Here is a 72,089-nt window from a genome sequence, read left to right on the forward strand (position 1 = left end):
AATTGTACGCGCCTAAGATCTGGAACCATTTGTCTAGAATACAGAGAAAACAGAAGACAGAGGAAGAAAGAGGAGTATGTGACACCTAGTAAGTTAATTGAAGTTGAACAAGTTAAGCGCCATAATATATTTCCTACGGGAGCCTTGGCGGGAATCCATAAGTCTCCTTTGGGAGTCAGGGAAGGCTTCACAGAGGAGGCAAGGTTTGAGCTGGGGCTTTAAGGATTAGCAAGAGAGATCGGCAGGGGATTCCGAGCAGAATGCATAATGCGAGCACACAGAGCACAAAAGAGCACGACGTGTCCAGCTGCGCTAAGTAGCCCGGTGGCTGTTGCGTCGAGTTCTCGGGGTTAGGTGACCAAGGACGAGGCAGGGACTATTTTTCCCTACTTGGCCCATTTTCCCTACAGCTCATTGCACAGTGCGGAGCACACACCTTGCAGGAGCGCAATAAAAACTTGTTGAATTGGGACAGGGTGATGGAGTGTGCTGGGAAGCAGGGCATCTGGGTTCTTTCTCAGGCACTCGCGGTGTGACCTTGGCCAAGTCCCTTCTCTCAGGGCTGCGGCTGGCTGCTTAGTCACCAGCCGCGGGGAGAGCGAGGAGGAGGGGGCGAAGCGGCGGCCGCGGCAGCGCGCGCAGCCGGGCGGGCGGGCGGCGGCGCTTCAGTTCCTCCTCCGCTCCAGCAGGGGGCACGGGGAGCGGCTTCCCGCCGCCCGCCCCTCCCGGCGGCGCCGGCCGACTGCAGCAGTCGCGAGCCCGAGCGCAGTGGGCGGGCCGCGGCGACGACCGAGGCGGCGGCGGCGGAGGCCCCCGAGGTGCGGACTGGGTGGCCGGCGGGCCGCGGTGGCCTCGGGCAGCCTCTCGGGCGGCCGGGCACTCAGTCCCCGGGCAGTGGTGCTCAGCCCGCCAGGGAGCGGCGGCGGCGACAGCGGACAGGTTGGCGTGGGGGCAGGGGCGCAGCCCGGGGCAGAGAGGGAGCCCGAGCCAGGCCATCTCCAGCCATGTCCGACGAGGCGTCGGCCACCACCTCGTACGAGAAGTTTCTAACCCCCGAGGAGCCCTTCCCGCTGCTGGGAGCCCCTCGCGGGGTGGGCACCTGCCCCAGCGAGGAGCCAGGTTGCCTGGACATCAGCGACTTCGGCTGCCAGCTCTCCTCTTGCCATCGCACCGACCCGCTCCACCGCTTCCACACCAACAGGTACGAACCGCGGCCGAGGGTGCGGGCGGGGTACCCCCCCCACCCCCACCGCTCCAGCGGCAGGTCGCCGGGCGCCCAGAGCCTGGCCCTGCGCCCTCCCGCCCCTCCCCCACGCTCCCCGACCCGCGCTCCTTCCCGGCGGCCCCCCTCCCCACCCCCCCCCCCCCCCCGTTTTCACCCTCGCCCTCCTGGTTTTCTTTTGGCCGGCATTTTACTCTCCCTCTCTTCCCCCATTCATCTTCTGACCGCAGCGACTCCTCCCTTCCCCCTCCCGCCCCTTCTGTGCCCTGCGAATCCCAAACCCCCACCCTTGGTATTTCGATGCTCCCCTGTTTCCATCCAGCCGCAAAAGTTTAACCCCTTCCATTTCCGGTACGCTATTAGAGTGGCTTTCGGATGGCTCACAATCAACCCATGGATCTTTTGAAATGTGGCACTTTTAAAGCCAGAATCTTCCTTTTCCCAATTTCTAACCTGTCTCACAGCCCTATTCCCCTCCCCCCCCATTTTTTAGTGAAGCTCTAGCAAACCAGACGATTGTTTTTTCTCCCTCTCCTTTATTAACTCCCTGCCTTAGCGCGTTAGGCCCTGCCAAAATGTATAAGCTTAAATCTGGAAGGTTCCTTCATGTAGCGTATCCCTTGGTTTGCTCCCCCAGTGGAGGGATGGAGTGAGGCTTGGGATGGGCTTGATTAAACAAATTTATTCAGAGGATGCATTCCCTAACTGGTTTTATTGGAAGGTAGAGTGTTCTGGAGAATTCTCACATGCAGGCATTTCAGTGTTATACCAAATGTAGGGAATTTGAAGATGTTTTACACATAGCTCCAACCTTTAATATAGGTGGATATTTGAGATGCATATACAAAGGCCTGGGAGGGTGTGTGGACAAGGGAGGAGGAGAAGGGTTCAGCTATGGAAAACACTGAAGTTGAATTAAGGAGTCTAGTTCTGATTTCTGATCCAATTTACAATATGAGCGTGAACAAGTTCTTCAACATTTTAATGTCTTTTGCATGTGCCCCCCGCCTCTTGAATCAGTCTGCAGATTTACTGAGCTTCTGAGGTACAAGGAAAGTATAAAACATGATTCTTACTTGAAAGAAAGTTTTAGTCTGGAAGCAAGGTGATGTAGTTAAATAATTATGCAGAACATCAGTATAACATATTTGAAAAGTGGTAGTAAATTTGTTATGACTATTCCAAATCCTCATTGCAAAAATTAGGAAACTGAGGCCCAGAGAGAAAAGACTGAGTACAAGGTCATAAAACCGAGTTAGGCAAAGCCAGGACTACTCCTTTGGAACCAGTGATGAAACTTGGAACAGCACTAATGGCTCCAGTGTTATAAATGGTTGTTACAGTTTCTTAGACTAACTCCCAGAAGCCTATTTAACTCATGATGATGTGACTATAACACGAATGTAACATACTCACGAAACCAAGTGTGCTTAGGGCTGTCTACGCTGGAAAATAATATAAAAAATACTTTTGCACATATTTGATATTTAAGTTTTGCAGGTTGGGAACAAGTCGTATATGCAGGAAAGTTAAACGATTTCAGAATTAGCCCGCTGTTGATGAGGGCAAGGGAGTGGGGACAGAGGGAGCGCCCTGCCAAAAAGGGTGGGGGTCATGGGGAGTGAAGCAAGGAGAAGAATACATTTCTTACTGCTTGTTCTCTTCTTTCTCCTCCTCCCCATTTTTCCTTGTTTTTCTACCCCTTTCTTAGAGACCATGGTAAGTCAAGGTTGTTTTCTAGAATGGGGCAGTGAAGATAGAGGGGGAGGTTCCTGTTCAGCCCCAGGTTTTCCAAGGCAAGCATTATTTTTCCTAGTTACAGCCTGCTTTTCTAAAACCTCCCTCTCCTACCCTGCTTTTTGCAGGCTTGGAACGGCAGTGGGAGGTCTAATGTATCCTGTTCTGTACCCTTTTCAGCAGAGATTCGGGGAAGCAGAATCAGCAGCACTTACTCCGGATGATGTTTCTGCCCAAGGCTACCTTGCTTTTTAAATCTTTTCTCCTGGAATGTTCTGCCGCCTTACCCCTCCTCAAGATGGTGTTTGAGAGGACCATATGCTTCCGGTCATTTTAGGGAGAAGCAAACAGCTAAATCATGTATAGGGGCAAAGTTTAGTTTAAGGAGTTGTTTTATTTTGAATTTGTATGTGTCACTTTTTTCTTCATACCACATCATTCACCAATTCAAGCACCAATCCAAAAATCAATCTGAATAGTTGAGTACGGATATTCTGCTTTGGGTTTAGTCATTACAAAACAAATTTCATTAAGAGTAGAAAGCTTGCCAGTGGGTAGATACTTGATTTGCCATTATTTTGCTTTTTCGTTGTTACCTGATAAGGAAACTGTGAAGAGTATTTAACGCCATGTAAGGGTCTTGTGATGATGACAATTTTGGGCCTGCTCCTTTGCCAGACTCTGGGCGCTATTTGCAGTTGTCGTTAACCAAGAGAGTCAGGGCACTAGTACTTATGATCCTTAAGGTTGAATGTTTATAGTGTTCAGATTAGTCACCTGTGACTTAGGTCGGTGTGTCATTGGTCTAGGTTCAGCTGAAGATAAATTACACGAACACAGCCAGTTTCCTAAGAATTCACACTTTCCCAGGAGTATCTTTTAGGATTTTATGACCAAGTTGGGTTTGTCTAGAACTTGGGGAGAATAAAATTAATCTCAATAAGCCAAAAAGCTTAATTTTTTTAATTGAGATGTCAATATGGAATATATATAGTGTTTAAGACATTTTTCTTTGGTTTTGGGGACAAGATTTTTCTGATGTAATTGTGGGTTTTGTCTTTGTCCACTGTAACCCTCCACTGTCATCAAAAAAGGATGTCATTTAGCAAATTGAAAAAATTATAATGCTATTGGTAGGTCCTATAATTAAAATGTGAGATGAAGGAAGTTAATATGAACTACTTGATGTGTTATTCTCTTCATCTTTCAGGAGTACATCAGTACTTTGAGCAATCTTGAAAAGCGTGTAGGAGGACAGTGCCTCACTTTTGTACACCCTTTTGGCAGGATACGAAATGAACTATTGTATAAAGCAGTTACTCAGTTGTGTGATTTTTTAGAGCCCCATTTTCAGTCACCATTAACCAGAAAAACCCCAAGACTGCTGTGTGCCCTTTGTGCCACCCACAGTTTTCCTATCTCAGTGTAGAATTAGAGATGCAGAATTGCTGTGAGCTGCAGGTGGGAGAACCACGTTTCGTGAAGTGAGATAGGTTCCAGAGGCAGGAGGCATTTGCTTGGGGGACTTGTTGAGACAAGCTGACAGTGGGGAGCAGGCTTGGGAGAACTATCCAGGCTAGAAATGTGGATTTGGGCTTAATCAAAACAAATTCTAGTAGCGTGATAGGAGTGGAGCTGTGGGTTACAAAGGTTGAGAGAGTAGAAGAAACTTTTCAATAAATTTAGCAGGGAGAGGAAGGAGAGGAGATGTAATAATTTGAAAAAAAGTGAAGGTTTCTTCGTTTGTTTTTTGCCTTGTTTAGTCTTTCTTTTCCAAGAATAGAGATTTTAGCTCCCTAGAAGCAGCCCACAGGAAAGGGAGAAATTGAAAATACAAGACAGGTGGGATGACAGGAGATGGGTGGGATGAACTCAGAAGCCCACGTGGAAGAATTAGCCTAGAAGTGACATAGGATGGTTTTTACTTCCAAGACTGTAAAAGGGGGCGGGAGGCATGGATAACCATCCCAGGACAGTTGAGGTCGCTGGGAGGAGGGTTGGGAATTTGAGTGAGTAGAGTAGGGGGGTTGTGTCATCTGCTCTAACTTGGGACCCCGATGGCCTGTTGGGCTCTGGAGGAGTAGCAGAGGTCAGGGTGTCTGTATCGGGATTCTGGCAGGGAGTCAGTAATGAATACAATAGATGATAGTGGACTGTTCCCTGAGAATGAATGCATGGCGTGGATTTGGAATGACTTTCATCAGTGACAGTAGGACTTTATTCCACCATGCTCCTTGGCTGGATTCTCATCCTGAGAATTAATATTTAGGTCTGCCTGAGAGACAAAGGGCTGCAGAAGAATGTGTATATGGTGTACATGCTTTTCTTAATTTTACCAAAATATTACTGAAAGTCCTTTGTCTGTGTATTCTTGCTGAAAAGCCTTAGAGGTAAATGTTCTTGCTTTACTTTTTTTTTAATTAACATTTGGGCAGCAAGCCTAGTTATTGAGTTAAACCCCCTTTCATTGGGATTCTTTTCAACAATTTTCTTTTAAGATACAGAGAGAGTCTTTGTGAATAATTTTAGGGTTCTAGCTAGGATCTTAGTGTTCGGTAGCTTTCTCTTAGTGGAATAAAATGTCAGGGCTTTGTAAATTTGAATAGTTCAGTGCTGAGCATATGCACACAGTGGTCATTCATTATACTTTTGAAGCCAACAGAACAGTCTAAAAGAATCACACTTAAATTTTTATTAAAAAGCTCATTATAGAAAATTGTGGGCACATACAGAAGTATAAAGACCACTCATCATCCCTTTCACTAAAGATAACAACTGTCAACATTTTGATGTTCTTTCTATGTTTATATACAATTTTTAAAAATCAAGCTCAGGCTGTGTGTATAAATCGTGACCAGGGTATTTGCACTTACATTGTGAGTGTTTTCCTTTTCAGTAAATAGTCAGAAAATAGATTTTTTTTGTTTTGGGGACGTGAGGGAGATTGGCTCTGAGCCAACATCTGTTGCCAGTCTTCCTCTTTTTGCTTGTGGAAGATTGTCCCAGAACTAACATCTGAGCTAACATGGCTTGCTGAGCAGTGTGTAGGTCCACACCCAGGATGCAAACCCGTGAACCCCAGGCCGCTGAAGCGTAGTGTGCCAACTTAACTACTACACCACAGGGCTGGCCCCGGAAAATAGATTTTTAATGATTATAAATAACTTTATGTATTATATAAATATATATTACATTTATAATGATTATAAGAACACCATTATTACTTAATTATTCCACATGTTTGGGGGCATTTATTTTCCCTTTTTTGGCTATTATAATATTGTTTGGACATGTTTGTACAGACATCTGTTTTCCAAATTTCTCTTTGGGGAAGAGGATAGATTACTAGAAGAGCAATTACTGAATCCAAAGGAATGAACCTCTTTAAAGCTCTTATATATACACTACTGAATTGCTTTTCAGAAAGATTATGCCAATTCAGCCTTCCCACCAGCAGTGGATAAAAGTACTTCCAACTTTGTTTTTATCCATATTGCCTTAAAATAATAATAAAAATAATGTTTGCAAATTAGAAGGTAATAGCACTTAAAAAAATCTCTAATAGTAAAAAGCATTATTGTTCTATTTTATAAATGATTTGTTTCAAGTATGAGCCCAGTTTCCTTGCTACTGTAAATTAAAAAAAGGAAAGAAAAAAGAGCAAAGGCTTCTAAGAATACCCAGAACCCTGTCATGGATCTGGAAAACTGAGGAATATACTGGTTTTGCCCTAGGGTAAGAGCACAAAACCATGCAAATTCCTGACTCCCTTGTTAGTGATCTAATCAATATTATTAAATTTGGCATAGTTTTTTCAAAAGAAAAGCCATTGTTACTCCTGGAGGGAAACAGATTTCTGCCTATTTTTTGCAAGCTGAAAAGAAATTCTTATTAAAAACAGTTGTCTAATAGCTATTCCTAGCATATAACACAGTACTTGGCACATAGAAGATACTGACTAAATGTTTGTTGAGTGAGTGAATGAATAAAGATTTTAAAAAGTCATATACAATTTAAAGACACCAGAGGAAAAATAGTTTTCCCCGGACACAGTGTAGATATGGTTTACTGTGTCTAGAACAAAACTTGCGATTGCCATTCACAGCTTTGATATTGCCTGACTTGGGCAGTTTGGTTAATTCTCCTAGGTTTGTTGATTTTTTAAAAATGAGGATACTGCCTACCTAACAAGCATGTGATGAAACTAGGTCATATTACAAAGTATTCTAGGATTCTTAGATGAATTTTAGATTTTCGCCTGTTTATAAAAGTTTGTTGACATCTGCTTTTGTATTTACTGAACTATACTAGTTTAGAGTGTGTGTGTTTCAGTGCTTTAAAATCTTCTACCTTTAGCTCAAAGGAAAAGGTGCCGTAAAATTGTCAAGTTGCCCAAATTTTGTAAATCAAGAACTTTGGAATTAAGATTAGCCATACAAAATAAGAGGGGAAGTTAAAAAGTGAAGTACACAAGTCAAGAAAAAACTGGATTTAATGAAGGATGAGAAACAACCTAATAATAGGTAAATAACAGGCTTTTCTTCAGGAAGTCATTATTTCAGTACCTTATTAGTATCGGATATACTAAATCATTGTCTTAAGGATTAATTCCCTAGGCTACTGCCAAAGCAATGAAGATTATTTTGTGAATAGTATAAAGCTAGTGGAAATTTACAAAAGAAAACAGATTTGTAGATTTCAAGATCAAAAAAAGAAAAAATATATAACCCTACAACAAATACTACAGACAAAATGTTAATATCCTTAAATGCAGAAAGAACTCTTAGAAAATCAGTAAGGGAAGCATTAACGCATAGAAAAATGCTGTAGTAAAATAGCTCATAAGTATTTTTAATTTTGATCTTGCCAGTAATCAAAGAAAGAAAATTGATATAAAAATGTTTTTCTCCTATCCGATAGGTAAAAATTTTAAAAATGAAAATTCCAGTGCTGTTGAGGTTGTGGTGAAATGAGCACTTATAGATACTGCTTTGGGGAGTGTAAGTTGGTGTAGCCTTTCAGAAAGCTGTTTAAGTATACTGTGACCCTTAGAAGTGTTCATATTCTTTGACTCAGTACTTTCCTTTCCAGTAATCTAGCCTGAGAGATTATATATCTGGATAAATAATTCTAAACAAAAAGGTTCATCTCAGTATTATTTGTAATACCAAAAAAACCTGGAAACCGCCAAAGTATCTATAATTGAGGGGGTAAGGTTAAATAAATTGTGATACACTTAATAAATGGAATATTATATAGATATTAGAATGTTTTCAAGTAATATACTTGGGGAAATGTTCAGTATATAATGTTAAGTGAAAAAAAGCAGGATACTAAAATATACCTATGCAGAATGCTGATTCTGTAAAAAAATATGTATGCATGTAGAAAAACGTACCAAAATATTAGGGATTAGTTATTGCTGGGTAATGGAATTATTGGTCATTTTAATCTTCTTCATCACTCCTTTCTTACTCCACCATCTTTGTAATGATCCTGTATAACATTGATATGTAAATGTTACTTAAATATAAGAAACACTTTTTGAGCTTCTACCTGTGTACTTTGTTGGTGCTTTTCGCTGCCCTGCAATGACTACCCTCTTCCTTTAATAATAATAATAATAATAATAATAATCATAGCTGCCATGTCTTGAGCACTTTTTCAGTATGCTAAGTGCTCTGTCTGCATTTTCATGTAATCTTCACAGTATGCACATTTTAAAGATGAGGACGCAGGCTTGGAGAGGCTGTGTTTTGCTTAAGATAAACAGCAGGCAAGTGACAGAGCAAGAATTTGAACTCAGGCTGACTCCAGAGCTTACTCACAACCACTAAGCTATGTTTTGTTTATGGATGAAGGTTTTACTTTACTCCTAATTTAAATACATTTTTCTTTTAAAGTATTTTATAGAAATTTTTAGACAGATACAAAAGTAGAGAGAATAGTGTAATGAACCCCATATACCCATGATGCAGCTTCAGGAATTATTTGCACGTGGTGGTGTGTTTTATCTTACCCCTACTCATTCCCCAAACCCTTCCTTATTATTTTGGGATAAATCCCAGACATATTTCATTCATAAATATTTTAGTATAAGTCCTAAGTGCTCCTAAGAAAATAATCACAATATCATTATCATGCCTAAAAATATACCCACATTCCTCATAAATGTCATAGAAGTATCCTATTAATATCTTAAGATTGTGTGGATTCTGTAGTTCCTGTTGTGATTTCTTTTGTGTTGTGTTTTTAAGGTGGAACTTAACTTCTTGTGGAACAAGCGTTGCCAGCTCAGAATGCAGTGAGGAGCTGTTTTCATCCGTTTCTGTTGGAGATCAAGATGATTGCTATTCTCTGTTAGATGATCAAGACTTCACTTCTTTTGATTTATTCCCTGAGGGGAGTGTCTGCAGTGATGTCTCTTCTTCAATTAGCACATACTGGGATTGGTCAGATAGCGAGTTTGAGTGGCAGGTACGTGTTTTTTTTTTTCTTATATTGCCATCATTACTCCATAAGTAGAAGTATGGATTTTTATTTTGATATTTTCATCTCTGCCTTAAAGTAAATTTCTCTAGCATTTATCCAATCCTGCAGATTCTCTGACAGCAGTAAGAATTAGATGGAATATGTAGCCTTTATTTTTGCTAATGTACCTTTTAGGCTTCTGATGCTACAGATATCCTTTTGTAGATTTTCATGTAATTTAATACTTGTATAATGTTTCCATTATTATATATCATCAGTACCTTTCTGTTCATGAATGCAAGCAAATTTACTCTTCCTACATTATAATAAATAGTCTTTGTGTCCTTATAGGCACAATATCTTTACATCAGGGTCACGTTATAGATCTAAGATCACAAACCACTATTACCATGAATGCATAATTTTTAGTTCTGTTATCAGAAATACAATATAATTTCTCATTTGTATTCTCTTCATATGAAGAGATGTTTTTCGCCTGACAATGTTTTTTCTTCTTGTGGCACATATCCCGTGTAAAATGGCTTTGTGGCAAATTGTTTGAAAATGCTGTCTTGTAATGAGTGCAATCTATCAGAAAATGTAGATCATGTTATTGTGACATCTATTTTTCTGGTTGTAAAAGACAATAACATTTAAAGAAGCTTTGCTTGCACACAGCAATGATGTAACAGTTACTTGAATGCCCGCTATATTTGAAAGCCATCTAAATACTTGAAGTTGTATTCCAAAAGAGGAATCAAATATTACTTTATTTCAAACAATTTTTTATTAAAATATCAAATAATACAGAATGGCATAAAATTAAAAATAAATCTCCAAGTCCCACTCTGCTCTTGTTACCACTATTAAGAGCTTGTGCAGATACAAGTGTGTTTGCATAGTGTTAAAAACACACACACAGGGGCTGACCAGGTCCCGTAGTGGTTAAGTTCGTGCACTCTGCTTCAGCGACCTGGGATTCGCAGCTTTGGATCCCAGGCCCGGACCTATACACCGCTCATCAAGCCATGCCTGGTGGCATCCTGCATACAAAATAGAGGAAGATTGGCACAGATGTTAGCTCAGGGACAATCTTCCTCAAGCAAAAAGAAGATCTGCAAAGGATGTTTAGCTCAGGGCCAATCTCCCTCACCAAAACAAACAAACAAACAACAAAAACAGACACACAAATGGGATCATACTTCAGCCACTGTTTGGCTCTTTGCTTCTTTTCGACTGATGTATCTCATTCTTTTTGATAGCTGCATCATAATTTATTTAATCAGTTCCCTAATAATGGATGTTTAGATTGGTTTTCAGTTTTTTTGTTTTATAAACAATGCTACACTGAAAACTAAGAGCTTTTAAAGAGGAAAAAACATCCACAGCCCTTCTATTTTTATATCTTGTCTCATTTCAAATGCTTCTATTTTATTTATGGTTGTAAATATGATTTGGATAAAAACTTATAAAAAATTTTTAACTAGAAAAATTGAGATAAAATTCACTTTTTAAATAATTTTTAAAGTGTATAATTTAGTGACTTTTAATATATTCACAGTGTTGTGCAGCTGTCACTTCTATCTAATTCCAGGACATTTCCATTGCTCCAGAAAGAAACCCATACCTGTTAGCAAATGGTCCCAATTCCCCTCTACCTCGGTGCCCTGGCAACTACTAATCTACTTTAACTATGGATTTGCCCTTCTGGACATTGCATATAACGTACTCATAGAATATGTGGCCTTTTGTGTCTGGGTTCTTTCGCTTAGCATAATGTTTTCAAGGCTCATCCATGTTGTAGCCTCTAACAGTACTTCATTCCTGTCTTAGCTCCAACCGCTAAAACAAATACCATAGACTGGGTGGCTTAAATAACAAATATTTATCTCTCACAGTTCTGGTGGCTGAAAGTCCAAGATCAGAATGCTTTCATGGTCAGGTTTGGTGAGGACCCTATTCCTGATTCGCAGATGGCTGCCTTTTGCTGTATCTTCACATGGAGTGGGGAGAGAGAGCTCTGGTCTCTTCATCCCCTCATCAGGTCACCAATCCCATCATGGGGGCTCCACCCTCATGACCTCATATAAACCTAATTACCTCCCAAAGCCCCACCTCCCAATATCATCACATTGGGGATTAGGGCTTCAAGATATGGCTTTGGGGGGACATAAATATTCAGTCCACAACAATTCATTTCTGTGGCTGAATATTCCATTGTATGGGTACATCACATTTTGTTTATCCATTCATCAGCTCATGGGTTGTTTCCACTTTGGGGTTATTATGAATAATATTGCTGTGAACATTCAGGTGCAAGTTTTTATATGGATATATATTTTTAATTCTCTTGAATATATACTTCGGAGTAGAATTGCTGGTTTATGTGATAACTTTATGTTTAATTTTTGAGAAACTGCCAAAATATTTTCCAAAGTGGATGTACCATTTTACATTTCCACCAGCAATATGTGAAAGTTCCAATTTCTCCACATCCTTTCCAACACTTGGTATTGTCTGTCTTTTGATTATAGCTATCCTACTGTGTGTAAAGTGCTATCTCATTGTGGTTTTGATTTGCCTTTCCCTAATGATGAAAGATGTTGAGTATCTTTTCATGTGCTTAATGGCCATTGGTATATCTTAGGAAAAATGTTTATTCAAATCCTTTGCCCATTTTTAAATTGTGTTATTTGTCCTTTATTGTTGAATTGTAAGAGTTCTTTGTATATTATGGCTACTAGAGCCTCACATAAATTATTTGCAAAAATCTTTGCCATTCTGTGGGTTCTTTTCACTTGATAGTGTCTGTTCACTCGATAGTGTCCTTTGGCACACAAATGTTTTTAACTTTACAGAAGTCTAATTTATCTGTTTTTTCTTTGAATGCTGTGTTTATGATGTCATAATTAAAAAACCATTGCTTAATCCAAGGTCATGCAGATTTTCACATTTCTTTTTCAGAGTTTTAGAATTTTAGTTCTTACATTTAGGTCTTTGATCCATTTTGAGTTATTTTAGATTTACGGTGTAAGATAGGAGTCCTGATTCTTTCTTTTACATGTAGATATCCAGTTGTCCCAGCACCATTTGTTGAAAAGACTATATTCTTTCCCTATCAAATGATCTTGGTACCCCTGTGGAAGTGAATTGGTCATAGATGTATAGGTTTAGTTCTGGACTCTCAATTCTTCTTCATTGCTATATATGTCTGTCCTTATGCCAGTACCACACTGTTTTAATTACTCTAGCTTTGTAGTAAAGTTTGAAACCAGGAAGTATGAGTTCTCCCACTTTGTTCTTCTTTTATCAAGATTGTTTTGGATATTTGGGGTTTTTTTTTGCAGTTCCATATTAATTTTAGGATCAGGTTGTCCATTTCTGCAAAAAGGGCAATTGGAATTTTGATAGGAATTGCATTGAATCTGTAGATAAATTTGGGGAATAGTGCCATCTTAACAATATTAAATATTCCACTCCATCAACATGGGATAGAATGTCTTTATTTATTTGGGTCTCTTTAAATTTCTTTCAGTGATATTTTGTAGTTTTCATTGTTCAAGTCTTGTACTTCCTTGGTTCAGTTTATTCCTAAATATTTTATTCTTTCAATGCAGTTTTAAATGGAATTGTTTTCTTAATTTCATTTTCAGATTGTTTATTGCTAGTGTATAGAAATACAGCTGATTTTTGTATATTGATTTTGTATACAGCAACTTTGCTGAACTCATTTGTTAGCCATAATAGTTTTTTTCTGTGTGGATTCTTTAGGGTTTTCTATATTAAAGATCATGTCATCTGTGAAGAGAGAGTGTTTTCCTTCTTCCTTTCTAATCTGGATAGGTTTTTTTTCTTGCTTAATTACCCTGCCTAGAGCTCCAATACGATGTTGAACAGAAGCAGCAAAAGCAGCATCCTTGTCTTTTTCCTGATCTTAGAGGAGAAACTTTCAGTCTTTCACCATTGAGTGTAACATTAGCTGTAGGTTTTTCATGGATGCCCTTTATCATATTGAGGAATTTCCTTCTGTTCCTAGTTTGTTCAGTGTTTTTATCTGAAAGGGTATTAGATTTTTCTCAAATGCTTTTTCTGCATTATTGAGATGATCATGCAGCTTCTCTCCTTTATTCTACACTCATGCATCACTTGACGGTGGGGATACATTCTGAGAAGTGCTTCATTAGGCAATTTCGTCATTGTGTGAACAGCAAAGAGTGTACTTACACAAACCTAGAAGGTATAGCCTCCACACCTAGGCTCTGTAATACTAATCTTATGAGAGCACGGTTGTATGTATGGTCCGTCGTTGAAAGAGACATCATTATGCAGCACATGACTGTATTGGTATGATGTACTACATTGACTGATTTTTGTATGCTGACCCACCTTGCATTCCTGGAGTAAATCCTAATTGGTCATGGTATACAATCCTTTTAATATGCTGCTGGTTTTGGTTTGCTAGTATTTTGTTGAGGATTTTTGCTTCTGTATTCATAAGGGATATTGATCTGTAGTTTTCTTGTGATGTGTTTGTATCGCTTTGGCCTTGGAGAATGAGTTAGGAAGTATTCCTCTTTCTTCTGGATAAAATACTGTAATAAGTTGTTCTCATTTAACATGTAAACTTTTTCATGATCTTCATAATGACTCTGTTTTTTTGCTGAGGAAGATTAGCCCTGAGCTAACATCTGTGCTAATCTTCCTCTATTTATATGTGGGTCACCACCATAGCATGGCTGATGAGTGGTGTAGGTCCACACCTGGGGTCTGAACCTGCAGACCTGGGCCACTGAAGCAGAGCACGCTGAACTTAACCACTAGACCACAAGGCTGGCCCTCATAATGACTTTTTTAATGACTACATAATATCCCGGATACTAGATGTGCCAGAACTTGTGAAACCATTCCCCTATTTACATCTGCCTCAGTCTTTTTTCTGTTATAGATACAGCAGTGAGCATGTTTATCTGGGTACCTTTTTATTCTTCAGTGCCTCATTTTTTTAAATGCATGCTTTGTATTTAAAATCAGACTACAAGGATTCTTAATAAAGTGTAGTCAGATGGACTCATGATAATTCTGAGAAAAATTCTTTATGCTTATTTCATATGTTTTATTTAGAGTTCTTTTTCATAATGTTGCCAAGTGGCAGGTGTTTTTTCTTATTTTAATTGCTGACTTTTTCACTCATTTCATGAGGAATTACAGTGGAAAACTGTCCCCAACCACTCACTGTTAATGTGCATGACTGACTACAACATTGCCTACAATACTGAACAAAAATAAGACCTGCCTTAGTAATGTGTTTTCCCGCTTCTCAAATTGGAGTGTGGGTACTCTGTTACCATGGATATTTGCTACTTAAATATGCTGAAAGGTTTAAAACGCTCTCTTGTCTTTGTAGGACCTCATAATGATGAGCAGTAAATTATCCAAGAAGATAATTACAAATTATGTGTTAGGATTCATATAGACTAACAATCATTGACTGTAGTTTAAAAATTTGTATTACCTCTGTTCTGATTAAAAACCGCATCTCTTGAAGTCTTTCTTTTTAACAGATATTTCAGTTACTACTAAAGTAAATATAAATGATTCATAGATTCTCTGGGAAGAAAAATACTAACTACTTCATAAGGCAGGATGTTACCTGAGAATGAAGCAGCATCTTAGCATTTGAAGTAGCATCAAAGCATTTTGCTGTGCTGATAGTTTTCTTTGCTTGCAGTCCTTTTATTATTAAAGATGCATTTGACTGTTCTTAGAGCTTGAGAAATTATTTTATTCTTGAGCAGGAAAGCATAGAAAATTTAAAGAGTGAGTAATTCAGCTGTCACTTTGAAACCTAGAGGTGCAATCTGAAATTACACATCAGCTGTTACAGAAATGAGCTTACTCATAAAATTTTGCTGCATACTGCAGAAAATATGGTAGAGGTTTGATTTAATTCTCCCTACTTGTCACAATTACTGACTATAATATAAATAAACCAAATATTGTTGCTCATGAAAAATATGGGGTGAGAATTATCAAGCATTTTTATCCTGAAATATATTATCAGTCATAAAGTGGAAAATTGCTGGTCTAATAAATATACAGGAGCCCATACAATTAATTCTGATGTACATCCGCAGCTCTAATCCCATCTCTCCAATTGACTACTTGACATTTCCACTCGAATGACCTTATTATTTAACGCTAACCCATTATCTTATGCTGAGTCCTTGATCAGTAATGCAACTTTCAATTACAGTGTTTCCATGGAAAAAAAATAGATTCTGCTTTGAGACCTGTCTTACAGTGTAGTGAAAAATGACTACTGTCATTTCAAAGGACAGTTGTACTTGGCTTTTCTCATTACAAACTCTCCATATCCCAAAATACATTCTTCTCTCATTCCAAACTACCTGCAAGGCAAGACGGCCTGGCAAGTTGAAAGCACTAGGCTTGTGTCCTACTTTGGATATTACCACTAACCATATGACCCTCCCTAGACATCATTTTTCCTTATTTGTAAAACGAGAGTGTTGGACTAGAAGATCTAGAACATTGCTTTAGGTCTGTTGCTATAAAAATTAAGGTCTTTAAGTGCATCACCCTGGATGGGTTGTATGATTGTGAAATGTCACCAGCTTTCTTCTGGTCTCACATGTGGTCATCAGACTATTATCCTTATCCACTCACTTATTAAATAGTCTTGTTAAGTGTATTTCATTCAAAATTTTCCCTATCTGTTGCCATTTTTCTTTCCATTTTTGCTTATCTTAGTCCAGGCCTAGATCATAAGAACTTTCTGTCTAATTTGAGTCTTTCCTCACTTTACTTTGTCCCCATACTGCTTTTTAACTCATCTTCCCTTAACACCAATTTCATCAAGTTGCTTCTCCTTAGAAAAATGTTATTGGCCTACTACTATGTATCACGTAACAGCTTCTGGTTCATTTGCTAAGCTTTCAAATCCCTAGCACTGTTTTCGTATTTTAATCATAGTGGTCTCCTTAACTCATCCTTTTTTTTTTCGTCTATGGTTTGATTAAATTATTTTCCTTACCTGAATGCCTTTTTCTTTTCCCCATTCTGTCATTTTGAGAAACTACCTCGTGAAACTTAACCCAGCCGCTTTAGTAACACGTGGCATTCTCTGAGGATTTATGCTACCTTTTCTAAGGGTTCAAAGCCGTGGCAAGGGAGCGGAAAAGGAAAATACATCGATTTATTGTCACCTATGTGCCAGGCATGTTACCTCATTTAAACCTCTCAACTGTCCTTTGAGATGGGTGGCATTAACCATAATTTACGGAAGACTCTGAGGCTCAAAGAAGCAAACTAACCACCACAAGATCACCCGGCTAGTGAGCAGTGCAACTGGATTGGACCTCTGTTTTGGATCTTTTTATTTCTCCCTGAAAAAATGGCCAAAGAACCAGTAATTGCCCTTTTTTACAACCCCTCCTCCAATAAACACAAACAGAATTAAAGGCGTAAATTTAAGTGCTTAACATGTAGTCTGCCATCTAGCAGATATTTGCTAAAGATTTAGATGAACATTTTTCTTAAATTTTGAGAGTAGTGATATTTTGAGAGTTCCTTTCTCTACCTAATTTGTCAAAGGAGCTTGAAGTCGGGGAGGCCTTTCATCTAAAAGTAGTGTCTCATTTTATTTTAGGAACCCCAGGGAGATCTTTAATGTAATAGTATTGTGATTTGAAGTCTTTCAAGGGGAAAGTAGCAAAACATTTTCTTTTTTGACGTTAAAGGCTGAAAAAGAGATGGCCTTCATCTGTGCATTCGGCGGCAATCATCCTTTCATGACACTGACTAGATAACGTTAGGGCTAAGGGTGAACAATTCAGTGTTAGTTAATGAGATTTTAAAGGAAGTCATACAAATTGCTGGAAGTCACTTACGCCCTTGGATTCATCAATGACTGTCAAAATGAAAATGTGGTTTTAAGAGTAGTAACTAACTTAGACAATTTTATTCTAAACATCATGGTCACCTTGCATAGTGATTAACTCCATTTTTGTGTCTTCACTCGTCTCTTCTATGTGATTGAATCCCCGATACCTGCCCCCTTGTAGCTCTCCTAAGCTGTAATCCTGCAGCATCATCTTACTGCTAGATATTTCCTTTGATGACCTGTCGTCTCAAACCTAGCATTTGTCATTTGCTATGTTGTATAATTGTATGTTTGTGTTATTGCATTATCTTCCTTAGTAGAGCATAATGTCCTTGTGTGAGCACCATCACTTGCGCTCCTTTGAATCCCCTGTACCTATGAAAGTGCTCTGGGTACAGTAGGAGGCCAAATACACGTGATTGCAATCTTCTTCACAGCTAAAGGAGGTTTTCTCTTTTGGTAGCTTCAAAAACCTAGTAATCATCCAGAGTTCAGGTGTAATTGCAAAGTCTATAGAACCAAAAAAACAATACGAAACCAAAAAGTTGTTGATTTGTGCCTTGTGAAAAACGAAAGCATTATCTTTGAAAATTATTATGTATTCCTTGTAGAAGAAAATATTTTATCTTCTTGATGAGTGACTTAAGCACATTTATTTAAAATTAAATCCATTCTGACTTTTGGAGGTGATGGATATATTTATTACCTTGATTGTGGTGATGGTTTTACAGGTATGTGCGTATGTCCAAAGTCATCAAATGGTGTATGTTAAATACGTACAGTTCTTTGTACATCAGTTATAACTCAATGAAGCTGTTAAATATTAAATCCATCCTAACTGGGTTTTAATAGACAATATAAAATATAGCAAATATTTTTGCTGTTCATCTCACTTTAAACTGATGTGATTTTCTGTGTATTAGGCTTACTTCTATTTCCTCTGTCTATACATTGTCTCTTACCATTTTTTAAAAAATTTTTCTAATACTTATGGTCTTTAAAGTGGTTTTCTTTATATTAACACCACATTTTAAATGATTTTGATTGTCTCAAGGTTCTTAATACAGACTTGAAGACAAGGACCATGATTTATTTGTCTCCATATTGGCAGTTTGACTAGCACAGTGTCTGGCAAAGAGCCAGGGAGTGGGAGATCACTCAGGTCCCCTGAGAGTAGACCAGTACCCTTATTCATTATGCTGTGTAGGCCCTAGCCTACATTCACATTATGAATTAAAAACCTTAATGATGATTGACTCTTAAGTTAGCACTTTAACAAGTCTTCCTGATGATTTTAAGCTCTTGGGAAATATCTCTAATTGAATAAGTGTATACAAACAGTATGCTGATGTTGCTGCTTTGTCTAAAATAGGAATGAATCAGAATTAATGGTTTCTGATTCTGTATTTGTTATTAGTCTTTTATTAAAGTAATTTTTAATCAGTATGAAACACGCTGTGGTATTTAAAATGTATATTTTTTTAAAAACTTGCTTTCCCTATCCCCTTCTCCTTATGTTTATCAAGTTACCGGGCAGTGACATTGCCAGTGGGAGTGATGTACTTTCTGATGTCATACCCAGTATTCCAAGTTCACCTTGCCTGCTTCCTAAAAAGAAAAACAAGCACCGGAATTTAGATGAACTTCCTTGGAGTGCAATGACAAATGATGAGCAGGTAGACATCTCGACATTCTTATTTAAAAGGATATCTGTGGAGAATATGTGAAGTGCAATTTATTGCCTATTTAAAGCTACTGGGTAAATGTGGATTGCTTAGTCAATCTGACTTTGAGCTTTAACTGTTTTGCAGGGAACAAATATAACATTAATTGCTTCTGATATTTAAAACACCTAAGTGGCACACTAAAAGATCTGAGATTTTGGCATTGATCTTGTTTATTATAATTTTTCATCACATAGGTGGAATATATTGAATATCTGAGTCGTAAAGTCAGTACTGAGATGGGTCTTCGGGAGCAACTTGATATTATTAAAATAATTGATCCTTCTGCTCAAATCTCCCCTACAGACAGTGAGTTTATTATTGAACTTAACTGTCTCACAGATGAAAAATTGAAGCAGGTATGTAAAGAAAATACAGATTGTACAGCTATTGAAAACACCATTGTCTTATAACATGTAGACTTGAATAATCGTATGTAACCACATAGATAATTACAGTCAAAAGCACTGCTGTGAAATGTCATATTAGAAAAAATGATGGCAATATTTGAGAATGCATGATTTTAAGAGGTTTTATGTACATTTCACCTGGCAGTACTTTTCTGGGATCATGTGGATCTAGAACCTACTGCTTCGGTGTGTAGGCTTTGAAACTTAATGTCACCACTTAAGGGGTGGTTACACTAAGGTATGGATTTATTCTAACTCAACTTAGAAAGACAGAATCAAAATACTGATTATCGAGGGCTATGCTTGAGTGCACATCTGAGCTGAGGGATTTGAGTGGTCTTAGAGAGTAACTGAACCTGGCTAGGGTAAATAACATGTAATGAATTTTCTTTCTGCTCTTCTGAAATACACATTTCTGGTATCTTCTAAATATAGTCTTTATTGCTTTCTTTCTTTCTGGTACATAGCTGAACGAATACTTATGTTCTACTTTTGTTTTTTTTTTATTTTTTGCATTTATCATCATTTGTGAGAAATTTCTCTCCTTTTAGTATTTCAACAGACGTACTAAAATTGTCTACATTCCAGCCCATTTTTCATTAGTATGGTATATTGATGCCTTGCATTTGAAGACAGGTACTGTGGGCCCCTAGCTAAGATTTAGGAAACACCCTAATCTTAGATATAAGCAGCAACTTACTTCAGTCATCTTAAGTGGAGTCCTTTAAAAAATGCCTGATCTCATTTATTTTATGTTATTGTTAGTTTCTGTTTCTGAGTGTTATTTTCTTATAATCCTAAATTCTGGAGGCGAGTAGCCTTCCATTTACTGATACTTTATATGCTTTTAAAATCTAGCTCCATTATATGTATTGTAGAATTTTGAACATTGTCAGTTTTTCTGGTACTTGTTTGTACATTTAGAGATTCTCTTGTCCTTATGCCCTACTTATGTACATATTTGACCGTCTTTAAGTACAACATTCTTTTATTCTTTCCTCCAGTATTTTGAGGCTAGAACATCAAGGAACAGCACTAACCGGTTTTTGTCTGTGCGTTCCAAGGTCAGGAACTATATCAAGGAGCATAGCCCTCGTCAACGGCCCGCAAGAGAGGCCTGGAAGAGAAGCAACTTTAGCTGTGCAAGCACCAGTGGAGTGAGCGGTGCCAGTGCCAGCGCCAGCAGCAGCAGTGCCAGCATGGTCAGTTCTGCAAGCAGCAGTGGGTCCAGTGTTGGAAACTCTGCTTCAAACTCCAGTGCCAACATGAGTCGAGCACACAGTGACAGCAACCTGTCTGCAAGTGCAGCAGAGCGGATTCGGGATTCAAAAGTAAAACGTCTAATCAATACAAAACTTTCCCTTTCTCTATTAACATTAGTACTCCTTCAGATGAATTTCTTGAAGAGTTAAAATTATCCTGCTATCTAGATGCCTGTGGGTTTTGGTTGTAATTGAATAAGCAGAATGCTCTGCTCTTGGACAAAGCCCTCTAGGCCGAGTGCTTTGAAATACTGTTTTGACCCACAGCCATATCACATTCAATTTTACCTGATTTTTGTGTCTGTTTTGAGTATGGTAAATTGATGGAAATAATGAGTGAGTCTCAGGATTGCAATATTGACTGCCACTCACTATTGAGCGGATCTCACTATGTTGCTAATGTTGCTGTCTATTAGCTCCTAAGAATGTTCTGCATGTCTTTGGTGTGTGTTAAATGTTTTCTTAATGTTTTAATCTTGAATGTTTCTTCTTAACTCTTTCAAAAATGTAATAATGCTTTCTCTAATTTCTGTCTACTCTTTTCACAATTGGAAAAATGCTGTACAATATTATTGAGCACGTAAAAAATAGGAGGTGTAAGTGTATATAGAATGGTTCTGTGATGCTTAGCAGGAGAGTTCAATTCCTTGCAGTAGCGACAGTCTGGAGCCAACTTAAGGATGATAACGGTGTCTCTATAACTCTTTGGGAACCACTGGTGACTAGAAGATACACAATGATTCCTTCTCTGGCTCTTACCGAAGTAGCAGAAACATAGCCAGCTTTGTTGGTTGCCAAGGGATTCCTCTGGATATGTGGTCATTCCTTTTTGGCACCAGTGACACGGAATAGAGTACCCACTGAGTTTCTAAATGGGCTTTTAAGTTGGTATTTGCCTAATATGAAAAAGACATGATTCTTTCCCAGCCATTGTAAAATTCCTAGTGTTTTTGGATGAAAGGCACCTTGAAAGCATAAGCATTAGAGATTTTGGCAATGTTCTCTACATTTGTATTCAGTATTGTTCACTATGTGTTCACTCTGCACTGACACCAGTGTAACTTAATTTGATTTCAAAAAGTCTTTGAAATGATTGGCTATCCATAAGTAGCCAAAATGATCAAGTTTCAACCCTTTTCAGAAGATTCACTGGTCTCAAATAGCATAAAAATCGAATCTTGAAGAATCATTTTCAAATCTAAGCCAATGGCTCACTTACTGGAACCAGGATCATACTGCAGAGGAATTTGAACATCTCTAAGAATTGTGAAAATATGGAATTTGAGCCATAAAATACTTTGGAGTGGATATAACAGAAGTGAACTTCACTGATTTAGAAATTTTTATTTTGACAGAAGCGATCCAAGCAGCGGAAGTTACAGCAGAAGGCCTTACGCAAGAGGCAGCTGAAAGAGCAGAGGCAGGCTCGGAAGGAGAGGCTCAGTGGGCTCTTCCTTAATGAAGAAGTGCTGTCCTTGAAAGTGACTGAGGAAGACCACGAAGCAGATGTAGATGTTTTGATGTAATAAGGGTGAATTTATCAGCGTTCTTTCTAAGCATCAAAGTATTCTATCCTTATTTGTTTACATGCATCTTGACCAAACTTTTGGTTAGGGCTGTGCTGATGTACCATTAATAATTTAGGCCAGTGGTTCTCAGCAGGTGGTCCCCAGACTAGCAGCTTCAGCATCACCTGAGAAGTTGTTAGAAATACATAGTATTGGGCCCCACCCGAGACCTAGTGAACCAGAAACTCTGGGGTCGGGACCCAGCATTGTGTTTTAACAAGCACCACGTTATTCTGCCGCACACTCTAGTTTTAAGAACCACTGATTAAGTAAATGTTGTGACTATTTAAACTTTAGGGTGGTTAAGCGGGCTTTTTCAAAAACTAGTACTTTTACACTTTAGAAGATTTCAAGGTACTGCTGACAAGTAGTTTATTGTGTCAGTATATGTACATGTGTAGAGATATAATTCAGTTTCCTTCTTAATGTTACAAGTTCTTAGTTTACTCTCCTAAGGGCCATAGCGTAATTCTCAATTCCTAGTGGACATCTTTTTTTGATGTTGTAGGAGTGGGGTGTGGATTGCTGTTTACAATAGTGCCTTCATTAGGTTTAGTTCTGTTTTTATTCATTATTAACTCAGAGGTGTAAAAGCAGGCCCTAATATCTTTCCTGTTAGGTTTGTTTTTGTTTTTCACTTTATGTAAATTCAGAATCCTTTCTGTAAGTGATAACTACTGAAGAAATAATGTTACTAGTAGCTGAATTTTAGACTTGATGCTCCATTCAAATGGAGAAAGCAATTAAACAAAACAACAAATTCTACTTTTCCACTGCTTTCTGAAATTTTAGGCTGTGAAGCTATCTCAAAGGCAGAAAGTCTCTGTCTCAAGTTCTTTTTCTAGGTCATTTTTTTTTTCAGCACAGCTCTAATTTTAAAACATTTGGCATAACAGCTTCTGGCATGTGAACAGGTAAATGTTCAAAATTAACTAAAGCAAACCCTTACAGTTCTGCTAAACTTAATCGCTAGAAATACACAAAGCAGTGAGAAATAGAAAAAAAACCTTAGCTTGTTGGCTGTTAATAGAACTCTAATTTTAAATGTGAAATCATGGAGTTTCTTTAAATGTTTTCATAGAGAGTTTGTTATCATGAACATTAGAAGTAGTGTGATTCCTTTTCTTCTACCATATGTCCTTTCACATGGGTTAAAGAAGCTGGAAACTGATACTACTGACAATCAAGCTGCTTTCTGACTTTCATAATTAATTTCTTTTCATTGTGGATAACTTTTGAGAGGTAATCATGATTCTGTAGGAGGAGTTGTAATCAATATTTTTTAAAACTATAGCGTCACAGTTTGAAAGGATTTCTACTTTTTTTTAAACTTTTTATCATATCAAGTAACTCGTTAAGAACAAGATTAACGACTTAAATTCTTAATTCTCAGTTGATATAAAGGCTTAACCTTTGCTTACAATCATGTGTTTTGAAAATTTGATTTCATTTTGATTCCTTGAAGGTTAAAGAATTGAAACTGAGGATAAAATTGATATATTGCAGCTTTGCTGAGGTCTGTGGTATGCTTGTAACAGTTTGAAGACTACTAAATTCATACTCTAAAATTTTACTAAAATAAAAGTATATATGTGTGTAAGGTTTCCGTTGGAGCAGTCCTTCTCACTTTTCTCTTACGCCCTCTTTGGTACTCCTAACCAGCTTAGAGGGCCCAAGGAGAGCTTGGGGATAGACCCCAGAATACTCTGAGGAAGGTGGGAAGGGTCAACCTCATTGTGTTTTCCCTTCCAAGTGTAGGAAGTGTAAATGGAGAGAAGAGCAAATACAGCTGAATTCTCTGGCTGCTCTTAGCAAAAGCAAAATTCTGGAGGATCACTGTCAGTTCTCTTTACCTACTCTTCAAGGAAAACAGGCCACTTTTGAAGACCATAGAGCAGCACTGATCTCTTAAATACGTGGCAACAATTTACTTGACGGTGACCAGTAAAAGATCCGAAACAGGGAGTCATGATGTAATAAGATGAATTTCTCCACTCTCTCAACAATCACATAGTCTTATTACCTTAGATTTAACTTAAGTCACTATTAAACAAGTTTACCAAAGCGCCACAAAGCCAGTTTAAAAAGTTTATCCAGGTTTACGTGTTTATAGTAAAGTGCACCATGAAATTTTGTGTAAATCTGGATGCACTGTCTTTACGGTACTACAAATTAGAGAGAGTCCATAAAGTTGGTTTGGAGGAGATTGAAAATACTTCCTCTGATAAAAGAAAAAAATTGAAACAACTTGGGTTTGCTTGTGATCAAAGAGGGAGATTACAGTCTTTCTTCATCCCCCCCCCAAGAAAAAACCCAGCAGAAAAAGACAAAAAGTTCTCTTGCCTTTGTTAATGTGATGTAGTTTTTTCCTGTTTTAATGCTTTGTGTAAATAATTCAAATTTGAGATATGTCTTTCTTGGCATAAGTAATAATTTATTCAATCTGGTATATCTCTGAGTTCAATTTAAAACAAATCCAACTCAATATTTTTTCTTTTTAAATATAAACCCTAACTGACCAGTTAGTAAAAATGTGAGACCTATTTGTCCCAATGTCCATTCTCATCTGTGGAGAATGGACACGGGAGCAAATAAGTCTGTCCCTTTAGAAATAAACCTTGTTAATTGAGGGCATGATAAAGTCCCCTCAGATTTATCCAGAAATATGTTATTAGAGATCTTGTATGTATGTCAACTATATCTCCATAAAACTGGGGGCAAAAAATTTTTCTAGAAGTCTGTCAGTCTCCATCACAGCTTTTTAAAGTACGAACCTTGAGTTAAACAAAATGGCATGTCTTTTTCTACAGTTTTGCAACTGAAAGTAAGGCAATGCAGTATAATGTGTAGTGGAGTATGAAGGGCTAATACATTCTGTCACAAGAACTTAGAGTAAAATAACACTTTTTTTCCATGAGACTTGTGTCGTTTTTTGTTAGGCTGTGGCAGTTTTGTCCATTTCCATTGGGTTAACTGATATTGCTGAATTAATCCCAGAAACTGACTTGTAATTTAATGACTCTGTGGATTAGATGGATATCTCATTTTATTTAGAAATCTCTTAAAAGTGCTAAATCCCCTCATAAAGGAAAAATTCCAAGAAACTACTATATAAAGGTATCCAGATTCTGATGAGCTTTAAAAATTGTGAAATTTATCAAATGTCTTCATAATTAAGCCAAAAATGTTAGTACATGACAAATATAGAAGTCTTATTCCAGATTCTCTAGCAGAGATTTTTGTTCGTGGCTTACTCTCTATAGCCGCATGTGCCTTAAAGGTGACCTCTGTACTTTTTGTCCATATCAGGCTTTTCCCAACTCAAAAATAATCTAGATGTTGTAATTCGTTTTATAAAATGCCCATGCTGTTGGATATCAGTAAGCAAAGCCATTAAATTGAACCAGTCAATGGTAGTAGAGTATAAAACAAAAAAACACCCTTCAGATCTTAAATTTCATTTGCATAACTTTATTTTTGGCCCAGCTAGGTCATTGAAGAACATTGATATTTATCTAAAATATAGCTTAATGTATTCTTTTAATTTTTTTCCCTGAAAAAGGTTATAAGCCAGAATACTCGTAAAACCAGGTAACTCTCAGTATCTGGAAAAGAATTTTCAAGGCAAAAGTACTTCAAGAACAGAGATTATATAGCAAGTTGATTTCCTCGTGAACTTTAGGGATTCTTTGCATTCATTTGTGTGATAGCTGGAAGACTCCCCTCCCCTTTAACAAATTACCTTTCAGCACTTTTATCTTCAAGGAAAATGTTTGCTTGGAATTGGGAGGGTGTTAAAGTCAGTTTATAGTTTGAGATGGTTGATAGGAAAATTCCCAGTTGCATTCAAATAATAGTATTGATGTTGAGCACAGTGACATTCAACATAGCTAAACTTAGAGGTAAATTTAATCCTTAAGAGGACTAGAAGTTAGAAAATAAGTATTTGTATACACATGTACTGTGGTAACTTTGGATTCGTTTTAAGTCTGACAAAGTAAGATAAATTTTATCTTTACAATGAAATTATGCTAAGTGGGTGAGAAGCATCTGAGATATTAGACCTAGGCATCTCTGTCAGCGTGGTATCTGGAACATAGCTCCTTAGAATGCTTAATTCTTATTTCTTTGGCAAATAATTTACTTATTCCAAAAGGCTTAGAAGGAATTCTGACAGTTCCTCTAATTAACTGGCTATTAAGAGTAAGGAAGTTGCATGGTATAGCTGAAGATCTGAGTTGACTCACTAAAATTGTATTTTCATATTTTTTCTAAATTAAAATTGTTTTCAGCCCCCCTCACAATTATGTTTTAAATTAAGGTTATTAATGATTTAACCTAGACCACATGATGGTAAATTAATTTTTAATTTGACATTCATACTGAACTCAGACAAACTGCTTTGGTCTTCTCTGATTTCAATATGCAGTACATTTTCTTTATTGTCAAATTTCTTTATTACATCTTTGTGGTCAATGGAACCTGTGGAAATCTGTGTTCTTTTCTTGTGGTGAGGGATGGGGGTAGAAAAGAAAATTGCTCTAATTATACATATGCATTTTGACTATATAAAGGTAGTTGTAGAATTAATATGTATAAATGACAAGTTAACACTTACCTATTCTGAATTGTTCTAAGGAACAGTGGCCTGAAGCCATGGCTTGTTTCGTGGAGCTGCTTGCTCTTTAATAGTAGCTGACCAATTGGATTTAAGTTGAGACTTTGGGGTTAGGCTATCTAGCTGAGGCTTTTAGGAATGGAGCAGACCATGTCTGTTCCTGTAGTGTATCAATTTAATTTCCTCTTTGAATATTCTAATTTAGATATAGGTGTTATCCATTCGAAATCTTTGTGTTGGGAGTTTAATAGGACTGTTGTCACCAACTATTAAAGATAAATAAACACAGGTATATGTAAAAACATTTCACAGATGGTTCAACATTTCAGTTTTTTTGTTTTAGTTTCAAAGGTTAGTTCTGTAGCATCAATATCATAACCAAAGCAAGTAGGAAGTTGGTTTGGAGAATCTTCAAGTAGTCTTAAATACTGTAATGTATCAGATTGTTAACCAGGATTATTTTCCTGTATTTCTGCTAAATGTATTACTATATTAATGCACTTTTGTATATATAACTGTCTTCTGTACATTCTGTACTTACTACAGTGTATATAAAAGCTGTTTTTCCTGAAGCTGTGAGGGAAAAACAATAGCTGTAACACAAGTCGTTTCTATTTTGAGTTCCTTCCTGTACTTGAACGTAGTAGTTCAGTAGTTAAATCTAAATGAGTATGTATGGTTGTAATTAAAACTGGCAATGTGGCAGAGCTGTCTTTTGAAACTGAATATCAGAATGAAAAGTGTTGTTTTGGTTATTAAGAACAATTGTAATATTTTAATTGTTTCTTTTGATGTATCATGAATTTTTACAAACCCCACTGCTGCTCATTACTTTATACTTCTAAATCCACTCTTTTCATGTTCCATCCCAGAACATTTGTCACCACAGAAGAATTGCTCTCTTTTCTTTTGCTCACAGTTTGGTTAAGGCTCCATAAACTTCTGTTTTGTGAAAGCCCCAGTTTCCCAAATGTCATTGGCAAATCACTTTTTTCTGGAGAGATCGGATTTCTAGAGAGATTAGCATTCATAGTAAGTGAAAAGTATGTCTAACTTTTGTTTACAAAAAATCAATTCTATTTTCCTTACATATTAACCTAGAGTCTTTTTAAGTTAGAATTCTATAAAAAATGTCTGTGAGCAGTTTTCTGTATAGATACAGAAGCAGCTCAGCTCGTCAGCAGCAACTTTCTCTCTTGCCACTAGAGGGCGGCTGCAGTTGCTCTCTCCTTTGGAAAATGTTTTAGCGGCTTTTCTTTTAATTTCAGAGGTTGGAATCAACCTAATTCTCAAAATTCCTTTTGTGATATTAAATCTTTTCATTGATTAGTCAAAGGTAAGTTAATTGAGCTTCTTTAATAAAGCCAGTCTTATTCATGCTTTCCTGCAATCTTCAATTTTTAATAAATGTGAGTTAGATATTAAGTGAAACGTGTGTGTGTGTGTGTGTTTTCTTCTTCTCTTGGGTACTCTAGAGCTGTGCTGTCCCTTATGGTAGCCACTAGCCACATGTGGCTATTTAATTGAATTAAAATTAAATAAAATTTAAAATTTAATTCCTTGGTCCCATTAGCAACACTTCAAGTGCCCAGTAGCCACATAAGGTGAGAGGTTACTATATTAGAAACCACAAGATACAGAATGTTTCCATCATCACAGAAAGTCCTCTTGAACAGACTGATCTAGAGATTTGCTGGTGTAGTAGTGACCACTATGGATGTTCTATCAGTTAACAGTAATCAGTGACTTCAAACTGCTGACCACAGTGAACGTTGGAGGTGATTCGCATGTGAGGGAGAGCAAGCTGGACTTCATTTTCTACTTCATTAAAGCCACTACCCAAGTTGGGAACTTGGTTTAATGGAGAAATTTCTCAAATATTGACTATTCATTTGACTATGAATAAAATTTAATGTTTGAATAATGTGGAAATTTGGTGCCAGTTTCTCAGTTTTTATGTTGCGAAGAGAGCTACCATGCAGCTTTCTCTCAGTTCATCCTTCTCTGATGCAAAAACAATCTTAAGTGACAGTGCTGGGGCATAAGTTTTTAAAGACTTCATTTTTTAAAACTGTGCTTACAACTACGTAGAAGTGTGCGTTTCAGAATCATCCCTCAGAATGTTTCTTTGTTCTTGCGATGCAAGAGCCTTAATGGAGTCACTGTTACTTGGGTCTTGACAGTCCTCCACCCTCTCGCTATCACTTTGCATCTGATGGTGAGTGACCTGTTTATATTGCTTTATCCATGTTCCTTAGTAATAGGTTCATAGATACTAGATTGAGGAACAGTGTTTTTTCTCTTTGCAATGGTTAAATAACATTTTTAACATTCCAATTTATTCATTTGGTCGCCAGGATCCCATTATATGTTTTTCATTTCTCTTAAAAACAGCAGATAACTGAATTTATATATTTTCAGATTTGTCTTAGAAAAATTGTCAAGAAGCCACATACCCATATCTATTTCAACTCTTCTGTCATGGCCAGTCTTGTTTCTTTCATTCCCCCCACCCACTCACCTTACCTCAAACCCAGTGATACTAAAGCTAACCCCAGGTGACAGAGTTCATTTTTAAACATTCCAGTATCAGATTTTTAAAAGATAAAGACAGTCCTATTTTATACTTTACTATGATAATCATATCTTTATAAATAAAAATAATTCCTTAATATCAAATATCTGGTTTACTTGCTTGAAATCGAAACCATAACCATTAGTCTCATTGATTTCAAAATCATTCTGCATTTTGTTGGCACTAAGGTAGAATAATTATTATTGCTTGATAAGTCCTGATGGTGTGTCTTGAGCACATTTTCACTGAAAGTGAGATATCTATTGCTTTTAGCAAAATAATACCGGTTGTTTTCCTTACTACTTTGTTAATAAAGCCACGGGATAATTTGGGTAGCAGGCAGGAGGGAGGGAAATAACTATTCAAGCTGAGTTGAACCAGGTATTTTCTGTCTCACCTACCTCTGGGTCCAAGAAATTTTTTTTAGCCAAAAGTGGCCCACAAGGTAAGAATTTTAATACCTAGTATTTAGGGAGAGTTTTGCAAAGGGACTGTGGGAGACAAGGAAAAATTAAGAGAGTCTTACTCATTTATCCCTTAGAGTTAATTTTAAGAAATCTTTTTTAACGGATGTGATTGAGACTATTGGTTTTGGTTTTGTATTTTAACTTAGGAAGTTTATACTTTCCAAATAAATCGTAGAATTTAACAGCTTAAAGGGACTTTGGAGATCATTCATTTAGCTTGGTGGTTCTCAAACTTGAGTGTGCGTCAGAATCCCCTGGAGGGCTTGTTAGAACACAGATGGCCAGGCCCCGCTCCCAGAGTTTCGGATTCACTAGGTCTAGGGTTGGGCCTGAGAATGTGCATTTTAACGAGTTCCCAGGGGATGCTGATGTTGCTGGTCCACTGCACACACGGAGAACCACTGATACAGCTCAATCCCTTTTTCTCCTTGCCTCCATTTTGGAAATGAGGAAATGTACAGTAAGAGCAAAGTGACTTCTTTGCCCAAAGCTGGTTAGTGACATAGCCAAATCCGAATCCAAATCTTGAGGTGCCTATTCACACCCCAAGTCCGCTGCTTTTCCTATTCTGCATTTGTTGCCTTCAGAGTACTTGCTTCCAAATGATTCCTTCTCAGTCTTTTCTGAATATTTGGGTGTTCTTGGTAGTGGTGAGTCTTATCTCCTGAGATCAGGGATTTCTACATTGGAGCCTAGGGATTAAAATCGTTGGCAAAATTTTTTGGCATGCTGATGTATTTTTCTGGAGAGGGCTCCATGTCTTTTATCAAGTTCTCAAATGAGTTTTCTTCCCCCTAATGGGTAAGACTGTCCTTTCAAGGCAATTTTGGTTTTTGGAAATAACCAAGGGTCATTTAGAGGCTTTCTGGTGGTTAATGTGGGTGAGCAAACTAGAAATTGCTACATTTGGTCAAGGAGATGTGATTTTAAAAGTAATACGACTGGTTTTCTTGTGGCCTAAAAACTGGCTTTGATGTATATTAAAGAAAACTGTTCCAGAAATATTTTGGGCAGTGACAGCCTCATTGGACTAGGTTATGGTGATAACATGGAATGGGGATATTCTTAATTTGAATGTATTAGCTCTGGCTTATTGATTCAAGTATTCATTACTTCATAATCATAACATATTCTAGAGAAAAATTTTCCACTAATGTTTTAGAAATACTGGGTTTGATTTCATGGAATCATTTGTCACATCTGACATAACAGAACTAGACGGTAATCTGAAAACTTGAAAGAGGCTTGACTTTTTGATTTAATGGTCCTTAAACCAGTCTATTTTACAGTTGAGAAGCTTGAAGCCAAGGCAGGTGAAATGCTTCTTCCAGGTCCTATAGCTGAATGATGGCAAATTAAGGACTAGAATCCAGGTGTTTTGAGACTGGCGCTCTTTCCACTGTGTCACACTGCTTTCTATCATGCCACTACTTTTCACAGTGGTTTGGGAGAAACCACCTTAAGATTTTGGGATAGAGCAGTGGTTAAAGTGTGCACCCCGCACTAGCAAAATCAGCATCACCTGAGAACTCGTAAGAGGTGCAAATTCTCAGGCCCCGTGCCAGACCTTCTGAATCAGAAACTTGGGGGGTGAGGCCCAGCAGTCTGTTTAAACAGGCCCCCCAGAGGATTGTGATGCACACTCAAGATTGAGAACAACTAGTATAGAGTAATGATTGTCTACTCTGGCTGAACGTCAGAATCCTCTGGGGAACCTTTGGAGAATAATGGTGCCTAACCCCCACCGCCGCCTCATTCCCCCGAACAAATTAAATCAGAATCTCAGAGTGAGGCCTGGGCATCTAGTGTTTTGTAATAAACATCTTATTTTGGAATAATTTTAGGTTTACAGAAAAGTTGTAAAGTTGCCACAGAGGGTTCCTGTATACCTGTTACCCCTCCCCTAATGTTAACATCTTACATAACCGTGGTACATTTGTTGAAACTAAGAAATTAATATTGGTACATTACTATTAACTGAACTACGCATTCAGATTTATTTATTGATTTATTCTTTATTCAGATCTCACTAGTTTTTCCACTAATGTCCTTTTTTTATTCCAGAGTCCAATCCAAGATCTCTCATTGCACTTTTTTTTTTTTTTTGAGGAAGATTAGCCCTGAGCTAACTACTGCCAATCCTCCTCTTTTTGCTGAGGGAGAGTGGCCCTGAGCTAACATCCACGCCCATCTTTCTCTACTTTATACGTGGGATGCCTACCACAGCATGGCTCTTGCCAAGCGGTGCCGTGTTCGCACCCGGGATCCGAACCGGTGAACCCTGGGCTGCCGAAGCGGAACGTGTGAACTTAACTGCTGCGCCACCAGGCCGGCCCCTCTCATTGCATTTAATCATTGTCTCCTTAGCTGCCTCCGGTCTGTGGCAGTTTCTCAATCTTTCCTTGTTTTCTATGAGCTTGACAACTATGAGGAGAATTGGTAAGGTATTTTGTGCAATGTAATCCTCAATTTGGGTTTGATGTTTTTCTCACGATTAGATTGGGGTTTTGAGATTTGGGGAGGATTACCACAAAGGTGGGTTGCCGTTCTCATCACATCATCCTGAAGAGTACGTACTATCACCATGACTTAACACTGGTCATGCTAACCTCGATCACCTGGCTAGTGTTTGCCAGGCTCTTCATTGCAAAGCTACTATTTTTCCCTTTCCGTACTCTGTTCTTTGGAAGCAAGTCACTCAGTCCAGCCCACACTCAAGGCGGGAGAGGGGAAATAGGTTCCGCCTCCTGGAGAGTGAAGTATCTACATATATTATTGGGAATTCTCTCTGGAAGATTTGGCTCTTCTCCGTTTATTTATTCAGTCATTTATATCAGTAGGGATTTATGGATATTTATGTTATACTTTAGGTTATAACTCAATACTATGTTATTTGTTTGGTTGCTCAAATTTTTCCAGCTTTGGACATGGGGCACTCTTAAAGGTTGGCCCGGTGTCCCCTTGACCTATCCTTATCCTTTTGTATTTTGAGCACTTTATTTTCTGGCACTACACAATGCTCCAGGCCTAGAATCAGCATATCTCCTAGGAGCTGGGCACCTCTTTAAAAGCTTGACAGGTGATTCTAATGCAGAATAAGCGGGACCACTGATATTGAGGGTGAAGCATATTCTGTAAATCTTCTCCTAATGCCATGATCAAACCAAATCCTGTCTTGCCCCCTCAAAAGATTTAGTCGTCTTGATTCATTCCTCGTTTTCCTTTCACGTACAATCTTTTCACCAAAACTGTTTTCTCCTTCTCAACAACCAGAGCAGCAGTTTTAAAACTTTAATGTACATAGGATCTTGTTAAAATGCAGATTTTGATTCAGTAGGCCTGGGGAGGAGCCCGAGATTCTGTATTCCTAGCAAGTAACAAGATGATATGAATGCTGCTGATCCATGAACTACATTTTGAGTAGCGAGCGTCAGAACAAAGACCAGACAACTTCAGACATTTCAAGAGCCTCCACGGTCTGCCTGACCCCGGTCTGCTTTCCAGCTTCATCTTCCACACATTTCTTCATTTATCCTGCACTCGAACCAATGAGGCTACTCGACATTTGTAGTATTCACCTTCTGATGTGGCCCCTGAGGCTCGCCGGCATTCACTCCTTTGTGTAATCCCCTTCCCTTGGGTGTGGGCTGGACCTAGTGACGTGCTTCTGACAGAATACACCAAAATGATGGGATGTCACTTCTGTGATTAGGTTACAAAAGACTGTGACTTCTGTCCTGCTTGTACCCTCTCTTGTCCTCAAAGTTGCTCACTCTGATGAAGCAAGCTGCCATGCTGTGATATTCTCTGTGGAGAGGTCCACACAGCAAGGAACTGAGGGACTGAGGCCTTAGTATAACAGCCCATGAGGAAGCGAATCCTGCCAACAATTGTGAGCGAGCTAGGAAGTGGATCCTTCTCAGTGGAGCCTTGAGATGACTGCAGCCTTGTGAGAGATCCTGAGCTCAAGCACCCATCCAAGTCACGTCCAGATTCCTGACCCACAGTAGCTGAGATCATAAATGTGTGTTGTTTTAAGCTGCTAAATTTTGGGTTAATTTGTTATACAACAATAGATAGCTAATACATTATTTATTAAATATACAATGAAATAACTTTTGTTGCATCCTTCTCATCCTGCAAAGGAAAACTCAGATGTTGCTTCCTCATTCATTCATTTAGCAATACTTGCCAGATGCCTAATATATGCTTGGCACTGTGTTAAGCACTAGGGGACAAGTGGTAAATCAGCAAGCACAGTCTGCCCTCACACAGCTTACATTCTTTTGCATTGGTTTTGAGAATTTTACAAAAGAAGAAACCATGATGCATTTCATTACAGGAAAGCTATTTTTAATGCCGAGAAAATAGGAAAGAATCTAGATAAGCTTTATAAAATTTTCCACATTGTCATTTTGTTACAGACCAGTGAAAACTTCATTATGGACTAGCATGGGCATTTAAGCACTTCCCAAATCCTAGTTCCAGTGCATTTTAAGGCAACCCTAATTCCTCTCAATTAAGGTGTATTACTTTTTCTAGGCACTACTGAAATGTTTATTGTACCTTTACTTGGGTTGCATGCCATTCTGCTTTACAATTAGGGAGATTTATTTGTCATCCCCACCAGTCCTCATTTTCGTTTTTGTATCCCTATGCTTCCTTGCACATGCGCAAAGAACTTTGCTAATTTAATATTAATAATAGCTTTGTTAATCTGAGATTAATGGAGATTTCAATTCAAATAGTTATTTTAAAAATCCAAGCACCATCATTCTTCATTTTCTCCTGTTTTAAGAGAATATTTATTGAGAGCACGAATACTGTTTGTTTCTTTGTAAATTCCTGTTCATTTCAAAATGACAAATCATGATAATGCTACTTTTTAAATTTATAAGTTCTAATCATTGCAAAATGAAGCAAAGCCATTTATAGGCTGATGAAATGAAGATATTTATGATTCTTCAGTATCGTAGTGACACGTATTAAAATCCTAGACTAGTTCTCTTAGTATTACATTATCCAAAATTTATCTCCAGTTTGATTTCATTTTATATATTTGTACAATACCCTATATGATAAAAATATGCCAAAATATATGATAAGGTGGTCCTCATTTTAGGTTAATTGCACACTAATTTCCTGAATACTCTGATGCTTGTGTGTGCTTATAGCTAAAATAAACTCATTCGCTTATAAACTTAGAGCTTCTAATTGCCTTGCAAGGGAAGAATAGTTGCTTTTTGAGCCTGGTTAACATTGATTTGTGATTAATCATTTTACTTAGTGACTCATCTATGATTGTGGTACAACAAAAATGTCATGTTTGCTTAGTGGTATTAATTCCATTTATCTCGTGTACATTCAGAAAATTGGCTTGTCATCAGTGCGCTGAGTCTATCTAAATAAGACAATTATTTAAAAGATTTATTTCCACTGCGAGTATGACCACTTAAAAACCTCCCCAAAGAATTCAGATTGAGTAAATACTTTATTATATAACTTAAAACACCATCATTTGTAGCAAAAGAGTTTGACGCCAAACTTTTCCTTAATTTTTGAAAGAAATATTTTTTCAGTTAAAAAAATCAAATTCTCCATCTACCCTTCCCATGTTAACACCTACATTTCTTAAAGTATTTGATGTTATCCTCACTTTTAAAATTAAATTGTCTACCAGTTCTATCTGATATCTGATCTTTTTGTTTAAATTCCTTTTTCTTTTTGAGGAAGATTGGCCCTAAGCTAACATCTCTTGCCAATCTTCCTCTCTTTTTTTTTCTCCCCAAAGCCCCAGTACATAGATGTATATCCTAGTTCTAGGTCATTCTAGTTCTTCTATGTGGGATGCCTCCACAGCATGGCTTGATTGAGCAGTGCGTAGGTCCGTGCCCAGGATCCGAACCAGTGAACCGTAGGCCGCTGAAGCAGAGTGTGTGAACTTAACCACTCAGCCATGGGGCTGGCCCCTCATTTAAATTCTGTTAGTTGTTTTAAGTCACTATTTGGTATACATATAAAACACATAAAGGAATAGTAATTAAACACGGAGAATGCCTGATTACCTAGCACTTCACATTGGATGGAGATGATGCCATCCTTGTTTACGTGTCTGTAGAAGAAATAAAGTGTAAATTTTGATGACCTGGTTTATATGTGTTCTTTGGTTCAGGATTGTATGTAGCTAGTTGGTTTGAGTTCAAATGAACTCAAATGAAACCAAAGGGATACATACAATTTGCAAAATCCATGCTCTGGGAAACCCAACAAAACAAACAATGCTATTTCCTGAACAAAAAATTGCGAGGAAAACAAGAAGATGGAGGGGGGATCCTATCAATTAAAAGAGACATGAGAAACATATGAACTAATTCCAATGTGTAGACTTATTAGAGTCCTGAACCAATCAAATTGTTTTAAAAAAGCAATCAGGGAAACTGTGAACACTGACGATATTCAATGATCTTAAATATTAAAGAATTATCATTTCTCCTGGTGATAATGGTACTGTTGTTATCTTTACTTTTTAAAGAATTTATATTTTAGAGATATATATTGACATATTTACAGATGAAAGCATACGATGTCTAGAATTTCCTTCAGAATAATCCAGGTGGGGGTAAAGTATGTGAGGTAAAGATGAAAGAAGGTTGGCATGATTGGATAATTGTTGAAGCTTGGTAGTAGGTATGTGGGAGCTAATTATATTCTTACCTTGATTTTTAAATATGTTTGGATTTTTTAATAATTAAAAGTTTAAAAGTATGAGGGCAATATAAAGGAATTTTTATAATCAAAAGCAGAGATTACCACCAACAGACTCTCACGAAACAAATTTCTAAAGATGTGCTTCAGGAAAATAATCCCAGATAGAAGTCTGATATTCGAGAAGGAAGGACGATTACACTTAAGATCTGTGCATTTCACTGTGTGTCAATTATACTGAATAAATAAAAGTGGGAAAAAAAGGAGTGCTGAGGCTTCAAAAGGAAAACATGAGTAAATCTAAAATATTAACAGTATAAAATAATAACAATATCTATTTTATGGGGTTAAAAAATAGCAAAAACAAATAGATTAAAAATAGCGTATATTCAAGTGTGGGTGAGGAGGTGGAGGGACCAGAACTTTGCAAAACTGTTTGGCAGTATCTACTGCAGCTGAATATATACGCATACCTTAATCTTCGGCAATTCCACTCTTAGAAATATACCCTATAGAAAAGTTTATGTTTGCCAAAAAGACATACTGGAATATTTATAGCAACACTATAATATCCCCAAACTGGAAAATACCCAAATGACCAACAGGTGAATGGATAAATAAATCGGAGTATATTCGCCCAATGAAATATTATGCAATCCTGATCATGAATGATCTATAACTACACCCAACAATATGGATGAATCTCACAAACATGAGACAGGTCTATGACATGAGGACCCATAAAAGTTGAAGATCAAACAATGGGGAGGGATGTATGAGGCAAACACTAATCAAAAGAAAGGTGGTATAGTTGTATTAATATTAAACAAAATAGACCTGAGGGCAAATATCATTACTACAAATAAAGAGCATTGTCACTATGTAATGATAAAAGTTTCAAGTCACCATAATAATATAGCAATTCTAAACTTGAATATGCATAACAAGATAGCTTCAAAATATATAAGGCAAAATTTACAGAACTACAAGGAGAAATTGACAAATCCACATCATAGTGGGAGTTTAAAAAATATTTTTCCCTGTATTTCTTAGGTCAGGCAGATAAAAATTCAATAAGGATATTGATTTGAACAACACAATTACCAAGCTTAACCTAATGGAATATACAGAACACTATGCCCAATAATTACAGAACTCTCAGCAAACCAACATAACATTTTGATGAAATTTGAGCACATATTGGGTTATAAAAGTTGTCTGAACAATTTTTTAAAAATATCTTCAGACCACTTTCTCTGACCACACTGCAGATAAATTAGAAATCAATAAAAAATGATAATTAGAAAAACCTGTATCTTTGGCGGTTTGAAAATGCACTTCTAAGCAACTCATGAGTCAATGAAGAAATACTAAAATTAAAAAATACTAACAAATTGAATGACAATGGAAACATTATGCATCAAAACTCATGGTGTGCACCTAAATATTACTCGTGGGAAATTTATAGCCTTAAATGCTTACATTGAAAAAGAAGAAAGGCTTAAAAATTAATTTATTAAGTGTACAAGTTAAGAATTCAGAGACAGAACAAAAGGACAAAACTAAAGAGAAGAGAAGGCAAGTAATAATAAAAAGAGCAGAAATGAATGAACTAGAAAACAAAGATACACTAGATAGAATCATCTTGGACATCATCCCTGACTCCTTCATTTAGCTCACAACCTACACCCAGTCTATCAGCAAACCCTGTTGGCTCTACCTACAAAATTTGCTCAGAATCTGACCACTTCTTACCACCATCATTGCTACCACTGAGGTCCAAGCTGCCATCACATTACTTGTCTTTAGACTGTGATACAAGTCTGACACGTGTGAAAGCAGAGAGGGAAGGAAGGAGGACTGGGGAGGAAGAGCCTCAGATTGCAGGGTAGCGCTGAAAGTCTTGACCAGCTGAATGAGGTCTGCAAAGATTGCTCATGTGCAAAGGTTGTCCTGTGCTGCAAAAGAAATGGTGAGGCTTTCTACCACCATCATGCTCAGTCATAGGCTGAGGGCTGCCTAGGAAGCACATGGCCTCAGCTCAAAAACAGCAGGTCCTAAAGGAGCCTGCAGCCAGAAGCTGTCAGATAATTGCACCCCTTGAGGCGGATTCTTGAAGGGAGATCTGAGTGGTGCACCTGCATGTCTACCACAGTATCCATTTTTCTTTGATGTTGTCCAGATGAGACTCAGGACACAGTACAGGGCTCAGCAAACTACAGCCCATGGGCCAAATGCAGCCTGCCACCTGTTTTCATAAATAAAGTTTAATAGGAACATAGCCACATCCTTTCATTTATTTCTTGTCCATGGCTGCCTTCACGCTACAATGGCAGAGATAAGTAGTTATGATAGAGACTATATCGCCTGCAAAGCCTTAAAACTCGCCCTTTACAAAAGAAGCTTGCAGACTCCTGACTTAGTATATATTTAATAATATACAAGGCACTATGGAGTCTACGAAATTAAATAAGTTAACCATCTTTTAGGAAGAGTGAGACAGATGTACAAGTACTTATGATGCTAGCACTGTCTTACACTTTTATTCCTCATACTACATGAAAGCGCTTTGGGTGTATAGACCGAGGGATTTAAGAAGGGCAGTTCTATGTTCTGATTTAGGCTTTTAAAGGTTTATTCTGGCTGCGCTATGGAGACTGTATTATAGGAAAGCAAAGATAAAGGCAGGAATACCTGTCAGGAAGCAACTGGTATAATCTAGGCAAGACATGATGGTAGTTTGGACTAGGATGATAGTGGTAGAAAGGGAAAGATGACATTTCTCAGATGAGGAAAACAAGGAAAGGGATAGAGTAATGTAAGAGTCAAAGTTTTGTTTTTGACATGTTGAATTTGAGGTATCCAAGTGGAAACATCAAATCAAATGTTAGGTAAATGAGGCTAAAGTTCAGAAACAGTCTGGCTGATGATGTAAATTTGGGAGATAGCATATACGTAGTATTTCAAGCTAGGATGAGATGGAATCATACAAGGAGAAAATATAGATAGGCGTTTCTTATGACCAACACTTGAGACACCAACATTAAGACGTTGGGGAGAGGAAGAGAAGTCAGAAGAGGAGTCTAGTCTAGTGTTTCTAGAAACAGGCAGTGGACAACCATGTAGAGTGCTGCTGAGACTAAGATGAGGTAGGAAAATGGTCCATTGCAATTGGTAATATGGAGATCATTGGTGACCTAAAAAATAAGCAGGTTTTTTTTTCTGTTTTAATGTTCTGGAGCAGAAGCTGGAATGAAATGGGTATAAGAGAGAATGGGAGGTAAGGAAATGAAAATAGCCGGTGAAGGGACAACTGTTTTGAGGCACTTTACTGTGAAAGGGAGCAGAGAATTGAAGGAGTAGTTGGAGAGGAATGTGGAGTCAAGGGAAATACTAGAGCCTGTTTGAAGGTTTTTAAGCAGGGTGGTGACCCTGTTAGCGCTTTAGGAAGACTGATCCTCCTTATCTTCTTCTGCAGTAGAACTTACAGGGAGAAATCCAGATGAGAGATGATTAGAGTCTCAACTAAGGCAATGGTAATGAGGACGGAAAGCGGGGACAAGCACATTCTTCACTGGGTAGAAGCCAGTTACCTCAACTTATTTTTTCTGAGATGTATATGTATTAGCCATCCTTATCTTGATGTATTTCTTTCTCAAATATATAATTCACTTAAAGAGATTTTTTTCTTTTCCTGTAATACTTGAATTAGCATTAAAAGTTAGAGACAAGATGAAACTAACAAGACTAATTAGCCAGCTCTAATCACGTACCATGCAGACTGCTACACTGCCCTTTGTTTTATTATTTATCCTTTTGAATCAGAGAGACTGGGCTACCACTGCTGTCTTTCCCACTTTTTAGCTGTGTGATGCTGAGAAAATCATTTGGATTATTGTGAGGATTACATGAGGTAACGTTTTTAAAAAAATGTTTCAAGCAGGATTTCCACTCTGGTAACAGTGGACTAGGAATATGGACAAGTCTTTCATGGAGGGAAACGATGAAAATTGTATGTGTGTGGATACACACACACAGATACATTGCTTCAAAGAAATGAAGAATTTTGGAGGCCAAGATCCAGAGGACCAAGAAAAGGCAGAAACTCAGAGAGGTGAGTCTGGCATTTGGGGCAACTTTTCCTATAAGGCCCCTGTTTATTCCAGAAGATACTGCCGAATGACTGAGAAGCCAAGCAGTGCTTTGATAGCTTCAAGGGGCAAGGGGGTACAAAAGCTGTAGTCCAGGGCTCACCAAGGAGAGGAAGGCCTCGCAACTCTGCCCCAAACTCTTATACTTTATGTAATGGAGCTATCAGATATGGACTTTAAAATAACTATTCTTAATATGTTAAAGGCGATACAAGGCAAGATTGAGAATTTAGGAAAAAGACCAGAAATTGGTCAAGAGACTTGAACAGGTGCTTCACAAAAGATTTCCAAATTGCCAATAAGCATATGAAAAGGTGCTCAACCTCATTTGTAATTAGGAAAATGCAAATTAAAACAATGACATACCACTACATACTCCTCCAAATAACTAAAGTTAAAAAGACTGACAATACCAAGTGTTGGAGAAGGATGTGGAACAATAGGGACTCCCAAGCACTGCTTGGGAAAGTGTATTTTGGTACAACCACTTTAGAAAAGTGCTTGTTGTTACCTACTAAGGTTGAACATATACTACCCTGCGACACAGCAACTTTACCCTTAGGTATATACCCAACAGAGACACATGGAAATGTGCACCAAGAATATTCAGAGCCACATTATTTGCAATATCCCCAATTGAAAGGAGTCTAAATCTCCATTAACAGCAGAATGGAAAAATAAAAAATGTGCTATCTTCAGACAATAGCATACTGTACCATGTAGTATGCACATAACTACATGGATGAATCTCACAGTTACAATACGGGACACAAGAATCCAGACGTAAAAAGAGCACCTATTGTATGGTTCCATTTATATGAAGCTCAGAAAGTCAAAACTAATCTCTGCTGTTAAAAGTGAGCGTGATGGTGGCCCTTGGAGAGAAGAAAGAAGTAGTAATAGGGAGAGGGCATGGGGGAGCATCTGGGTGCTGGTGAGGTGTTATTTCTTGACCTGGGTGGTGGTTAGACATTTGTAGTGACTTTGTGACAATACATTGAGCTTTACATTTACTTCCTGCGCACTTTTATTTATGTTATACCTTACAGTAAAAAATTAAATCTCTATACATCATTTTCCATTTCTAACCAACGTTCACTCACTGTTCGTTTCACACTCTAGAATATATCCAGTTTTGCTCTCCACAACTTCCTCACCTCCTCTAGAAGGCCTTTTCTAACTCCTCCACATAGAACTGTAGACTCCTTTCTTTGGGCCCTTACTGTATCATAACAATTGTAATAATATATTATTCTTATGTGTTTGTTGTCTCCTACAACAAAATTGTAAATCCCTTAACGGTAAAGATTATTCATCTTTTTATCCCCAAACTGAGTGGAGTGCCTGGTACCACAGGTGCTCAATACATATTTGTTGGAAGAATGAGTTGTAAATATTATCTTTCCCATTTTACACATATGCAAACCAGTACACAGAAAGGTAAAGTATCTTGCCCAAGGTCACACAGCTACTAGATTGTTGGGCTAGGTTTGGACGCAGATTCATCTGATTCTAAAGCTGGTGCTTCTGTCCTCTCCAGTGGCAGGTTACCTGTGTTAGCTTACTTAATCTTCACTACATCTTGAAGACCTCAGGACTAGTATCATCCCCATTTTACCGATGAGGCAGCTGAGGCTCCGAGGGGCTCACACAAAGGAAGTGTTGAGCTGTGATTCAGATTCAGGTTTCCCTAGTCTTAAAGCCATTGCTCTTAACACTACACCCTAACACATTTATGATGTACCTCATAATACATTTAGGGTACATAGGTACGTAGTACATCATAATACATTTAGATCGCCTCCTGTCAGAGCAGAGTACGAATACAACATTTTCATTACAGGCTTTGGTGCTCAGAAAGCTCCTATTCCAACATTATTATGCCTCTTTCAAGATGGTATCTTTTCCCAATAAATTTACAAATAGGATTTTTATCTTTGAAACCTCCATCTTCTAGATGGTGCTTAACAGAACTCTGGACCAGATCTGGGTTTGAATTTGGGCTTATTATGTAATCTCCTCTCCAAACTTCTATTTCTTGATGTCTAAAGTGGGGCTAATAATGGTACTTACTGCATAAGGTTGCTACGGGTCTGACAATAGAATCGTCATTGTATTATTATTGTTGATGACGTTCCTTAAGTTCCTGTGTTACAGAAAGGAAAGGAGAAGCATGAGAGGAGTAAGGCATTTTTCTGCTTTACATTGTGTTCTCCAACAAGGTTTAATTGAGGACGAATTGCACTTATGGAACATGACTGGATTTTGCTCTAGCTTTCTCTGTTAAACACCTTTTGCATCATTACTCCCTACTAAGTAACCAAACGATTTTTTTCTCACTGATTTGTGGATCATGTACATCCTCATCCCAGCATCTGTGGCTTTGCATCCTACCTGCTCTTTCCTGTTCCCTCCAGACTTTCCCATTCCTCCAATGACTGCATTCATAGCTGCCTAACTGGGCCCCAGGGTTATGAGCTGGCTGCTTGCCTCTGGCCCCAGGAAAACTCAGGTGATTGATCCTTCTACTCTAGTCTCCTTACCTGGAAAGCTGGTTCCCCTTCGGATCCACGGACATGTCCTTTAAGACCTGGCTGAAGATCCCTGTCTTTCAGGTGTCTCACTCACTTATTAAACAAATATTTTTTGAGTGGCTACTCTCTGGGGGTATTGAAATGAGAGAGACAGACAAGACCTGCTTTCTGTCCTGGAGCTTACATTCTAGCCAGTGGGGGAGGAAGAGAGAGAGAGAGAGAGGGAGGGAGGGAGGGAGAAAGGAAAGGTGGGAGAAAGGGAGAGAAAGAGAAGGAGGGAGAGGGAGAGAGAGAGAGGAAGGAAGGAAACAAATGAGATAATTTCAAGTACTCAAAACACTATGAAGAAGATGAAATCAGGTAACATGATGGAGAGTGATTGGTGAATGGGTCACTTAAGACTGAGGAAGACTGAGGAAGAGAAATTTAAGCTTTGTCTTAAAAGGCAAGATTAGGAAGTAGTCATGTATTTCTGGCAAAGGGACCCACTAGGGGAAAGAGACAGCACAGAACACAGTACTGCATACAAAACAGGCACTTAGCAGATTCCTGTGGAACACAGAAGGATGGCTGCTTATTATCATCGCTTTTCAAGTTAAAATGTGATTACTCCTTCTTTAGGCAAAATGGTTTATGATTAAGAAAAACAATTCCTTCCCATACAAACACTGTAATTGATCATGCTAGATTTAACTTAATACCCACTGAGACAAGAGAAGGGAGAACTGCTAAGGCTACCAAACAGATCTGGCCGGCCACCAGCCACTTTCATTGGATTTGCTAACCAAGCCTTGTGCCTTGCCAAGGTCCAGCTGGACTCCTGGAGGCACAATGATATGCACAGTGCACTTTACAGGGGCACCCACTTCCTAGGAACGTGATGCTCTTTAGGTCAGGGGTTTCAGGCTAAACAACGATGCCACCCAGCAGCACCCAGAGATTGCCTAAGAGGGTTGTTTTCAGGAAGCAACACAGAAAATGAGTCCCTTTATAGGTTAGTTGCCAACATGATGTATCAGCAGAATTGCTACGATTCTCCTTTATCTTCTCTCTCTCTGTCTCCACCTCTTAGTAGCCGCCTCTTCTTTCCACCAGCCTGCGGCAGGATTGAAATTCTATCATAGGTCATTCCTGCATTTAAGATTTATTTCTTAGAATCTCTGTTAAAAAGCTTATAGCCCTAGGAGGAGAACACGTCATTCCATTACTTCTTTTTATCATATTACCATAACCTGATTAGCCAAATTGTCCTAAGATGATACAATCTGGGCACGGGACCAGGCTTCCCAGTCAGCTCTGGAATGCAGGTTCAGAACAACCAGCAACACTTCTTCCACTGCCTAAGCTCTGCCCTTCATGGTTGAGGGGGGGCAGAAGAGTAATAAGTTAAAAAAAAGGGTGAGATGAGCAGAGTTTCCCTTTGACACTATCACCTACATTTTCTATAGACTCTTCCATGCTCTCACTACCCTTCCTTCTATCCCAAAGCAAACTTCAATTGAGACTTACTTAGAAAAAGAAAAAAATCAGATCCCCAGGCTCCATGCCTAGGGATTCTGATCCAGCAGATTGGGTTCCTATGGGGGACCTAGGAATCTATATTTTAACACTATCCTCCAAGTGACTCTGATTCTTGTCTTCCTCAGACCACACTGAGAATCACTGATTTAAGGTCAGACAGATGACTCGGGGGCAACTGGGACTGAGGTCTGCAGCTGAGTCTGCATTTGGGTTGAGGTTGCTACAAGGCCTGGAATCTGGATAAATCATCTACAACAAAATACGCCACACTGGGCACACATTGGTCAGAGCAATGATTTCTAACAACTTAGCAGCCGCGTTTGAGGAAGAGCACTGGAAGTCATGTCAGGGCTGGGGGAGGAAAGTGAGACAAAATGGCTGCCACTAGACAACTGCACATATATAGAAGGGGGGATGTGGAGAGCGAGGATGGTTATCAATCCCAGAGGGGCTATTCCTGCCCAGAGATAAAGGAGCATACATACTTACTGAGAAGGTGTAGCTATGAAAATAAAGTAAAAATTATTTCACTCGTATGTGAAAGACAAACAAACAAACACGCAGATAAGGAGAACAGATTGGTGGTTACCAGAGGAGAAGGGATGGCGGAAGGGTGAAAGGGGTAAAGAGGCACATGTGTACAGTGACAGATGGCAACTAGACTTTTGGTGGTGAACACATTGCAGTCTATACAAGAACTGAACTATAATGATGTACACCTGAAATTTACACAATGTTATAAGCCAATATGACCTCCATAAAATAATTTTTAAAAAGATTTAGCAAATAAAAACCTTTAGAAAAAAAAGTAGTATTATAAAGCAGGGAAGACTAGATGGATGTTGGAGTGAGAGGGGTGGGGTCACAACTCAAGCTAAGAAGGGGCAGGACTGGAGTTTGAACCTATGACCCTCTCCAGAGCACATGCTTTGAATCTCTAACAGTAAGTTAGGTCTTTGCTCAAGATGTTGCCTCTTTCCGTCATCTCTGTCTGAGAAAATCCTGCCCATTTCAAATGCAGCCTCCTCTGTGAAGCCTTCCCTGATTTCATGCTCCCCATCTCTAATATATGTCAGCCTTCCTGTTGCTATTAGATGGAGGATATGGGAAAACCAGGCCCCTGATGGGTCAGAGCAATGGATTAGAATTTCAACCACACAACAGCCATGTTCTGGGAGGGTGAGTGGAGGTGGGAACACCCCACTGAACAGGAATGAGGCCTTTTCTGTACAGAGACCAAGGACAGGAGGCCACCCTCTAACTGAGGATATGCAGCAGGAACAGCATTACATGACACAGTAGCTGGGGAGCTGTGTGTAGAAGGAGGGCTGGCAAGAATGCCCGAAAGGAAAAATCATCTGAGAAACTTGTTATAAAGGTAGACTGGAGGTTCACACTCCTGGATATTTTTGACTGACGCTTGCAATAGAGCCCAGGAATCTGCCTTTTAAACCAGTGCCTCAGACATTCCTGATTTGGCTGGTCTGTGGAGCACTGTGAGAAACACGGTTCAAAGTAAGGTGATCTGGGGCCCCTTGGTTGCCTGTCAGCTGGTGAGTTTTAAAACTCTCAGTGGCCAAGCCTCACGCAAGACGAATGAAATCATCAGAACCGTTGGGGAGTGGACCCAGGCAGCCGATTTTTAAACTCCCCAGGTGATTCCAGCATGCAGCCAAGGTTGAGAACCAGTGATCTGAGCGACAGGAGGTCCTTTCCCCAGGTGTCAGGGAGAAGCGGAGAGAATCTTAGGGGCTGGAAAGTAAACACATTAAAAAGACAAGTATATTTCATTGTGATTTTGTACTTTAAGACCCCTCACACTTTCAGGCTAATTTTTCTTAAGCTTTACTTTTTGATCCCTCTGCTACCTGAGGATCTCTGAGCAGAATTCACTCCAACTCAATAAATAAGCATTAGTTGGTGACCATGGATGTTCTCTGGACCCTGCAGTGACTACAAAGATGAGGGTAATAATGACACTGTTTCTTGTGTGTTAAACTATGTGAAAAGCTCTCCACTCACATTTTCTCATTTATCTTCACTGGAACCCTATGAGGTAGGTACTATTATTGTTCTCATTTTACAGATACTTACACTGAGGCACAGAGGTCTTAAGCAATTTCATAGTCCAGATCACACAGCAATAAGTTACAGAACCGGGATTTGAAGCCTGGCAGCAAGAATCCTGAACTTCACTGTCCAAATGTGGTAGCTGCTAGTCATATGGGGCTATTGAACACTTGAAATTCAGCTAGTCCAAATTGAGATGTGCTGTAAGTTGAAAATACACACCTGGTTTCAAAGACTTAGTATGAAACAAGAATATAAAATATCTCAATGATATTTTTATATTGCTACATGTTAGAATGCTAAGATTTTGATATGAGTTAAAATATATGATTACAATTAATTTTACTCTGTGTTTTTACTTTTATTTATTTATTTTTTGGTGAGGAAGATTGGCCCTGAGCTAACATCTGTGGCCAATCTTCCACTTTTTTTTTTCAGCTTGAGGAAGATTAGCCCTCAGCTAACATCTGTGCCAGTCTTCCTCTATTTTGTATGTGGGATGCCTCCACAGCATGGCTGATGACTGGAGCAGGTCCACACCCAGGATCTGAACCCATGAACCTGGGCTGCCAAAGCAGAGTGCACAGAACTTTATCTACTTGGCCATGGAACCAGCCTCTCTTTTTACTTTTTGAATGTGGCCACTAGAGAATTTAAAATCACATATTTGGGGCTGGCCTGGTGGTGTAATGGTTAAGTTCGTGCACTCCATTTTGGTGGCCCGGGGCTCACGGGTCCAGATCCCAGGCGTGGACTTACACACTGCTCATCAAGCTATGCTGTGGTGGCATCCCACATACAAAACCAGAGGAAGACTGGCACAGATGTCAGCTCAGCAACAATATTCCTCAAGCAAACAGAGGAAGATCGGCAACAGATGTTAGCTCAGGGCCAATCTTCCTCACCAACAAAACCAAACCAAACCAAAACACATACGTGGATCATATTATATTTTCATTGCACACATCTGCTCCAGTGGCTGCATGTTAAACCATGACATCTGCTAGAATCAGAGGTTAAGCAGATGGTTCACACGGTGAAGAAGCTGACAGTTTGAGTAGGAAGGATATAAGAACCAAATATTTGTTTCCAAAATTGCATTATAATTAAGTGCTATGAAAGAAAGAAGAGAGACTTTGTAGTGTTTTATGTGGCAGGGGGAGCATTTAAGATGGTCTTAGAAAGATTAACAGTGAAGGTGAGGACGAGGGAAAATATGGGTACATTTGAAAAAAAGCTAGTAGTCTAGTTTGGGGACTATGATACAGCAAAAAGAATAGAAGAGGCTGCATAAATAAGTGAGGACCAATTCCTAGCAGGCCTTGAATGCCAGGCCAAGGAGTCAGGACTTTATGTTGTCCATTCTAGGGAGCCATTGGCAGCTTTCAAGCAAAGGTATCATAGGGTGACTTGGTTTTAGCAATGTTAGCCTTCCAGCTGTACAGAGGGTGGCAGTGGAGATGAGGCTGGAAAGAGAAACTGGTGGTAGGGAAGAGTTAGGAGGCTGTACCAATAATTCAGGGGAAAGGCAATGAGCACCTGAACTTGATTGTTGGCAGTAGGAATTAGGAAGACACGGAGTGATTTGGAAAATACTGCTAAAAGTAGAATCACTAGATCTGGCAGTAGGTTGGCGCAAGACCCGGAGAATGAGTCAAGCGAGATTCAGTAAATGCAAACAGTGGGGCTCCCCAGTTTTCAGGGCTGGCAAAGCAGGTCAAAGGGGTCAGAAGTTCCCAGGTTCTAGACATAACATGACTTAAATGGCTAACTTTAAAGTCCAGGCTGGCTTCAAGGCAAGTGAAGGCTAGTGGGGGGGGGGGGGCGGGGCAGAGGGCAGAAGAAAGGTGAGGCTTGAATCTCTGGGACCTGGGGAAGCCACTTCCCTCTATGGCTTCAGTTTTCCTATCCAAAAAGGGGAGACAGAACCAGAGGATGCTTAAAGGTACTCTCAGGGCCAATATTCATTCTAAGACCGGTGTTGAAGGAGAGGATGTCAACAGGGCATGATAAAGTTGCCTTAGTTACCAGCCCTATGTGATCAACTCTCTCCAAGGAAAGTTTTCTAGGGTAAGAAATTTATAGATGCTAAATTTGAAGAAAGGGAGAGGAAAGAAAGGAGAATTTGTGAAATATTTGAAGATCATTTAAGTGTTTTGCCATCTAAGAAGCTATAATGACTAAGATTCAAAGGAAAAAATATCTAACTTAACTACAAGGAGTTACCAAACCAAAAGTGATCAGCATCAGCTTAAAGCTTTCAGGCCTTTCCTTCTCATTGATTCCAAACCAAATAAATCTGTAAATGATAACAGGGCTCAGTTTGAATTACTTATGGCAAGTGCTGCCCTTCAGGGCCTGTCAGACATCACACTGCTCTTTCAATTGCACTTTGCATGTACAAAGCAAATTAATGTGGATAGAAAGCACTGTAATTTAGGCCAGTTTACCAGTGTACTATTTCACTGCATATAATTGCTCTTGACAAATGATCTTAATTACATATATAATGTAGTCCAAGGTTTTATACATAAATATTCCTGCTGAAAAGGAGAGAGGATCCCAACAGCAGGTGCTGCTCTGTCAGACACCTTCAGAGACTGAGGAGAGAAGCTACAAGCCAAAAAGCAGAAGTAAATATGATTTCAGCAGGAAGTGGTCCACAAAATGCCTCTTCCTCTGGGCATTTCACACATCTCAATACAGAGCCAGTCCTTATCAAAATTGTCAAGTCGTCAGCTGGGAAAAGGGAGGAAGCCTAGAATAGAGTGGTGTCATGGGAGGCAGGGGCAGAGAAGTGTGTCTTTGTGGCCTAGGATGCTATAAACAGATGACCTTGCAGCTAAAGCACTAGGAGAGAGTTAGCATTGTCATCCAATGCACTTACAGAAAACATAAGCTGCCATATTCGTGATGTCTTATAACCTTTACTACAGTATTTCTCTGAATGGAGTCTAGGAACCACCTGCATCAGTATCAGGTAAAGCTTTTTGAAAACATGCATTTCTTGACTCACAGGCTCCACCTCAGACCTACTGAATTAGAAGTTTTGGAGATGGGGCGCAGGACTATGTGCTTTAATAAGCTCCTAGGTGATTTGATGCATGCCCAGGTTTGAGCATTAGCGCCTCCCTAGAGCAGAAATCCTTGATGTGCCTATCATGGCATGTGCAGTGCTTGGCACAGTGATGTTCACTGAATTATTGCAGAGCAAGCACTTCTAATAAATGACTGGCTTTTACATTACTCACCCAAAGCTGAGTTTTTGGCTTTCTTTTCCTTTTCCGTTAGTTCTTCAATATCTATGAACAATATCAGAGTGATAGGCTGAGAAAACTGGGCACAGGCAGAGAATGTTACCTCCTTCACAGGGAAAACTGAGATGACAGCTTCAACTCTCTCAGCTTCCTCCTTGCCTTGTTCCTGTTATTAAGCAGAAGACATTCAGTTTATTACTATTATGATATTACCTGTAGATTTTTCACAGTTGTGCTTTAACAGATTAAGGAAATTTCCAGCTATTCCTAGCTTGCTAAGTTGTTTTTCTGTAAATCAGGAATGGAGGTGGGATTTTGTCAAGTGCATTTCCCACATCTATTGAAATGATCAAATGGTTTTTCTTTTTTAGTCTGTTAATATGACAATTACACTGATTTTTGAATGCTTAAACTTTGGGTTTCAGCAACTCGTGGAAGATTCCAAACGTTTACACAAAATATTCTCAACCAGAGACAATGGCCTAGCTTTGGCCCTAACTTATTTGCTGAGATGATCTCAAAAGTTAAAGGGTTTTTTTGTTTGTTTTGTTGTTGTTGCTGATTTTTTTAAAGAGTGACATTCTTTGTATTAACAGAGACTGAAAAGCTAACATGATTTGGGACAGTATAAAAACATAAATGCTTTGGGGAACTGTTTGCTCTATATCTTGTAATCTGTGTTGATTGTATTTCCATTTTGTTAACCCTATTGAAAGAGTGATATTATCATGCCCATTTTCTATTAAACCTAGTTTTATTGTTTGTACTGCAGGAGGCACAAATCTTAGGACCAAAAGAGATGATCTCTCAGTAAATTATTCTTAACTCCTTTACTGAATTCTAAGTACTTCCCCATTTACTATCTGAGTATCTAGGGAGATAATATTGCAATTTATTTATTTGCTTTATGCTGCGCTTGTAGGTGACATCCAGCTCTTTCTTAGCCGGAGAGGTGAGAAAGTGTTAGACATAGCGATCAGCTGCTCTTGGGACATTAACCTTAGTTATGTAGTAAGGGTCCTGCTGTTCAGTGGTCAGTGTCAGTTTGCTCACTCTATTTAATGGCTCTTCTTCTTCATGGTTGATTGGGCCTTAATTTTAGGTTAATAAGTAAAGCTACCAGTGGAGAGCGTTTTAGAGTAGCTCCTCCCACTGAAAAAGACTGCGTTGGTGAACTTATTTTTTAAGTTACCTGGCTTGCTTGTCTTATTATTTTCCATCCCTCTCCTCAGGTCTCCTGTTTACTCAATGCCTGTGCCAAGGGGAGGATATTTGGCAATGACTTGCTATCGTACCCAGCATTATCTGACTATGAAAATCTCCTTCAAATTCTTTAATTTTTTTTCTTGATTGGTGGAAACATCCAGTGACACTTAATAGTAAATAGCAAAGGAGAAATGTTACTTTTCTCTCATCTAGAATATCTTTTTTCTTTTTGATTGGGTAGGAGTGGTAAGTCATAAGAGTGGATGGGCAGAAGGAAGATATAATTAAGTACTAACAGTGATGGGATGGTAAAAAGCAGATAGATTACTATTATAGATTCTGATAACTATATATTCTCTACTATAGAATTAATTTCATTCTTCAGGAACTTCTAGAAAGGAAATACTAGCAATGTAGTAATAAGTGTGGGATGAGATGATTGAAAAGGTACCCAGAGCCATCAGAGGTCCCTAAGGTGTGTCCCTCTTTTATTTTGGGAGGCAGAGGGGAAGTAAGAGGCAAAGAACTACTATCAGCAGTTCTATACAGACGTTGCTATCTGTAATTAGTAATGTCAACTATTTTCTTTCACCCTTGTATCAATCAAGCATTGTTGAGTAACAACCAAGCACAAAATCTCAGTAGAACACAATAATAACTATTTATTTCTTATATGTCAATTAGGGGTTTTCTAATCTAGGCAGCTGGGTTGGGAGGCTATGCTTCAAGCTAGCGGTCTTACTGGGATTGGCTCAGCGCTGCTGGTTGGTTCTGATCTGCTCCAGGTGTGTTCATTCTGGGGCTCAGAATGAAAGTGCACTGGCTCCCCAAGGCAAGCTCTTCCATCCATGGCAGAGGCACAAGGGGTAAGTGGACAAAGGATCTGCATAGACATTTCTCCAAAGACGATATACTAATCGTCAACAAGGACATGAAAAGCTGCTCAACATCATTAGTCATTAGGGAAATGCAAATCCAAACTACAGTGAGATACCTCCTCACGCACACTAGGATTGCTATAATCAAAAAGTTAGATGATAACAAGTGTTGACGAGGATGTGAAAAAATGGTACACTGCTGGTCAGAATGTAAAACGGTGTGGCCACCTTAGAAAACAGTTTGGCAGTTCCTTAAATGGTTACACAGAGATTTGCTATATGACCCAGCGATTCCACTCCTAGATATATACCCAAGCGACTTGAAAACACATGTCCACACAAAATCTACACAAATGTTCATAGCGGCATTATTCACTATAGCCATGGAAATACAAAAACAATCTAAATGTCCATCAACTGATGAATGGATAAATAAAATATGGGGTTTCTTTTTGGGGTGTTGAAAATATTCCAAAATTAATTATGGTGATCATTGCACAACTGTGTTTTACTAAACATCCTTGAGTTAATTGAATTGTATACTTTACACGGGTGAATTGCATGTTATGTGAATTATATCTCAATAAAAATGTAAACACACACAGAAATACACACTGCTTTTTGAAGTCGAGGCTCAGAACGGGCACACTGTCACTTCTGTCTGTATTCCGTTGGCCAAAGCAAATCATATGGCTGAGCCCAAAGTCAAGAGGTGGGGAAGTACACTTGCTCTTTACTAGGAGGAACTGCAAAATCACAGGGCAAAGGACGTGGATGCAAGGTGAGTAAAGAATTTGTGTCAATAGTTTAACCTACTACACTCCCTAAGCTTTCCTCCTTTTCTTCTAATTCACATTTATTCATGTTCTAGGGCTAATTCAAAGACCTTAGAACAACTGGCCATTACTGTTACTGTACTGTGATATTCAGTGCACATACCTGAAAACAACACTTAGATAACTTTACATCTTTTCCCTTCCCTTTTAAAGATTGCATAAAGATCTATGCTAATTTAATTTTTTTATTTGGATATTATTTTTGCATACTTGGATTTTCTCTGCAACACCTGGCTAAAATGGTCTAAAATTTTCATTTTTAAAAAGGATCATGTTCTCAAGACACATCCTCCAGTACCGGTTTTCAAGAAATGAAAACAGGTGAAAGTTGCCTGCTACACAATATTTAGGACAAGTTGGCTGACTCCAGTATTTCTCACTGTAATAGTTCAACTGGGACTTTCATCTGATGCTTCAAATAAAGAATGTAAGTACCCTTGCTAGACAGTAAGAGTAGATTCCAGGGCAACCAAGACTGTTTGGCTGCAGTGAGATTTTGGTGAAAATGGTATTCTTTTGGAAATAAGTGTATGAGACAACATCTTTTCATAAGAGTTTATTTTTACTTTATAAAACATATATGCTTTGTTTTTGTCATAGTAAGCTATTGTCCAAACATTACGTGAACACTTCTTACATTAGTTAATCTGTATTTCTCGCTACAATATCATGAGAAACCCCAGTAACAAGGAAGAGATGCTTCAGATGTAAAAGGTAATGAAGATCAATTTTCTAATGGATAAAGACGATGTGGTACAAATATACAATGGAATACTACTCAGCTGCAAAACAGAACAAAATCATTCCATTTGCAATAACATGGATGGACCTTGAGGGAATTATGTTAAGTGAAATAAGCCAGCTAGAGAAGGATAATCTGTGTATGACTCCACGCATATGAGGAATTTAAAAATGTGGACTAAGAACAGTTTAGTGGATACCAAAGGAAAGGTGGGGTGGGGGGTGGGCACAAAGGGTGAAGTGGTGCACCTACAACATGACTGACAAACATTAATGTACAACTGAAATTTCACAAGATTGTAACCTATCATTAACTCAATAAAAAAAAAGGTAATGAAGATCAATTTTGAATCTGGTAATATGTTTCAAGCTTTGGAAACGTGCATGTCTTCTGATCCAGAAATTCCACTTCTAGAAATTTATCCTAATGAAATAATCAGAGTTTGGCATAGATACACATGTATTAAGTTGAATAGTACGAAATTGCCAATATTTGACCATTTTTGGCCTACAACAGTGACAATTATATATGGTTCAATGTAATATAAAGATGTTCATCACAGTGTTGATTATGATGAGGATAACTGAAATGTCCAACAATAGGATACTGGTTAGATAAATTATGGCAACTCATATACTAGAATTCTATGAAGCCGCTAAAATTGTAATGATTTAGATGTATTTTTATTGTCACCAAATGAGTATGTTCATGATATATTATTAAGGAAAAATGATATTACAAAACAAAACTTATAATATGATCTAATTTTTATTTAAAATTATATATATGTATATATATATATATATATATATATTTAGATTAGAAGACTGGAAAAATATACACCAAAATGTTCATAGTCATTATCTCTTGGTTGTAGAATTATATGTAATTTTTAAAGTCTACATTTGGGTTATCTGTATTTTCTAACTTTTGACAATAGAGTATAATTTTAAGTTATGTAAAAATCAATTCTATAAGAAAATAGTAAGTCATGATCATCTGCGGTAGGAAAATACACAAACAATTTTGGAATCTGTTTGGTTGAACTCAGCATTATTTTAAAGCATCATGCACAAGAAAAAACTGGCATTTAGGAAACCCTGTTTCCAGGTTGCAGCACTTAAAACAAGTTAGATGGTATGCATGTAGATTTTACGGGGTATTCCTGGGCTACTTTGTTTGAGCAGGAGAAAATATATTTGCCATTATTTTTACAACTTTCACATTATAGCATAAAGATTAGAGAGCAATTCGTTCAGAGTGTATTCCATTTGGGGGGAAATATAGCACATAGATAATTGATCCTAACACCTTCTGAACACAGCCCCTCACTTACTGCCCGTATATTCACTCACACATTTCCCTCCTGTTTTTAAAGAAAGCAGCCAACTTTCTTATCGGAACAATTATATATATATATATATTTTTTTCTTTTTTTAAAGATTGGCACCTGAGCTAACATCTGTTGCCAATCTTCTTTTTTTTTCTTCTTCTTCTCCCGAAAGCCCCCCAGTACCTAGTTGTATATTCTAGTTGTAGGTCCTTCTGGCTGTGCTATGTGGGATGCCACCTCAACATGGCTTGCTAGGTCTGTGCCCAGGATCCGAACTGGCAAACCCTGGGCTGCTGAAGCGGAGCACGCAAATTTAACCACTCGGCCATGGGGCCGGTCCCTATATTTTTATATCTAAATCAGTTCATACATTTGGGACTGAATGGGAAAGGTTTTGTTTTAAAAATTGGACTTAATATTATGTTGGATAATCTCACAATAGAAAAAGTATTTTAAAATAGATTAATTAACCTTTGCCTTATACTTCAACTCCCAAAGAGAAATATTCGTTAACTTACTTGAACATTCATCTTAACACATTTTGACCTGAATTTGACTCGTGAAATTCAAGAAGACCTGAAAAATTCACAATGGATTCATTATTATCACTAATGACATGTAACAATTGTTTTTTTCTGGTGAGGAAGATTCGCTCTGAGCCAAGATCCATTGCCAATCTTCCTCTTCTTTTGCTTGAGGAAGATCAGCCCTGAGCCAACATCTGTGCCAATCTTCCTCCGTTTTGTACATGTGAGGCCTTCACAGCATGGCTGACCAATGGAGCAGGTCCACGCCCGGATCCGAACCCGGGCCGCCGAAGCAGAATGCAACTTTAACCACTTGGCCATGGGCTGGCCCTCACAAAATTCTAACCATAGAGAAAAGATTTATTTGTCAAGATAAACAAGAAAATAAATGAATTTGCTAATTACTCCTTCCTATACAATTAGCATTCCTCACAGTATTGGTTTTAGGTGCGTACGTCTTTGTGTATATGCATCTGTATTCTATATGTGTGTACCTACATTTAGATCTATTTATCTATCTGCCTGTGTGTTTGCATAGGAATGTGTGCATGTGTATACATGTGTATGATTGCATGTAGATGTGTTTTCAGGCATGTGTATTTATATACATATATGAGTATGTTATGCTTATGTATATATGTTGTATACATATGCATATCAGTCTAAGGTGATGAATACTTTAGAGCCATTCAAAACCAACTGAAATGTCAATATACTTGGAAAGAGTCCTATTAGTAATGGAAACATAAAGTTACTTCTGATTTTTGCTTAGCAGAATAAATAAAATAATGAGCCAATTATAGTTATAGTGTATTCGTGAGGCATTTAAGCTTTATAAACTTGCATCGATCACCTTGCTAGACAGAGAAAGGTAGAATTCGTTGCTGTTTAGGTTGGAGTGTGTATATTCTTCATATCTCACATTATAACCACTAGCTCTAACAGCTTTAGGAGCTCTAAGTGTTTTCCATCTTCCTTTGGGCAGAACCAAGCCAGCCACTGGCAGATGGGCTTGTCCTTTACAAGTGGACAGGTGGATTGCATGTATTAAGGCTGAAACATAGGGGCCAGCTCTGTGGCCGAGTGGTTAAGTTCGTGTGCTCTGCTGTGGCGGCCCAGGGTTCGGATCCTGGGCGCGGACATGGCACCGCTCATCAGGCCACGCTGAGGCGGCGTCCCACATCCCACAACTAGAAGAACCTGCAACTAAGATATACAACTATGTACAGGGGGGGTCTGGGGAGATAAGCAGAAAAACAAAAACAAAACAAAACAAAAAAGACTGGCAACAGTTGTTAGCTCAGGTGCCAATCTTTAAAAAAAAAAAAAAAGATGGTCTTACTAAAGTATACCTTTCTTCTAGAAAAACAAAAAGGCTGCAACATAAACATCAATGAAAATAATAATCCCACAGGAAGTAGGTACATGTTGGCTGGGTATCTGCCAGTACCAACAAGAAACTGCCAAAAAGGAAGGCCACAAGTCACTTTCCAGAAGCCCGGGGCTAACAGGAATCTGGAGATGTTATACTGCACGCTTATGGGGCTCCAGATGAGACTACACTACCCTCCAGGTTCATTTCCTCTGCCAGCTTCTTCCACTGAAGGTGGCTGCACAGGGCCCTGGAGGAACGTCCATCACTTTATCCTAGACATTGACTTACTATAGGAGCCAACAATCGCTTCATTGGAGGAACTGTTATTGTCTCTAAAGAAACTAAAAGAGTAAAGAGGGGGTTCAAACCTAACCCCTAACCCTTAGGTGAGCTTAACATGGTTAGGCTAATGCTTGGAGATAGTCAAGTTCTGTACTACATGCCATCTCTGAAAGGAAGGACAGCCAGTGGTTCTCTAGTGCTTGACTGGCCTGGAGAGCTGGCAAGACGGAGTCTGTCTCTGGCGGGAGGAGCCCTCCAAACCTCCCTTGATCAAGTCTGCTGGCCACACACGAGCCTCTGGCTTCCTCTCAGGCGTGCTTGATAGGATGCTCCCGTCTTTGGTACCTTTGGGAGCTCGTTTCCTCACTATCAACTCTCCTCCCTCCTCCAAAAGGACCACGTTAGCTCAGCTCAATTGTTGGAAGAGCCGGCTTCAGTTCTCCTGTATGTTTTCTAGCATTTGCTCTACTCTCATATCACTGGTCCCACTGCCCATTTCACATTCAGAGAATCCTGGAGTTGGGAGAGGCCCCTCTGAGATCATCTAACCCCATCTCCCAGCCAGGGCAGATGTTCCTGTGAAAAGTCAGGCAAATTATTCTTTTTTGTGACAGAGGGTAAAATAAGGCTCTCATTCTCTCTCCAGTCTCTCCCCCTCAAAAAAAATACCGTCATTTATACAGAATAGACTGTGTTCCTGTCACCACATTTCATTATTTGTAAACTATCCCCAAACTGAACCATCACAAACAGTCACAAAAAGTATTATTTTCCCCGAAAGTGCCATTAGATCTAGACCTCTTATCAGTAGTTCTTATTCCCTGTTGCCAGCCACGTCCAGGATTGTTACTTTGCTAGAAAAGCCCTGATGCTCTGGCCTCCCTCCCTGTCCATGCTGCTGCCAGAGAGAGTTTCTTGAAACACAGGCCTCCTCTACTCGAAAGCCTGCAGGAACTCTCCGTTACCAACAGAATGAAGACAAAATTTCTTAGCTAGGCATTCAAGGCCTCCCCAAAGTCAGACTGGATGATAGTGTCATTTCTCAAACGCTGTTCCCACCCCCAACTTTGCCTTTCTTTCCTTCCACACATGCTCTGAATTGCCTTGCCTCTGTTCCTTCATGCACGCTGCTCCTGCTGCCCGCAATTCTCTGCCCACCTTCTCTATCAGTTGAAATACCATTCATCCTTCAAGGTTCAAGTAATGGTCACCTCTTCTCCAAAGCCTCTCCCAATCCCTCTGTTCAAAAGTAACTGCTTCCTCCTCAGTACCTTCCAATAACATTCTTTTTTTTTTTTTTTTTTGAGGAAGATTAGCCCTGAGCTAACATCTGCGACCAATCCAACTCTTTTTTTTTTTTTTTTTTTTTTTGCTGAGGAAGACTCGTCCTGAGTTAACATCCGTGTCTATCTTCCTCTACTTTATATGTGGGACGCCTGCCACAGCATGGCTTGACAAGTGGTCCATAGGTCCACACCCGTGATCCGAAACAGTGAACCCCAGGCTGCCAAAGTGGAACATATGAACTCAACTGCTGCACTGCCATTGGGCCAGCCCCTCCAATAACATTCTTTAGCAACCCTGGTGGCACTTGCCTAATATCCCGCTGGCTACTGTCTGCTGGTGGAGGGCAGGGATCAGGTCTGCAGGGTGTGTCTATAGCCTCTATAGTGCCCAGTGCAGTGTCATGGACTGACCAGGCTTTCCATTTCAGGTCTGACAAGGCTCTGCCTCATCTAGTCCTTCCCTGCAATCTTAGCCATATCTCTAGCCACTCTCCTCCTTTCTGCAGCTATACCGGCTTTCTGTCAATTCTTCAAAAGTACCTAGTGATTTCCTACCTTAGGGCTTTTGCCTACACTGTTTTCTCTGGCTGAAATGCTTTTTCAACCATTCTCCATCTGGTTAACTCCTACTCATCCTTCTCTTCTTAGCTTAAAACATCACTTCTCAAGGAAGCCTGCCCTGACCTCTCAGAGAAAAACTATATGTTTAGCAGCCTACCAGACATCTCACAATCGTGGGGAAGGAGTGAACAAGGGAGAAGGGAGGTCTCAGCACAGACCCACCCTCTCCCTCCACCTCCATGACTAGGAAACACACACTAAGTGCCTGCCCCATGGGCTGTCTGTCAAGAGTGACTACCTTGGTTTTCAAGGATAACACAAGAGCTGCTCCTTCCCTAGGATGCCCTGCACTTTCCAGCCTATTCCCTTGCCCCTTGGGGCATAATGTTTCTTAAGACTCTCCCAAGTTACCTGCTTATCATTAAGAAGAGCAGTAAAATGTGCCAGAAAGAAGGGTCAGGTCGGGGAGGGGGTGCTAAAGCTTGGTTTGTTATTGGGAGGCCTCTTGTCTTGAAACCTCATGGTGTCTTGGTCCTCAGTGGTCAGGGATCTGAGCTCAGAACCAGGTAATAAGAATAAAAGATAAAGTTAGAGAAACTCACAGGTAGGGATGGAGGGTGGAGAAGAAAGCATACGTAGGAAGGAGCAGAACTTGTAATGAGGAATATCAGGGCAGAACGATGGCATTCAAATTTTGTTGATTTTAGAAGGGCTTTCCATTACTTTCCACTGCTGCTAAGAAGTGAAATTGCCTAAAATTAGCCTTTTAGGCGGAGGTTAGAAACTGGCAGTTGCAGGTTTAATCTGGTCCTCAGACTCATTTTAGTTGGCCAGCATAGTGTTGATAAAACATATTTGAATTAGTTGACCCTTAAGGATTGGAAGATTTCATATAAATTTTTTTTGGCTTCTCTTGAAAAACTGGACAATCTGGCAGCCCAGCCCCACATTCCCACCTAGCAACAGTCAGCTGGAGCTGAGTACGGCCGTCCCCTGTGGATGAGGCATATTCTTTCTCGGTTCTCCACAGTCCCCAGACGGTTTGCTTCCCTCGTTTGTGTTCTCTTCCTGGCTCCGTAGGCATTTGAGTTTGCAACCTTTGATATTATTTTTAAGTTTAATTATGGAAGATATCAAACATATACAAAAGTAGAGAGAATCATGGGCCGGCCCAACGGCGTAGTGGTTAAGTTGGCACACTCCCCTTTGGCAGCCTGTGTTTGCGGGTCCAGATCCTGAGCGAAGACCTATAGGCCGCTCATCAAGCCATGCTGTGAAGGTATCCCACATACAAAATAGAGGAAGATTGGCATGGATGTTAGCTCAGGGACAATCTTCCTCAAGCAAAAAGAGGAAGATTGGCAATAGATGTTAGCTCAGGGCCAATCTTCCTCACCAAAAAAAAAAAAAAAAAAAAGGAGAGAGATGAACCTTCATGCATGTATCACCCACTTTCAACAATTGTCATTCATCACCAATTTTGTTACATCAATGCTCTCACCCATTCTGCAAAAACCCTACCCCCCACCCTGGATTATTTTGAAGCAAATCCAGACATCATATCATTTTATCAGTAAATACGTCAGTGTGGGTCTCCAAAAGATAGGCCCTTTTTATAAACAGAACCATAGTATCATCATCACAGCCAAGACATGACCAAAACATGGCAATTATTTATTATTATCACATATCCACTCTGCTAACTTTTTAATTCTTCTCCATGTTATTTGCCTCATCTGTTTTCCTTTCTCTTTCTTTGGGGAGAAATAAGAATGGGAAGGATTGGTCTGGGAGAGGGGGAAGAAAGTAGAAATATGAATAGGCTATTCTGATCCCTAGAAAGTAATAGATGGAATGATTCCTTATGTCTGTATAACACCTTTATCTCTTTATACTTTTCTGATTTTTTTTGGAAATATGTCTGATTTCACTTGGTCCCTAGAACCACTTTGTATACATGGGGCAGGGTTTTGCTTTCACAATTTTATATAAAACAACATAGATACAGTGAGTTAAGTGGCTTATTCAAATTACAGAGATAGCAAAAGAGTGGTGAGAAAAACCCAGACCACCTGACTCCCAGTCAGGCCTTTTTCTGTTGTGCCACATATGAAAGGTGGCATGACAGGTGATAACATGATGATAGGAGACAGTAGGGAGTAACAGGAGCGAACGTCTCCTGAGTGCTTACTCTGTGGCTAGGGGTTGTATAGGTACAGAAGTTATGTTATATTATTTATCCTCTCATCAGTTCTCTATTATTCCAATCTTATAGACAAGGATGCAGAAGACATCGAGGTTAGGGAACTTGCCCAAGAAAAAACAGCTGGAACAAACAACCGGCAGAGCTGAGATTGGAAGCCAGATCACTCCAGCAGTAGCATCCTAGTGCTTTCCCACTGTATTAAACTCGACAGAGCAAGGGTTTTGGGGTCAGACAGGCTTGACTTCGAATCCTAGCTTTTATTCACTTTGTGACTGGGGGCAACATCTTCCTCATCTTTAAGTGGGGATAACAGTACCTAAGTCTTAGGGTTAATGTCAGGATCAAATGGGATCATCTATTTAAATTATTTAGCATATCACTTGGCACAGAGTAAAGGCTCAATAAATAAAAGGTACCAAAAGGGGGATGGTTTATAATAATACTATCTCCATCAATGTGCCCCAGCAAAAGGAAATTTTATTCCATCTCTGCCCAGCTCCTTAGATGAGGCCCATCTTACATTATCCTAGCAATATGTGGTTCATGATTGGTGTTTCCATACATTTTGGTGCATGAAATAAAATGAAAGTACACTTTACTTTGAAATGAAAGAGTACTCTAATTCTAATTCTAAAGCTTTTAATTGGTGAAGGCAGAATGGGTATGATGTGGAAATTCCAAATCCAGTTTGCCACAAGCTGGATGGCATCTTGGCTTTTCATCCTAAGAGCTAACTTACCAGAATCTTGAAAACTAGTGCCAAGTGATTCTGGCAAATATTTTCTTTTCTTTTAAGGGAAAAATGAGTGTTTGAGAAAGTCTTGAGATGGTGTGAAAATTTTACAAATCTGATCAACCCCGGGGGGGGGCGCTATATAATGGAAGTGTGATTTCAAGCTCCCCAGCTCCCTTTCCCCCATTTCTGAGCACCTACAGATTCCCAGGTGATTTAGGGATGAAGGTAGAAGTACAAAAGTGGGCTGGCGGGACTAAACAAAGTGGTACAGAACGTACCAAGCAGAAGTAACTAATTTCTAGAAAGATGTCTCCTATGTTCTGGGAGCCAGAAAAGGCAGGGGCCAAGATCGGGCCTGTAACTTTTACTGGTCTCAGGGAAAGGTTAAGGATAGAGAGCACGAGAGTCAGTGTAAGGAGAATCCTTGTACAGCTTTCACTGAGCTAATGTATTATTAGTTTCCTATGGCTGCTATAAGGTATTATCACAAACTCAGCGGCTTAGAACACAGAATTATTATCTTGCAGCTCTGTAGATTAGAAGTCCAACATGGGTCTCACTAGGTTAAGCGCAAGTTGGCAGGGGCCAGCCCCGTGGCTGAGTGGTTCAAGTTCATGTGTTCAGCTTCGGTGGCCCAGGGTTCCACCAGTTCAGATCCTGGGTGCAGATCTAGCACCGGTCATCAGGCCACGCTGAGGCGGTGTCCCAATAGCACAACCAGAGGGACCTACAACTAGAATATACAACTATGTACTGGGGGGCTTTGGGGAGGAAAAGAAAGAGGAAGATTGGCAACAAATGTTAGCTCAGGGCCAATCTTCCAAAAAACAAACAAACAAAAAACCAAAAACACTGACTAGCTTAAACTAGTTTAAAAAAAAATAACAAGGTGTCAGCACGGCTACAATCCTTTCTGGGGGCTCTGGGGACTAACGTGTTTCTTTGTCTTTTCCAGCCTAGATTCTTTGACTCATGGTCCCCTTCCTCCATCTTCAAATCCAGCAATGGCCATTCGAGTCCTTTTCACATCTCATCACTCTGACCTACGCTTCTGCCTCTCTTGTTTACTTTTAAGGACCTTTGTGCTTACATTGGGCCCACCCAGATAATCCAGATCATCTCCCTATTTTAAAATCCGCTGATTAACAAACTTAATTCTATCTTCTGCTGTAATTTTCCTTTGCCATGTAACATGGCATATTCACCAGTTCCGTGGAATACGACAGGGATATCCTTGGAGGACTTATTCTGCTTACCACAGCTACTGAATGTTACAAAGAGAATTGGCCCTTGTTACTAAAAAGAGAATAAATTAGGGATAGTTGTGGGATTTCAACAATACTGTAAGATTCATGTGTTATTTGTAAAATGGCCCGCTATCGACCACCTCTTGAATGGGAAGACAGCATATTTGTAAATACAACAATTTGCTCTTCAATTTGTCAATTTCTAATTTTGACACAATTTCTATCAAAAGGGAAAAATAAGCAAGAAAACAAAAGAATAGTCTAAAAAAATAAGTAAAGATTCGTTTCACCACACTTTAGAGCAAGCTACAAAGCAATAATCCTTAAGGCTGTGATGCTGGCTGAAAAGTGAGATATTTATCAAAGAAACAGAGGTTGGAAATAGCTTTTAGCCTATATAACATTAACAGATGTCAAATACGCACCATAAAACAATGAGCAAAGTCCTTTATATTAAATCAGCACTTTGGAACAACTGGATAGCAAGACAGAAAAAATTAACTTAGAACCACACATCTCCTACTATAGGGCACAATTGATCTCAGCCTGGATTTTAACCGAGTTAAAATAAGATAAAATCAAATCTAAAGAACAGAATAGACAACTCTTTATAAGCACAATTATTTGATAAAGTATAATCCCAACTGTGGGGAAGAGGACAGACAATGCATAGAACAAAAAGCACATAGAATCAATCAATACTTGAAGAATAAGTAAACTTCATTATGAGACAAGAAAGTACAAATACAACAAAGTACCATTTTATGCACCATTTAATCAACAAAATAATTGTTTTGAAAGATGAAACCCAATATTTGTGAGGCTGTGGGAAAATATATATGTTGGAAGTGGTGATCCTAATAACAGCAGCCAGCATTTACTGTGCCCGCCTTCCTCAGAACACTTCTGTAGAGTGTTTTCCCCACTTCATAACTGAGGCAACTGTGACTCAGAGAGGTAGGGTCACTCGCCCACACTCGCATAGCTAGTATAAGCAGAACCAGCCTTATAAAGCTTTGTTGAAGTCCAAACCCTGTGTTCTTAACCAAAACTCTACACTGCCTTCCACAGCAACACATAACAAGGGCAAGGAAAAACTTCTTACCCTCTGACTAATGTATTCCAAGCCCAGAAATTTAGCCTGAGAAAATAATTTCAAAGAAAAAAGTCTCTCTATCTATATCTATACCTATCTATGTGCACACGGATGTTTATTAATTCAACAAAAGGCTATTGATGGCTCATTATCTACAAGGAAAAAATTATAAGCAAATTACAATATATGAATGCAAACATTAAAATGATCAATGAAAGAATATAATCGAATATGGAAAAATATTTACGAAATAATGTTAAATGAACAAAAATTGACCACACTATTGGATATCATCTATGTAGAAACAATTGGTCACAGGATGAGATTCAAGAGCTAAATTTAGTCAGAAAGGTTATGTGATTTGGGATGGGGATTGGGGGAAATTTCTAATAAGAACGTTTCAGCGGGGACCTCTGCCGCTTGACTTTGGTGAAAGCAGGCTGTACATTTTCGTACCGATTGCCTATAAAAGCCAACTTTGCAAAAGTGGTCTACGAGCCCCAAGGTCGGTGGGTAAGAACTTTAGTCGCTGAGAGAAGACCTCCCTCCCCACTGCCCCGCCCGGCCGGCCATCCTCCCTCCAGTGACCTGATGCTTTTCTTACCCGGGTTCCTGGGAGCAGCCAGTGCTTTTTGGACGGGAAGTGAGGCGAGGGCAGAGCGCACAGGCGGGCAGGCGCAGGCGACCAGTGGAGTCGCGCTTGCCAAGTGCAGCTGCTGTGGAAGCTCGCTCAGCCCGGAGAAAGTAATCGTTTTCATTTACACAGTCACTACACTGATCCCTTTTTCGCCGGAGTTGAATCTCTGGGTGTCATGGGCTATGGGGGCTTTCGGCTTCCATTCACGCCACCTCTTCGCCATCCAAGCCCATCTAGCGGCCACGGCTGGCGCCCAGAGCACTGAGGCTGGGTTCCGGGGGTGGGACTGCGGGAGCAGGGTGGGAGTTGTGTGGCTGGGGGTGGGAGGCTGGGGACCTTTTTACAGCCTGTGTTCATTTGAATTTTTAGGCCCTCTCCAATTATGCCACTAACTATTTAAGAGATTGCAATACTAAAAAAGTTTTTAATCACTAATCCATTTTTGAAGGGACTTTTAAAAATTAATTTTCTTCCTGAATACTTCTCAGTGGATACAAACTTGTGAGCCCTGGCGTGCTCCTGGGGCGCTGGCGTTGTCGGTTTCTCTAACGCCGGTCTCACCAGGCTTTCTTCTCTGATGGTGAAATTGTTCTTGCTTTTTATAGGGAGCAGTTTGATGATAGTAGGCCACTAGATTTATGAAATATTTCCCCAACTCCTGGGTTAGGCAATTGGAATTTCTTTTGCTTTTTTTTTTTTTTGGAATTTTTTATTGGAAAACTCTGCAACAGGGCCGCCCGGTGGCGGAGCGGTTAAGTTCGCCCTCTGCTTCTGCGGCCTAGGGTTTCCCCCATTAGAATCCTGGGCGCTGACATGGCAGCGCTCGTCAGGTCACGAAGAGGCGGTGTCCCGCATAGCACAAGCAGAGGCGCTCACAACTAGAATATACAACCATGTGCTGGGGGGCTTTGGAGAGAAGAAGAAGAAAAAACGAGAAGATTGGCAACAGATGTTAGCTCACGGCCAGTCTTTAAAAAAAATGCTTTAAAAAAATAAAAAGACGGGGGCTGGCCCCATGGCCCAGTGGTTAAGTTCCCGCGCTCCACTGCAGGCGCCCCAGTGTTTCGTTGGTTCGAATCCTGGGCGAGGACATGGCACTGCTCATCAAACCACGCTGAGGCGACATCCCGCATGCCACAACTAGAAGGACCCACAACGAATGTATGTACAACTATGTACTGGGGGGCTTTGGGGAGAAAAGGGAAAAAAAATAAAATCTTTAAAAGAAAAAAAAGACAACTCTGCCAGTAAGTGGACAGTTGTTCTCATTTGACCTCAATGGGTGCAACTTGATAGCTGGTGAGGACATTCTAATGTCCGAACGAAGCACAGAATGAAATGGACTGTGTGACTTGTCTAGGATGTTTTCAAGCTGCACATCTCATGTGTATGTGTGTGCGTGCATACGTGCGCAAAAGGGAGAGAGAAGGACCAATAATGCAGAGCCAAGCACACGTCTTACATGGAGCATTTGAGTGCCCTGCTGCACACCAGGCCCCTAGAGGAGAAGGTTATTCAGGTTTTTAATGGCTTTTGAGGTAACTTTTGTATATGGTATAAGGTTCTTTAGTATGTGGATATACAATTTTCCCCGCACCCTTTGTTGAAGAGACTGTCCTTTCCTTATTGAATGGTCTTGGCACCCTTGTTGAAAATCATTTGACTGTATATGCAATCCATGAACTACTTCTATAACTATTGTCAGATAAATTATGCCAATAAACTAAAAAAAGAAAAAAACTAAAACAAATCACACTTTGAAAACTTCAGATTCAAAGGAGAAGAGAGTTGGTCAAATTCATGCTCTAATCTTGCCTTGCTTTTTTTTTTTTTTTTTTGGTGAGGAAGATTCACCCTGAGCTAACATCCATTGCCAATCCTCCTCTTTTTTCGCTTGAGGAAGATTAGCCCTGAGCCAACATCCATGCCAATCTTCCTCTATTTCTCATGTGGGATGTCTCCATAGCATAGCTGATGAGGGGAGTATGTCCGTGCCCGGGATCCGAACCCGCAAACCTGGGCTGCCAAAACTGAGCACGTGGAACTCCAAATGCTTGGCCACGCGGCAGGCCCCTAGCCTTGCTTTTTAAAGTACGACACTGCCAGATTCCAGTGATATTGTGTGTTGGTAGACTGCTTACCATTCACCCAGAGAAAGGGAGATCGTTTTCTCTTTTAAAAAGGACAGCTTAAAACAGAAAGGAGAATCCGTTTAAATGGATGAAAAAAAAAATCCCTGGTTGATACCTAATGATTTTATCTGCCAAATTTTTATCCAGAAATATTGCATGATGATATATTAAATTAAATGCTGAATACATCAGAGTGCCCAAGAAATAGAGTTATTTTTCTTGATAACTTTCTGATGAAGTTTAACAAGAAACCCATTTTTTTGTGTATTTCCATCTTGTCTGTTGAAAATTTTATGAAAACGTTCATAATTCCATTTTTCTCTCAAATTTAAAGAGTTTAGCAGACTGAATTCAGTGTTTGATTAAATAATTATGTATACACCAAAGTGATATCACAGCCGCTTATCAGCTGTGTCATTATGCTCCGTTTATTTAACCTCTTTGTGTCTTAGTTTCCTCATCTGCAAAATAGCAATAATCATAATTCATGCGTACTGCTCAGCACAGTATTTGGCACATCCTAAGCTCTCAGAAAACTTTAGCTGTTACCATTACCCGCGTATATCATTGTTAATGCACTATTCTAGGTGCAGTGGGGGATCAAGAAAATAGGAGGTCCGCTTTGGCTGCCTGGGGTTCAGCGGTTCGGATCCTGAGTGCAGATCCTGGGAGTGGACCTACACACAGCTCATCAAGCCATGCTGTGGCAGACGTCCCACATATAAAATAGAGGAAAGATGGGCACAGATGTTAGCTCAGGGCCAATCTTCCTCAAAAAAAAAAAAAAAGAAAGAAAGAAAGAAAAAGAAAATAGGAGACCCAGCCAGAAACTTCAGGTGCTTGTTGTGCAGGTGAAGGATACAAGAATTGCATCTATGCAAACGTTTCGGTGGGATGCCATAAGTATGAAGGTTCTTGTCAAATTGGTGATCCATACCTCAGGCCCATGGGGATTTAGGGAAGGGAGGCAACAGCTGGGTAGGCGGGACTGAGAAAGGGAAGAGCAGCGAAAGGAGGGGGAAAACGCAAGAGAGAAGCAGGCAGCCCTGAATGATTCAGCGAGATGAGGAAGGGCACAGGAACAGCACGAGCAAGGGTGTAGGGTCAGAAATGAGCATGGCATGTTCTGGGGGCTCTCTGTGAGGCAGTGTCTCAGAGCCATCATTTTTCCTTGCTAGGGCAGCAGCTGGAAAAGACTAGGCAATTAGACTGAATGTGTGCTGACCCCTGGGACTTTCTCTAAATGCTTATACAAAGCACAACACAGTGAAAACAACAGGAAAAAAATTAAAATAAAAAAAAGACAAAAAAAAAAGACAAAGAGGAAAAAAAGACTTTCCTGGCATTTTGCTTTTTCCTACAATAAATATATAATCCTGATAACCTGAAGTTCCCTGCAAATGTGATTTTATTTAACTGAGATGTTGGTGTATAATATTATAAGGCTTATTTGTTATGTGGAAGAAGAAGTTACACTTATGCAGAGGTCCCTGAAATGTTGTGGGGCGCTATTAATATAGTTATTAAAAATACTATTTGAATTTTGCCTGTGGGTTGAGGCTTTTTCGTGGTTCCCAGGGCAGGAAATCATAAGAAAAAGTAGGGCGAGGTGAATGGACCTGGATTTCTGGCCTTGGCCTTGCTTGTTACTCTTGGACTGCGACCTCACGACTTGTGAAGATGACTTCCTCATCTTTTCATGTCCCACATGTTTACTATAGCTGTTAACTAGCCTCCTTACTTTCTGTTTGGAATAAATGGATTGAATATTCTCTTAAATAGAGTATTAAGAGGAGTTATGAGGCTATAGAATATGTTCACCTAATGGAAGAACAGATTCGGCCATGGGGATGCCTGAAGTCCAAGCTGCTGTGTTAAATAAACAGCAGAAGAACCATTGTAGCACCCTGCAATATTTCTGCCTGACTCTGAGGTTTTGACATGGTAAGTGGGCCCATGGAATCCATTGGACATCCTTGGAAATTCCTTCTGGTTAAAATAAAGAGATAGAACCATCCTGAGTGTTTTTGAGGTGCTGGGGCTGGGACTTAGGCCAAGGGCAGTGATAGTAAGACGTCTTCCCTGTGCTGACTTTCTCTCTTTCTTCATGAATATTTCAATCCTGGAGAGACCCCTTAAGGTGATCAGTTGAGTTAAATGAAAGTAGAGATGAGAAGAAAAGAGAAAGAGCAGCCCCATTGCTTTTTCTTGTGATGGGGACTATGGAAGGAGATATTAGGAGCTGATTTGTTTGTTAACCTGAGTTCTGTTTTTCCTTTCTTTTCTTTTGTAAAGCCAGGCTGGCCAGGACCTCCACCTTGTGCCCCACTGGCTACCTCCCATAGACACTACTCAGTTGCCAGTGTCCACTCACCCCCCCAGCTCCCCACTCCAGCAACAGCTCGGGGCCCAGCCACGGACATGGATTTCTTCCTCTTCTGGGTTGCCACAGCCTCCTCGTCCACTCCTGACTTCAAAAGATCTTTTGCTTCATTTCCTTGTCTCCCTCCTTCAGGGGGAACTGGTCAGAGACTATTCCTTGATCTCTACCCTAAATCAAGATTCTTGGGCCAAGAATAGAAAATCGTGTTCCAACTCTGTAGTTCTCAGAGAGGCCCTAGTTTGTCTGGGGGCTGTGCTTCAGAAGGGTCCAGGTGTATCAATTATGCTGCCCATGCCTGTATGCCGCCTCTTCAATCACTTGTGTCCTCTTGCTTGTGAAGCGCAACAGAGTGCGCTTTCAGAAGGAGTCTTTTGTATTCCTAGAGTCTAAAAATATTTGCATGTAAATGTTGGGAATCCAGTCTCCTTAAGGTCTACACTTTGCATGGGGAGGCATACAGACCCATGGGGTGCATTTGAAAATTAAATTTACACCATTGCACCTTGGGCCCCTGCCCCTCAGCGTTGCAGTGCCATCTGAGGAGGGGAGAATGTGACATTGATCAAGGCAAAGCATAAATAACCACATTTCAAAATGAATACTAATTGCATAATGACAGTTTCCAAACTATTAGCCTACTTTACAAAAAAAGTTAATTCAACACAAGCCCAGAGCTGGCTGTTGCTTATGTGTTGTGCTGCCAGTTGGCAGGCACAGCTTTGCAAGGGGATTGGGGGAAACGAGGGTTATTGTAGTGGAAGCACACTCGGCCTTTTGTGAGGAGGGTACAAACTGCATCACTCTCTCAAACCCCTGCTGTTCAGCGTTCAAGAGTGGACACCAGGATACTGCGTGCCTTCAGGGGAAGTTGCTTACTTTTCCTAGAGGTAAAATGGCCCAGTGCCGGGGCTTGGGGAGGAGCCTTGAGTTTGTAGCCCCTTGAAGCAAAGCGTTCTGGGCAGATGGAGGTGATAAGCACTGAGGAGCTGAACCTGGGCTGCTGTGCGCTGCCCGTAGCTGGGAAATCCTGGGCCTAGGGGAGGGCATGGACACACAGAGGCTGGCCGTCTCTGGGATGAACTATGCATGCTGCCTCGGGCAGGCCACTCCACTGCTCTGGGCCTGTGTCCCGTCATCTGGAAAGTGAAGGGAGTGGACTGGATGACTGTGAAAGCCCCTTCCAGTTCAGAGAGAATACCATGATCCCTTCCTCTAAGCTGAGCGTCCTCCAGAAAAAGAAAGGCACTTTGCTTGGGAGAGCGGCATAACATGATGGGACTAGTTCTCTGTCGTCGCCATCCTTTTACTGCAGGACTTAGGAAGGTTTGTCTCAATTGCCAAATTAACGTGATTTTGTGTGAAAATACCTCGAAGGAAAATGAAAAAGTGCCTGCTAAGAAGCGGAGCTGTCTGACACAAGGGTTCATTCTTTTCAGGAGAGCCTATTGTCTTGACTAATTGGAAGGAAGCATTAGGAAAGCCTCCGATGAATCCCCAAACAAAATAATTTCAAGCAGCATTCTTAGGAAGAATGGTACGTGATGAGGGTTATGTTATGATGTCATTCGCCTCCAGCAAGTGTCCCTTGGCTACGGGATTCAAATTAGACAAAGTTGGATTTACCAATCAGGAAATTCAGGGAGGGACTCTATTATTTCATATCATTATTTTACTTTCAGGTTTTCAGCAATTCCTAGAGTCACACCAGCACCAAATGACTGAGTGGGGAAACAGTATATCCATATGTGCTCAGAGCATGCCCACTTTTAGGTAGAACACTCCATGATCAGAATTCAGGCAAAGTCTGATTGTTCTTTTGAAAACAACTCAGATCAAACACCATTCCCCTATTTTTTATACATTTATGGTAACTCTTCTCTTTAAAAAGTCACTTTTCACACCTATTTCAAGGGAGACCCTTGTCTACTCAGCTAAAGAATTATTTCTAGTCTTTTCCTGCCTTGCCTTTTTTTCCTAAGTATTTGTGGTCCAAATGATGGCTGGGATTTTGATTCTCAGGCACTTCCAAGTTAGATCTCCAAGGTTCTGACTAGATTTGTTTGAAAAAAGATCCAAGTTACATAAACCTAGTTTTAAGCAAAAAAGCTTTATTTCCCCTAAAAGACTTCATATCTTCTCTGCTTAAGTTGGCCATGAAAGTTACTATAGTGAAAGCTCCCTTTCACATGTTCTTCGATGTGAAACAACTTTAGAAGGAAGGAGCACATCCGGAATTATTACTGTCAAATGCTGAAGGCCCTGGATTCCTCCTGAGATTGTGTTTTTAACTTTTCAGTGAAAACTGCCATCTATAAAGACCATCTCTCTCTTTTGGGGATAGCCAGTTTCTAACAACGCTTTATAAATCAAAATAATTTCCTTATATTAAAATAATTAGTGGCTGGTTCCGTGGCCGAGTGGTTAAGTTCGCACG

At 39.5% G+C, this 72,089-nt stretch overlaps 1 protein-coding gene across 2 annotated transcripts; it reads left to right on the top strand.

The window, feature by feature from the left end:
• Positions 1-1,004: 1,004 nt before the first annotated feature.
• FAM199X (family with sequence similarity 199, X-linked) lies at positions 1,005-28,343 on the top strand. Of its 2 annotated transcripts, none has more exons than XM_023634283.2 (6): positions 1,005-1,201; positions 9,217-9,436; positions 18,857-19,006; positions 19,252-19,413; positions 20,529-20,795; positions 22,082-28,343. In XM_023634283.2, the coding sequence occupies exons 1-6, from the start codon at positions 1,005-1,007 to the stop codon at positions 22,250-22,252; spliced, it is 1,167 nt and encodes a 388-aa protein (XP_023490051.1). In that variant the 3' UTR covers positions 22,253-28,343. The 2 variants fall into 2 exon arrangements, with proteins under 2 accessions (XP_023490051.1, XP_070114492.1); XM_070258391.1 differs by having other exon boundaries at positions 20,529-20,666.
• The last annotated feature ends 43,746 nt before the right edge of the window (positions 28,344-72,089 follow it).

This window comes from Equus caballus, chromosome X (genome assembly GCF_041296265.1).
Source record: "Equus caballus isolate H_3958 breed thoroughbred chromosome X, TB-T2T, whole genome shotgun sequence".
Taxonomy (NCBI): domain Eukaryota; kingdom Metazoa; phylum Chordata; class Mammalia; order Perissodactyla; family Equidae; genus Equus; species Equus caballus.

Excerpts from the sequence above, each read along its gene's own strand:
- FAM199X (XM_023634283.2), top strand. The coding sequence starts at position 1,005 with ATGTCCGACGAGGCGTCGGCCACCACCTCGTACGAGAAGTTTCTAACC. Across the intron at positions 9,437-18,856 it reads ATAGCGAGTTTGAGTGGCAG|TTACCGGGCAGTGACATTGC; the intron begins GTACGTGTTTTT and ends ATGTTTATCAAG. Across the intron at positions 20,796-22,081 it reads AGCGGATTCGGGATTCAAAA|AAGCGATCCAAGCAGCGGAA; the intron begins GTAAAACGTCTA and ends TTATTTTGACAG.